The sequence below is a fragment of the Ornithorhynchus anatinus genome, chromosome 4 (genome assembly GCF_004115215.2).
Source record: "Ornithorhynchus anatinus isolate Pmale09 chromosome 4, mOrnAna1.pri.v4, whole genome shotgun sequence".
NCBI lineage: Eukaryota > Metazoa > Chordata > Mammalia > Monotremata > Ornithorhynchidae > Ornithorhynchus > Ornithorhynchus anatinus.
In genome coordinates, this window is record NC_041731.1 from 26204335 (window position 1) to 26276423 (window position 72089).

A 72089-nucleotide genomic window follows, 5' to 3' on the forward strand; every position below is an offset into this window, starting at 1 on the left:
TTGGATCATTGCCCTCTCCTCCCCTAAATCTCCTTCCCCAAACTGCAGAACCCAGACACCTGCTCTTCAGCTCCTCTGTGTCTGCCACCCCTCATCCAGCCCACTTCACCACCATACATCTCAGGGACAGCCAGTGTGTGGAGAGGATAAGCAGCTCAGGACCTGGACATGATCAATCAACAATAGTAGACTGAATGCGAGCAATGGGCAAAGTGCTATGCTGAGCAATGGGGAGAATTCATGGACAATGATTTATGGACCACAGAGAGTAACACTCCACAGAAGGTGATGGACTCACTCACAGGGAGAAAGAAAAAAGGACAGAAAGAGGAAAACAAGCCAGTATAAACAACATCCACTTTCAACATTCATATATTCATTCATATCCATCCTCAAACCTTACACATACATGTAGAATCAAATCAATTGTTCATTCAATTTCTCTACTGATTATTCTATTAGAAAATATGTTTATGTCTATTTTCCATTTTAGAGAGTAAGCTGCTAAGCATTTAGTACAGTGCTTTGCACACAGTAAGTGCTCAATAAATACCAATGATTGGCTAATAAACACTCTGTGGGCAGTGACAATGGTTGGTCTGCCACTGAACTCACCAAAGCATTTAGAAGAGTGCTCTGCATACAGTTAGTGCTCAATAAATACCTTTTATTGATTGATTGCATTTCCCCAAGTATTTAGTGCAATTCACTGCATTGGGGGGTGGGGGAAAATTCAAGAAATATTATTGTTTATTATTGTTATTAACTTAGGAATAACAATAATAATAAAACTCATCCCTGCCTGGGGATGACAGTCCCAGTGTCTTTGACACTTCAGTGTCTTGGCAGGACCAAAGCATCTACAACCTGCCATATGTTCAAGATATCATCCAGGACCTACTTGCTTTATGTGATTTGGAGGTTATTAGGTTTTTTACAGTATTTGCTATGTACTTTATATGTGTCAAGCACTGTTCTAAGTGCTGGCTTAGACACAAATCTCAGGTTAGACACAGTCCCTGTCCCACATGGGGTTTACAGACTAAATAAGAGGGAGAACAGGTATTGACTCCTCCTTTCACAGTTGAGGAAACTGAGGCACAGAGAAGTGAAGTGAATTGCCCAAGGTCACTCAGAAGACAAGGAGTTTTGGGTTCAGTCCCAATTCTGCAAGCAGGGAAGGGCCAGCTAGAGTTCTGCCATTAATGGTGTGGATTCTGACTGATGAGCCAAGTAGGTAATTCTGCAAATGGTCAGGCCCAGTAGGAATCTTATTATTAATATGATAATTATAACAACTGCTGTGTTTGTTAATTTCTTAAAAGGTGCCAAGCCCTCTATTAAGAAGTAGGGAAGTTATAAGATCATCAGGACAGTCTAAGTAGGAGGGATTGAATCCCCATTTTACAGTTGAGGAAACTGAGGCACAAAAAAGTGTATAGACTCACCCAAGATCACAAAGTAAGCAAATGGCAGACTTGGATTAAAACCCAGGTTCTCTGACTCCCAAGCCCATGCTTTTTTTCACTAGGCCAAACTAGCAGACTAACATGGACCCCAAAGACCACACCTACCAGCTCATGGTGCTATGGCTCAACATCAACACTATGTTCAGGTCACTTTGTCATAAAATCCAAGTAGTCTGTGTAAAATCCATTTTCCTGCACTAGTACCTGTCTTTTTCACTGTGCATTTTGTGCCCCAGAAGAAACAAAACTGAACAGGGATTAGAAGCATTAGAATTAGAATTAAAACAGGGATTGAGCATTTACAGTGTGCTGGGCACTTGGGAGTTTATGATTTATTTAAATAGGGCCAGTAACTATCTATATGTATATACATAAACACACACTTGGATTGCTTCCCTTTTTAAATAAATACATATTTAAATACATATCAATTAAGGTCACATTTCTAAGAAATACCTGTTTTCCCTCCTACTTATATTGTGAGCCCAATTAGGTACAGGTTCTCTGTCTAACCTGATTATCTTGTATCTACCCCCATTGTTGAGCAGGGATTGTTTATTTGTTGCTGAACTGTTCTTTCCAAGTACTTAGTACAGTAATCTGCACACAGTAAGCACTCAACAAATACAATTGAATGAATATCCCAGAGATAATTACAGTACTTGGCAGAAGCAGCATTGTCTAGTGGAAAGAGCACTGGCCTGGAAGTCAGACAAAGTGGGTTCTAACCCCAGCTCCACCGAATGTCTGCTGTGTGACCTTGGGTCAGTCACTTAACTTCTCAGTGCCTAAATTCCCTTATCCATAAAATGGGGATTAAAACTGTGAGCCCTATGTGCGACACATAGCCACCCAAACGGCTACCTTACTATTACGGGCTCTCGTTATATCCCGGCTAGACTACTGTGTCAGCCTTCTCTCTGACCTCCCTTCCTCCTCTCGCCCCGCTCCGGTCTATTCTTCACTCCGCTGCCCGGCTCATCTTCCTGCAGAAACGATCTGGGCATGTCACTCCCCTTCTTAAACAACTCCAGTGGTTGCCTATCAACCTCCGCTCCAAACAAAAACTCCTCACTCTAGGCTTCAAGGCTCTCCATCACCTTGCCCCTTCCTACCTCTCCTCCCTTCTCTCTTTCTACCGCCCACCCCGCACGCTCCGCTCCTCTGCCGCCCACCTCCTCGCCGTCCCTCGGTCTCACCTATCCCGCCGTCGACCCCTGGGTCACGTCCTCCCGCGGTCCTGGAACGCCCTCCCTCCTCACCTCCGCCAAACTGATTCTCTTTCCCTCTTCAAAACCTTACTTAAAAATCACCTCCTCCAAGAGGCGTTCCCAGACTGAGCTCCTCTTCCCCCTCTACTCCCTCTGCCATCCCCCCTTTACCTCTCCGCAGCTAAAGCCTCATTTTCCCCTTTTCCCTCTGCTCCTCCACCTCTCCCTTCCCATCCCCACAGCACTGTACTCGTCCGCTCAACTGTATATATTTTCGTTACCCTATTTATTTTGTTAATGAATTGTACATCGCCTTGATTCTATTTAGTTGCCATTGTTTTTACGAGATGTTCTTCCCCTTGACGCTGTTCAGTGCCATTGTTCTTGTCTGTCCGTCTCCCCCGATTAGACTGTAAGCCCATCAAACGGCAGGGACTGTCTCTATCTGTTGCCGACTTGTTCATCCCAAGCGCTTAGTACAGTGCTCTGCACATAGTAAGCGCTCAATAAATACTATTGAATGAATGAGTGAATGAATGACAGGGAATCTGTCAGACCTGATTACCTTGTACCTACACCAATGTTTAGAACAGGGCTTGGCACATAATAAGCACTTAACAAATACCATTATTGTTATTATTATTATAACAAATATCATTAAAAAATAGCCTTTCCCAATTAAGTTCTCTTTTCCCTGACTCCCTCTGCCATCTCTGTTGTCTGTGCAGTTGGATCTGTACTCTTTAGGCATATGGTGTCCACCACTGCCTCAACTCTACAGCACTTATGTACATATCTGTAAATTATATATGTTAATTTCTTTCTCCCTCACTATCATTCAATAGTATTTACTGAGCATATACTACATGCAGAGCACTGTACTAAGTGCTTGAAAGAGTACAGTACAACAGAATAAACAGAGTAGACTGTAAGCTAGTTGTAGACAGAGAACACATCCATCACCTTTGTTGTGCTGCACTCACTCAAGAACTAAGTACCATGCTCTGCAAATAGTAAGCAATCACTAAATACCCTTGATCAACTGAGTGAGTGTAAGAGGTGCTGCAAAAAAACACTACCACTATAATCAATCCTTCGCATAGGCTCTCAGTCCTGAAGACTAACGCTAATCCTTCATCCTCAGTGGGCATCTTATAGCATCCAAAATAACATCCGTTACTGTGTCCCCTGCCTTGTGTTTCCCCTTTTCAATTCTGCCATCTTTCTCACACATGCTGCCCAGCACACGAGCACTGCTCTGAACATTGCTTCATGACAGTCCTGAAGGCAAAGTACACTGCCCTATTTTTAGCATGGCAGAGGACCTATTCATTCATTCATTCATTCACTCATATTTATTGAGCACTTACTGTGTGCAGAGCACTGTACTAAGCACTTGGAAAGTACAATTCAGCAACAGATAGAGACAATCCCTACCCAACAACAGGTTCACAGTCTAGAAGGGGGAGACGGACAACAAAACAAAACAAGTTGACAGGTATCAATACCCTCAAAATAGATAAATAGAATTATAAATATATACACATCATCATCTATTACAAAATAGAGTAATAACTATGTATAAATATACACAAGTGCCATGATGAGGGGAAGGGGGTAGAGCAGAGGGAGGGAGTAGGGCAATAGAGAGGGGAGGAGGAGCAGAGGGAAAGAGAGGGCTTGATGTGGAAGGCCTCCTGGAGGAGATAAGCCCTCAGTAGAGCTTTGAAGAGAAGAAAGTTAGTTTGGCGATATGAGGAGGGAGGGCATTCCAGGTCAGAGGAAGTATATGGGCCAGGGGTCAGCAGCGGGACAGGCAAGAACAAGGCACAGTGAGGAGGTTAGCAGCAGAGGAGCAGAGTTCAAGCGGTAGGCTGTAGATGGAGAGAAGGGAGGTGAGGTAGGAGGGTGCAAGGTGATGGAGAGCTTTGAAGCCTACAGTGAAGAGTTTTTGCTTCATGCGAAATTTGATATGCAACCACTGGAGACCTAGCAGAGGCCAGGTTTGTGGAGAGGGATTCAAATGTAAAAACAAGATTAAGCTGTACCAAGTCAGTCCAATGGTCGATTCTGCCTGGTACTCTCTAACTGTAGTGCCAAGGCTGCCCACAATATCTATAGGTGGCTTGTGGATTCCTGGGCCAACTGGGGCAGACTCCATAAATATGAAGGGACACATTCTTAGACTGAGCCTGATGTGGGACAGGGACTGAGTCCAACCTGATGATCTTGTATCTAAACTGGGGTTTAGTACAGTCTTTGGCACATCGTAAACAATAAATATAACTATTACTTTGTTGTTATTATTATTGCCAATGGCACCTGGGTCAGAAAGTGACCAACTGTTAGTACAATATTTATAATAATGTTGGTATCTGTTAAGCACTATGTGCAGAGCACTGTTCTAAGTGCTGGGGTAGATACAAGGTAATCAGGTTGTTCCACATGAGGCTCTCAGTTAATCCCCATTTTACAGATGAGGTAACTGAGGCACCGAGAAGTTAAGTGACTTGCCCACAGTCACACAGCTAACAAGTGGCAGAGCAGGGATTCGAACCCATGACCTCTGACTCCAAAGCCCATGCTCTTTCCATTGAGCCACGCTGCTTCCTTATTTATGTCCTAACGGGATGGTCATAGGGACCCTGCCAGGAGGATGAGCTTTTGGAGAATGGACAACATTGCCTGGGCCATGACATCATGTAGCAACAGTAAGTTGATAATATTTATATCCTTTGTTTTAGAAAATGATACCAATGACAGTATAATTATTATGGTTATTGTCATTATGGCACTTGTTAAGTGCTTACAATATGCCAAGCACTGTTCTAATCACTGGGGTAGATACCAGTTAATCCTCTTGGATACAGTCCCTTTCCCTCTTGGAGGCTCACAGAACAAGGAGAGAGAACAGATGTTTAACAAATTTAATCCCCATTATAAAGATGAGGAAACTAAGACACAGAGAAGTTAAAAACTGACCTAAAGACACTTAGCAGGCAAGTGGCAGAGTGTGATTAGAACCAAGATCTCCTGACACCCAATCAATCAATTCTATTTACTGCCAAGTGCTTAGTACAGTGCTCTGCACACAGTAAGCTCTCAATAAACATGACTGAATGAATTTATTGAGCTCTTATTGTGTGCAGGCATTGTACTAAGCATTTGGGACAGTACAACACTAAAATATAACAGTCACATTCCTTGGCTTCCATTTTGTGCTCTTTCACCTATGAAAAGCTCGCTGTGAGGTTGGCAGTCCATCCCACAGTTGATCCATAAAGAGAGTTTTTTCCTGCTCCAACATTTTTGCCTATGTTGTTTTTCGAAAGCCTGCTTCTTGGTCACCAATTTTCCAGAAATACACCTTAAGGAACTACCTTCGCTTGATAAATGCCCTCCATGCTGGACCCTCACCTGCAGTGGTTTTGCTACAGAACACTGCTTTATTATATTGGTTGAAACTGTTTTACCCTGTCTTCAAAACTTTTGTTATGATCTTCCAGTTTACATGGACTCCCTATAGTTGATGGTGAAGATGTTTGAGAATCCTGCTATTATCCATTTCCCTGTTGTGTCTCACCCAGTCAGTTAATAGTATTAGATCATCTATTTAGATCACTTCCTTCTTATACTGCAAGTCTACTTCTTAGACTATGAGCCCATGAGGGACAGGGACTACATCTGACCTAATAATAATAATAATAACAATGTTGGTATTTGTTAAGCGCTCACTGTGTGCGATGCACTGTTCTAAGCACTGGGGTAGTTACAGGATAATCAGGTTGTCCCACGTGAGGCTCACAGTCTTAATCCCTATTTTACAGATGAGGTAACTGAGGCACCGAGAAGTCAAGTGACTTGCCTAAAGTCACACAGCTGACAGGTGGAGAAGCTGGGATTAGAACACATGACCTCTGACTCCTAAGCCCATGCTCTTTCCACTGAGCCACACTGCATCTATTCCAACTCTTTGTACAATATTTGATACATACTAAGTATTTAATATATATCATAATTACCTACTGTGTGCCTTAAGCACTTGAGAGAACAGTAGAAGCAAAAGACATGGAACCTGCCCTCCAGGAGTCAAAAATAAAATGGAATGAATTAACTAATTATGGTATTTCTTAGGCATTTACTATGTGTCAAGCACTGTTCTAAACACTGGGGCAGATACAAGTTAATCAGGTCAAATGAATCCCTGACCCATAGGTGTTCATATTCTAAGTAGGAGGGATTTGTGGTATTTTTAAGTGCTTACTATATGCCAAGCTCTGTTCTAAGTGCTGCATGAGGTAATCAGGTTGTCCCATGTGGGGCTCACAGTCTTTATCACCTAATCACCTTGCATCACCCCCCAGCAAGAAGACTGATGCAGTACTCAAGGCAGGAAAAGGTAAGTGCTTGGATTAACATGGTAGCATTTTGGATGGAGCGGAAAGGGAAGATTTTAGTGATGGATTTTAGGAGTTTAGTTGTGCAGCAGGTGGATCTTGCAATGTTCTTCTACACCCTTGTTGAGGGTTGAGAATGATTACTAAATAACTGGTAAAACTATTCCAGAAGTTGGATACATCTCTCTTGGCATGTATAGTTTCACAGCCATAAAGAAGGCTGGACCAACCCAGTGTTATAGATTGGGTCTAATTCCCACCCATGTTTTTTTTCTCACCACTTAGTACAGTGCCCTGCACACAGTAAGTGCTTAATAATATTACTACTACTACAACTTCAACTTGGAATAAAATGAACTGCCTCTTGGTTATCAAATTGCCTGGAATTTCCTTAAATATCATAGTTCATACTGACCCTTTTTTGATTCTCACTCTCCCTCTCCCTCTGTCCCCTTCTCGTTCTAATTGCCCCAACATATATTCCAATTGATATATGTTCAGGCTCTTATTCCAAGGACATCACCAAAAATAGCACAAACCACATGGCAATCAATATAGCAGTGAGAAAGTCTTTTCTAGAGAGTTTATGAATGCATAGAGTGATACAGATGGATATGGAGTGCTATTATTCAATCGGTGCCCATCGTGACACAGGAGACTGCTGGACCACAACAGCACACTGAATGCTTGTTTGTCACTGTCTGCAGTCCTTGATTCTCGGGGCACACTGCTCTTTAACGTCATCTGAATACTTACTGGAAAGTCCTCTGGGTATTTATGGGGTCAACTAAATAGGTTCATGTTACCATTGGTTTATTTACAGTTCTTACATTCCTCTTGGTTCTGCTGAATCCCTTCTCAAGGAGAAGCCCCAAGACCTCATGCCTTGTGTGCCTGCTGAAGCTCAGGTAGAAGATGGCCGCTAAGGATAGTGCCTCAGATGCAGTATTCTCCCAGGTTGATGCCCTTCATCCCTCTCTCTCCTCCCCTCTCTGCCTCTTCCTCTGCTTCTCTCCCCCAGTACTTGCACTAGTTCATAAACAGTCAACCAGAGAGGAAGAGTGGGGGCAAATATTGTTGCCTGTCAGAAGATTTCCTGCATAGAGGGAGAAAATAGGGGAGAGGAGAGAAGAAGGTGGGTGCCTGCTGTTTCTTGAGCAGCCAGGAGCTTTCTGAAGCAGAAGTAGAAGGGAGGAAAAGAAGAGTGGTGATGTAGATAGAGAGGAAGGGGAAGGAAGGAGACAAATCTTGCAGCAATTTTAGCTTCCAATGCACCTTCTTCCCTCTTTCCCCTCCTCATGGTCTCAGGTTGCTAGTCCACACCAGAGCTCACTTTATCCATTTTTCTCTGGCTTCTGGTTCTCTTCTCCTTGTCCAAACTCCCTGATCCTCACATAGATATCTAAAATGCCTGCTGGGCACCCAACAAGAGAAAGTGGAAGAGAGAATCGAAATGGGAATACACTCAGTCCCTGGCACTGTTGAAGCAGCATGGCCTAATGAATAGAGCATGGGACTGAGAGTCAGAAGGACCTGCGTTCCAGTCCCGGTTCTGCTACTTGGCTGCTGTGTGACCTTGGATCAGTCACTTAACTTCTCTGTGCCTCATTTACCTTATCTATAAAATGGGGATTAACTGTGGGCCTCACGTGGGACATAGACTATGTCCAAGCTGATTAGTTTGTATCTACTCCAGGGTTTAGTACAGTGCCTCGCACATAGTATGAGTTTAACAAATAGTACAAAAAAAATTTTTTTAATTGGTGGAGCAGATGAGGAACTTCATCCTCGTAGTAGGATTTGGAATCACAGTTAAGAGAGCTGCCTGGTTCCCTCCTATATTTTCAGGGTTGGACTGTGCAATTGCTCAATTCTTCAGCATGCAAGGTCACGTCAGCTCTGCAAAATTCTAGAGTCTCTAGGCACATGGAGGAAAGGTATAGAGAGGAAGTACAAGTGGAAAATCAACCTCAAAAGCTTAGACATTCATTATATTAAACCTGTAAAACCAAGAATACTCTCATCAAATCAGGGTTTGGGGAATGTTTCCTTCTTGGGTTGACCAATAAAACTTATCAAATGATAAACAAAATGATTCTATCAAGATGGCTCACAAGAATTGTGGTTTTTCCTGGTCAGATAATTCAGAACAAAATATCTTGAGCTAGTATTTTGGTTTCCAGATGTTAGCAAAATCAGGAAGTGGACCTCTTGAAAAAATTTGCTTAGGATTTTTTTTCTTTAATTTCTATGAAATTTTAGGGCTCTGCTTGAAAATCAAAACGTATTTGCTCCTCACTCATTAAGGCAGCTTCCAGTGAAATACTTCATTTAGACTGGTTCTTGCATCATGAAATGGAACATATTTTGTTGCTGTCTCTGTACACTCCTGCATCAAAGACTTTTTCATTGCACTGGTGTCAAAGGAGAAAACATGTGAACCACAAACCCATCTGTACTAATTACTTCTTTGTAGTGACGGCTCTTACTGGGAAAGCAGAAAAAAGCCCCAGCTCAATCTTACACTCTCTGCACCAATTTTCAGCTACCAAAACAACAGAACAAAATGGTCTGGTCTAAATCTGCCCAGAGGAAGTGTGTGAATTTTTTTCTCCCCTGGTGGACAGTGTGATGCTAGCAAAACAAGTATGGGAGAAGTCTGGGTGATCTCTCTTCATGCAAATGGATATCTCCAAAATTCCAGGGTTTTGCCAGTGTGGATGAAAAGGGACAAGGGAGGTGTTAAAGAGACCCTCACATAATAATGGGTCTACTTCTCCACTGTTTGAGATGACTCATATCACTTCACTGATGTAATACATCTCCCTAAAAAACACCTTTGAACAATGGCCGCTAATAATCAGCAAATAATAATTCTTCACTTGATGTTAACAGGGCACTGTGGGATGATATAATCAATAATCTTGCTTTAGGGATACTTATTGCAAGTGAACTGTCCAGGTACAGTTAGTGATAAAGTGGCACTGAGTGAAACTCTTCTCCCTGATTCACAGAGTTGGGTGCCAAGTACACCTGGTCTCACTCATCTTTCTGATTTCTCCATTTCCTGCCTCTCCCCAATCTAATCCATACTTGGTTATGCTGCCCAGATTATTTTCTCACTTTCTCTCTGTGCCTTTGACTTTCTCTCCTCCAACCCCTTTGCCCATACCCTTCCTCTGTCCTAAAACTCTCTCCTTCTTCAAATCTTCCCAACTACTGTTCTCCTCAACTTGAGACCATAAGAAGTTAGACTTCCTCCAGGAAGTTTTTCCCACACAATTTTTCTTCTCTTCAAGCAATCTCCATGCATTCACAGCTACCAAAAGCCCTTGTTGATACACAGACACGTCTTCTACCATACAAACATCTACTTTAAACAGCATGGGGAAGCTGCGTGACTCAGTGGAAAAAGCATGGGCTTTGGAATTAGAAGTCATGGGTTCTAATCCCAGCTCCACCTCTTGTCAGCTGTATGACTTTGGGCGAGTCACTTACCTTCTCTGTGCCTCAATTACCTCATCTGTAAAATGGGGATTAAGACTGTGAGTCCCATGTGGGACAACCTGATTACCTTGTCCCCTTGCCCCGGGCGCTTAGAACAGTGCTTTGCACATAGTAAGTGCTCAACAAATGCCATCATTATTATTATTACTTTGGTGCATCTCTCTTTCCAGTCTCTTCTTCCTCCTATGCTGTCAAAATTATTTTTGCATCTGTCTCCCCCATTCGATTGTAAACTCCTTGAGGGCAGGGATTGCGTTTGTTGCCCTTATTGCAGTCTCCTAATCACTTAGTAGAATCTTTTGCCCCCAGCTGGGCATCTGTTGGATACCCAAGTAAAAGATTTGCAATCAGACATTCCTTTGCTTCCAACTTCCCAAATATACTGAGACACAATTATTAGCATATAACCCCATGCCAGCCACTGAAACAAAAGCCATTTACTACACTCGTTAGTGCCTTAATGCACACACCTAAACAATCAGGCAGTCAATTGGATTTATTGAGCGGTTACTGGGTGCACAGCACTGTACTAAGTGCTTGGGAGAGTACAGTAAAACAATAAACAGACACACTCTCTCCCCATAATGAGTTAAACCAGTGATGCATATTTTAAGAAAGGAAAATATTTATATAAACAAATAATTTTTAATGCATACAACATCTGATGGCCTCTACTTCTCCCTGTATTACACTATGCCTAGATAATGGGCCATTTTTATAGGTTAAATGGATTCCTTGAGGGCTTGTACGCTATTAAGGACAGGGATTGGGACTACAAATTTAATTGTATTGTCTCTCCAAGGTGCTTGGTACAGTGCTCTGTTCACAGTAAGCATTCTATATAATTGATTGAAAAGAAAGAAAACTACTACAAGATCTAGATGGGCATTTTACAGTGGTACCAAAATCTGGCAAGCTAATGATCATATTATTATTATTATATTTATTAAACAATAACTTTGTGTCAAGCACTGTTCTTAGCACTGGAGGAGATACAGGTTAATCACGTTGGACACAGGTTCTGTTCTACTTGGGGCTCACAGTGTAACTCAGAGGGAGACCGGATATTGAATCCCCATTTTGTAAAAGAGGGAAATGAGGCACAGAAAAGTTAACTGACTTGCCCAGGCCTCAGAAGACCTAAGTGGCAGAGCTGGGATTAGGATCCAAGTTTTCTAACTCCTAAGTCAGTGCTCCATCACTAGCCCATGCTGACTCCCAAGTCAGTGCTCTTTCACTAGCCCATGCTACTTTTCATAAGCCTAAATTAGGGAATTAAGAAGCTAATAGCCTGGTACATTTCTCATTTGCAAGAGCACCAAACGTTGCACTGGTGATGAGCTGGCTGCATTCTGGTTCTTCTCTGTCATAATATTTCATCAGTTCAAAGATGAAGTCCTTCAAAACATCCAAAAGAGGCCACATATCAAAGGCCTGGGACTTGGCTCCAATTTACTGAGGGAGCAAAGTCAAAATTGTAAAAAAATAATAGCAGAGCACTTAAACTTGATTAAACTCCTGAAGAAATCAAAACAGCATGGGGCTGAGAGTCAGAAGGACCTGTCTCTGTTCGGGCTCTGCCACTTGTCTGCTGTGTGACCTTGGGTAAGTCAGTGAACTTCTCTGGGCCTCAATTACCTCATCTGTAAAATGGGGATTAAGACTGTGAGCCCCATGTGAGTCCCCTCTAGATTGTGAGCTCGTTATGGGCAGGGATAGTCACTCTTTATTGCTGTATTGTACTTTCCCAAGCGCTTAGTAATAATAATAATAATGTTGGTATTTGTTAAGTGCTTACTATGTGCCGAGCACTGTTCTAAGCACTGGGGTAGGTAGAGGGTAATCAGGTTGTCCCACGTGAGGCTCACAGTTTTAATGCCCATTTTACAGATGAGGTAACTGAGGCACAAGAAGTCAAATGACTTGCCCAAAGTCACACAACTGACAGGTGGCAGAGCTGGGATTAGAACTCATGACCTCTGACTCCTAAGCCTGTGCTCTTTTCACTGAGCCATACTGCTCTCTGCACACAGTAAGCACTTAATAAATATAATTGAATGAATAAATGACATAGACTGTGTCCAACCTGATTAGCTTGTACTTACTTGTACTTACTTGTACTTACTTCAGTGCTTAGAACAGGGCCTAGTACATAGTTAGCACTGAACAAATACCATAAAAAAAGCCCACATGCAAGGAAGGAACCAAATGTTCAGGGGCCTTATGGATTCTTTCTCAATATATGGAACTTTAAGGACATGCTGCAGGACCTCAAATATGGCATCAAAACCACCCTTGTCCAGAAGAAAGTAGGGAGCAGACATGGGGGCAGTGGGGGGGAGGGGGGGTTGCTCACTGCTTTCCACTGATAGTGAGATTCTAGTTTCAACAATTTAGCAAAAAAAAAAATTCATTAATCAATTGCAACTTGAGTCAGAATGTAGGTACAGACCAAACTGCTAGATAGCCAAAGTAATATTTTGCAACATAAATAAAGAGAAATGCAGGGAGTAGTACTGAGACCTAAATGTTGTTTTCAAAGCCCTTACAAAAGCACTGGGCACCATTCATACACTCCAGACCTGGAAACTACTAAGTAAATGCCACTGCCCTGAGAAAATACACAGAACTTGAGGCTTTACTCAAAGAAGGAGTGCTGTCTAGTGGATTAAACATGACCCTGGGAGTCAGAGGACCTGGGTACTAATTCCAGCTCCATACTTTCTTGCTGCAAGATCCTGGGCAAGTCACATAACTTCTCTGAGCCTCTGTTTTCTCATTTGTAAAATGGGGACTTAATACCTGTTCTCCCTCCTACTTAGACTGTGAGTCCCATGTGGGAAAAGGACTCTGTCTGATGAGATTATCTTGTACCTACTCCAGGATTTAGAACAGTGCTTAACAAATGGTAAGTGCTTAACAAATATCATTATTATTATAATTATTATTACTAATAACAATATGGTTAGTTATGTTAGATGTTTTTTATGACATTTTAAGCACTTATTATGTGCCAGGCTTGTACTGAGTGCTGGAGTTAATCTGGTTGGACACAGTCCAGGTCCTACATAAGGCTCACAGCTTTAATCCTCATTTTACAGATGAGATAACTAAGGGACCCAAGGCCACACAGCAGACAAGTGGCAGAGCCAGGATTAGAAATGAGGTCCTTCTGACTCCCAGACCTTTGCTCTCTCCACTAAATCACACTGCTTCTCAAATGAAGGTTGAAGATTGAAGGTCATTATTCTGTCACTATCAAAACCAAAGGCAGATGTGTAATAACTGTGGTACCTGTTAAGTGCTTACTAGGGGCCAGGCACTGTACTAAACAATAGGGTGAATACAAGTAAATCAGTTTGGACACAGTCTCTATCCCACATGTGGCTCACAGTCTTAATCCCCATTTTACAGGTGAGGTAACTGAGGACCAGAGAAGTGAAGTGAATTGCCCAAGGTCACACAGCAGACAAGTGGCAGAGCTAGGATTAGAACTCAGGACCTTTTGCCTCCCAGGCCCATACTCTATCCACTAGGCCATGCTGCTTGGTAGTTTTAATACCAGTCAAACCACTATATTTCAGGAAGCAGTGAATTATCTGGAAGCTAGAGCCAGAATTCATTTCCAACTCAACAGGATAGGCAGGATCACTGAAAGTCTCTGAGAATGTCCATCAAGATTCTCAGTGCATTTACCCAAGAAGACATGCAAATGATAATGAATTACTTTGCATTGCTGGCAAAGGGCTACAGACCGCCAATAAATCTTAAACAGCTAAGATTATGACCCAGCCTCTATTCAGGAATCCCTATTCCCCAGCACAGCTTTTCACTGACAACTCGGCACTAAAGGCTGTCATTGAATTCTGCTACTTATGCAATACAGTTGCCAATCATGCATGGATAGACAAAGCAGAGAGAGAAACGGAGAGGGAGTAACAGAGAGAGTAAGAGAGACATACATAGGGTGAGAGAGACATACACAGTGAGGACATACGAGTGAGACTGTCCTTTCCCTAACCCAAATTTAAGGCGGAAAAACTGCTCTACTTCATGAACCTGGCCTGAAACGAAGATTGTATGAACAGAAACCAGTATTGTGTTAACTCACAGTATGAAATTTTGTACAAAGGAGCCCCATTTAGATCTTCAAATGTTTCCACAAGTGTTAGGAAAAGCAGCTTGGTCTAGGAGAAGCAGTGTTGCCTAGTAGATAGAGCATGGGTCTGGGAGTCAGAGGAGCTGGGTTTTAATCCCGCTTCTGCCAAATACTTGCTGTGCATCCTGGGGCAAGTCATTTAACTTCTCCATACTTCAGCTCTCCTATTCTCCCTCTTGTTCAGACTGTGAGCCCCATGAGAGAGAAGGACTGTGACCAACCTAATTCATTTGTATCTACCACAGCACTTGGAACATTGTTTGACACATAATAATAATAATTATTATTATGGTATTTATTAAGCACTTACTATGTGCCAGGCACTTTACTAAATGCTGGGGTGGCTACAAGCAAATAGGATTGGACACAATCCCAGATCCCAAATGGGGCCCACAGTCTCAATCTCCATTTTACAGATGAGGTAACTGAGTCACAGAGAAGTGAAGTGACTTGCCTAAGGTCACACAGCAGACCTGGTGGAGCCGGGACTAGAACCCATGACCTTCTGACTCCCAGGCCTGTGCCCTATCCACTATGCCACAATGCTTCTAGTAAGCGCTTAACAAATACCATTTAAAAAAAAACGTGTACAAGGAATCACATGGTTTGCTCATACAGGAAGTTGCGGGATTGGTTCCAAGTGTGAGCAGCAAAATTTATTATGTCTTTATTCTCCTTTCTCCAAAACCTGGCATTTCAACAGAGTAAAAGATACAGTGGGGAGCTGTGGGGAGAGGGGCAGGAAGGCATGAAGATCTGTGTTGTGCCCCAAAACATTTTCTGCCTTTGTTATGAGGTACAGCAGGGTCAGGGAAGTGAAGGGGAGGAAAGTGGAAGAAAATAGGACTGTGATGCCTCCCACATAACAGTCTCCTCTATCACTCGTCTGCTGTGTGACCTTTGGCAAGTCACTTCACTTCTCTGTGTCTCAGTTACCTCATCTGTAAAATGGAGATTGATACTGTGAGCCCCACAGGGAACAGGGACTGTGTCCAACCCAATTTGGTTGTATACATCCCAGACCTAAGTACAATGTGTGGCACATAGTAAATGCTTAACAAATACTATAATAATAATAGCTATTATTATAATTATTATTTAGGAAAGTATAGAACTCATGGTCTATGAATGTGAGTCTTTGAATTCCAAAAATAGTGAAAATGACTTCCATTATGATAGAAAAGCACTGAACTGAAAGAGACACAAGTCACTAACACCTAGAATTTTATAGTATTTGAAATAGCACAAAGGCGACCAAGATGTGCAAGTTACAGAGCATGCGAAGGATAATTAGAAGACAAATACTACACACACACACAAACACACAACCACAGATGGTAGTTATTTGCTGCTGGCTAGCCATAGAGGCTTCTTATTTTCAGTCCATGCAGCAGGTGTGTTATTTTGTACAGAACTCTATCCGGCAATTTTTCATCTAAGTTTCATCAGAGTCCTCCAGTCATTTGCTCAATGGTATTTATTGAGCACTCACTGTCTGGAGAACACTGTACTAAGCTCTTGGGACAGTATGATATAATAGATTTGGTATACTCTATCCCTCCCCATGAAGAGTTTACAATCCAGAGGGTTGCTGATTAGGCCCATTGACTGACTGGTTTTGTCTCTGGCAAAATAATCATTTGGATATGCTTGGAACTCCTGGATCTGATGTTGCTAGCTGTCTCCATGTCCAGGGGAAATCATGTGGAGATCAATACTGCGTGGTAGACCTATTATAGTCACCCTTTAGAATTAAGGTCACATCTCCTCCAGGAAGCCTTCTCCAAGTTCATTCTCGGTCTCCTTCGCAGGCCCCTCCTCCCCCTCCCATCCTCTGTTGGGGTTCCTCAAGGGTCAGTTCTTGGCCCTCTTCTGTTCTCCATCTATACTCACTCCCTTGGTGAACTCATTCGCTCACACGGCTTCAACTATCACCTCTATGCAGATGACACACAAATCTACATCTCTGCCCCTGTCCTCTCCCCCTCCCTTCAGGCTCGTATCTCCTCCTGCCTCCAGGACGTCTCTACCTGGATGTCTGCCCGCCACCTAAAACTCAACATGTCCAAAACTGAGCTCCTTATTTTCCCTCCCAAGCCCTGTCCTCTTATTGACTTCCCTAGCACTGTGGATGGTACGACCATCCTTTCCACCTCTCCAGCCCACAACCTCGGTGTCATCTTTGACTCGGCTCTCTCATCACCCCACACATCCAATCCGTCACCAAGACCTGATGGTCTCACCTTTATAATATTGCCAAGATCCGCCCTTTCCTCTCCACCCAAATGGCTATCTTACTGGTACAGGCTCTCATAATATCCCAGCTGGATTATTGTGTCAGCCTTCTCTCTGATCTCCCTTCCTCCCGTCTCTCCCCGCTCCAGTCTATTCTTCATTCCACTGCCCGGCTCATCTTCCCGCAGAAACGCTCTGGACATGTCACTCCCCTTCTTAAAAACCTCCAGTGGTTGCCTATCAACCTCCGCACGAAACAAAAATTTCTCACTCGATGCTACACGGCTCTCCATCACCTTGCCCCCTCCTACCTCTCCTCTCTTCTCTCCTTCTACTGCCCATCCCGCACGCTCCGCTCCTCGGCCGCCCACCTCCTCGCCGTCCCCCATTCTTGCCTATTCCGCCGTCCACCCCTGGGCCATATCCTCCCGCTGTCCTGGAATGCCCTCCCCCCTCACCTCCGCCAAACTAATTCTCTTCCCCTCTTCAAAGCCCTACTGAGAGCTCACCTCCTCCAAGAGGCCTTCCCAGACTGAGCTTCCCCTTTTCCCTCTGCTCCCTCTGCTGCTTCTCTACCTCCTCCTTCACCTCCCCTCAGCTAAGCCCCCTTTTCCCCTCCTTTCCCTCTGCTCCTCCCCCTCTCCCTTCCCCTCCCCTCAGCCCTGTGCTCGTTCGCTCATTTGTATATATTTTTTATTACCCTAATTATTTTGTTAATGAGATGTACATCACCTTGATTCTATTTATTGCTATTGTTTTAATGAAATGTACATCCACTTGTTTTTATTTATTGCTATTGTTTTTGTCTGTCTCCCCTGATTAGATTGTAAGCCCATCAATAGGCAGGGACTGTCTCTATCTGTTGTCAATTTGTACATTTCACGCTCTTAGTACAGTGCTCTGCACATAGTAAGCGCTCAATAAATACTGTTGAATGAATGAATGAATGAATGAGGCCTTCCTTGATCATTCTCTCTTTTTCTTGACTCCCTCTCCCTTCTGTATTGTCTATGAACTTAGATCTGTGCCCTTTGGGCATTTGGTATTTGCCCCATAGCACTTCTTTACCTATCTATAAGTTATTTATTTATATTAATGTCAGTCTCCTCTAGACTATAAGCTCACTGTGGGCAGGGAACGTGTCTACCAACTCTGTTGTATTGTACTCTCCCAAGTGCTTGGTACAGTGCTTTGCACACAGAAAACACACAATAAATACCACTGATTGATTGATTGATAAATGTAGGTCATGAGTCTCAGCAAAGGTTCCAACATGGCTTCTTAGACTGTAAGCCCTGAATAGTACAAATGTAACTATCTTACAAATACCCTAGTACTTAAACAGTGCTTGGCACACAATAAGTGTTTAATAATTACCATTATTATTATTTTGAAATTCAGTAATTAAAGATCAGCAGTAGGTTACCAGAAAGTCAGGAATGTAAAGGGAAAAGACAAGGGTATTAAGCTAGATTACAAGCTCCTTGTGGACAAGGATAATGTCTTCCAATTCTATACTGCTCTCCTAAGTGCTTAGCACAATATCCTTTCAAATATCTCAGTGCCCTTATTGGAGATAAACTCCTGGGCTGGATACGCCCCTTTGGTGTGACCCAATAATGGCATGGTTTCTGATTTTATGGTCTAGCCTTTGGTGGTCACCAAGCTGGACATTTGACCAGTGAGTATTCCTTACAAGACAGCATCATCAAGGTACAAAACTAGATGTTGAGGCAGCAGAGCACCGGAGCAGAGAGCCAGCATGAAGGTAGCTGGGGAGACTGGGGTTCAATGGCAGGAAATGTGTCTGCCAACTCTGTTTTATTGTTCTCTCCCGAGCACTTAGTACAGGACACTGTACACAGAAAATGCTCAGTAAATACGATTGATTGATTGTGTTGTCTAGAGCAGCTCACAGGGATTATTCTACTTGCAGCATACCCTGTAAATATGAACTGTACATTTAGCAGCATATTTTTTACTGAAGCAGTTGTGAGACGATCAGGGTGAAGGCGAGGAAGCAGAACAACCATAAAGAAGCAGGTTAATAATGATAATAATAGCTTTGGCATTTGTTAAGAATTTACTATGTACCAGGCACTGTAATAGTTGCTGGGTGGGTACAAGCAAATCAGGTTGGACAGAGTGCCTCTCCCACATGGGGCTCACAAGTCTTAATCCCCATGTTATAGATGAGGAAACTGAGGCCCAGAGAAGTGAAGTGATATGTCCAAGGTCACACAGCAGACAAGTGACAAAGTAGGGATTAGAATTTAGATCCTCCCAACTCCCAAGCCTGTCCTCTACCCACTAGGCCACATCTGATGTGGGCAAGGAACGTGTCTACCAACTCTGTTGTATTGTACTCTCCCAAGTGCTAAGTAGAGTGCTCTGCACACAGAAATGTTCAATAAATACCACTGACTGAAAGACAGCAGCCACTACTCCTGACTTTAAAGAAACCCTATGCTCATTAGTAGTCATCAAACTGATCCAAGATTGCCTTTGGCTGCAACTATATGGGTTTGCTGGTTTTAGAAGCATTATGGTGTAGTGGATAGAACAAAGGTTCAAACATGGCTTCTTAGGCTATGAGCCCTAAGTACTCTATCTTACACCTACCCTAACACTTAAACAGTGCTTGGCACACAATAAGTGCTTAATAAATACCATTATTTTTTTTTGGAATTCAGTAATTAAAGATCAGCAATGGGTTACCAAAAGTCAGGAATGTAAAGAGAAAAGTGAAGGGTGTTAAGCTAGATTACAAGCTCCTTGTCAACAAGGATCATGTCAAGGCTCCCCTAGCCCTATAGATTAGAGGTAGTGGAGTGAAGTATGAGAGAATGGTGTGGAAGAAAGGGGAAAAGGCAGAGATCTCCCCACTACCATATTCTGTAAATCTTACTAAGAACAGCCGTTTGCTTTCCAACATATGTACTGCCACCTTGGGAAGGTCTACTATATGAAAAACCAGCAACAGTAAGGCAAAGAGATTTTCCACTGTCCTACTCTCCTCCAGAGGGTGATGGGCATGTCTACAGTTTTAACTAAGCCTTTGATGGCTCAACGCCCACAGCTTCCATTTCAGTAACCCAAAGTTTTCCATTTTCAACAGGGACTTTAAAGGCCCAGTTAACTTGCGTTCCCATGATCTCTAAGCAGGGCTCGGGTAGGCTGAGATCTAGAGAGTCTGCCTCTCTTCCCAGCCCAAGCAGAAGACTCTGCCTTTTCCACTTTCATCTGTGCAGTTCTCTCATATTTCACTCCACCATCTCTAATCTATAGGGCTAGGGGAGCGTTGACATGGCTCTCCCCAATAGTCTGATACTGAGCTCCTCTTCGGTGGGGCTGGGAGCAAGGGAAAGTTACAGAATTATAAAATACATTCCTTCATCCCCTGCCCAGTGTCAGTCTGTCTGGTACTAGTTTAGTTAGATAGTTGCTCTCTCAGCGTCTCTCCCATCCCCAGAACTCCTTTAATTCACTGCCTTTCTTATCAAAGAATACCAATTTTAGAGATCATTTAGAGATGGAAAAAGCCTATGGCTGAGAATCACAGGACCTAGGTTCTAACTCCATCTTTGCTACTTGCCTGTTGTGCAACTCTGGTAAATCACTTAATCTCCCTGTGCCTCAGTTTCCTCACCTGTGAGATGGGTATACACATCTGGACGTGGACCTCTCGCCCATGTCCTACCACTGACCTGGAATGCCCTCCCTCCTTACATCGTGAAACTAACTCTCTTCTCCTCTTCAAAGCCCCACTGAGAGCTCACCTCCTCCAGGAGGCTTTCCCAGACTGGGCCCTCCCTTTCCCTCTGCCCCTCCTCCCCTTCCCATTCCCCTTTCTCCCTCCCTCTGCTCTACCCCCTTACCCTCCCCCTAGCACTTGTATATATTTGTATATATTATTTATTACTCTATTTTATTAATGATATGTATACATCTATGATTCTATTTATCTGTTTTGATGATACTGATGCCTGACTACTTGTTTTATTGTCTGTCTCTCCCTTTTAGGCTACAGCCAGTTGTTGGGCAGGGATTGTCTCTATCTGTTGCCGAATTGTACATTCCAAGGGTTTAGTACAGTGCACTGCACACAGTAAGCACTCAATAAATACGATTGAATGAATGAATGAATGAATGAATGAATGTACATTCTGTTTTTCAGAGAAAAGTAGGGTAGAAACACTGATAGATGCTCTATCCTCTTGTTGACGTTGGATTTCCACATGCTTCTATGTTGATCCCAGAAAGGTCCCTTCTTGGGGGATTGAGGCTGCACAGTGATGCTGCAGACAGGACTATAGTCACAGGGAGGCTTGACCCATCTATAGAATTAAGAGCCCTGGGTCAATCAAGTCAGACAGAACTACCCCTCCCCACAGCACTTGTGTATATTTGTACATATTCATTACTCTACTTTATTAATGATGTGTATATATCTATGATTTTATTTACCTATTTTGATGGTACTGATAATAATGTTGGTATTTGTTAAGCGCTTACTGTACTGATGCCTGTCAACTTGTTTTGTTTTGTAGTCTGTCTCCCCCTTCTAGACTGAGAGCCCATTGTTGGGTAGGGATTGTCTCTATATGTTACCAAATTGTACTTTCCAAGCACTTAGTACAGTGCTCTGCACATAGTAAGAACTCCATACAATTGAATGAATATCTGTTCTCACTCCCTCTTAGACTTTGAGTCCTGTGTTGGCCATGGTCTGTATCTGATTATGATGTATTCACCTCAGTGCTTCACAATGTTTGGCATATAGTAAATGTTTAACAAATATCTCAACTAATATACTCCCTCTGTATATGGAGAAAAATATCTTAAATGCCACTATAAAATGTGGATATAATGCCTGTCCTCCCTCCCTCTTGGACTGACTCTAAATGCTGTGTGGATCAGGGACTATGTCCAATCTGATTATGTTGTGTCTACCCAAGCAGCGTGGCTTAGTGGATAGATCATGGGCCTGGGAGTCAGAAGGATCTGGGTTCTGAGTTTTAATCCCGGCTCCACCACATATCTGCTTGGTGACCTTGGGCAAGACACGTCACTTCTCTGGGCCTCAGGTTCCTGGTCTGTAAAATGGGTATTGAGATTGTGAGCCCTGGGTGAGATAGGGTCCTGATTAACCTATATCTTCCCAAGCATTTAGAATATGGCTTGCCACGTAGTTAACACTTAACAAGTACCGTGATTATTATTATCATTATTCTAGTAAGCTCTTATTGAATAACATCCTTATTATTAATTATGGCAGGGACAATCTTACATACTCCCACTCAGAGTGAGAGGAGGCTTCCTTTCTATGCACCTAGAGGAAGATAAGCCTTCCCCATCCTCCTTCAATCAATCAATCAGTCAATTGTATTCACTGAGTACTTACTGCGTACATGGCACTGTACTGCACTGTACTAACATCTTGGGAGAGTACTTCACAATATAACATACACGTTCCCTGCCCACACCTGGAAACAAGTAAAGATCCAGCAGACAGAAGAGAACAGAGTGGGGAATGTTTAGGGGGCAAATTAAGAATTTCAATCTCCCTCTATCCCTTGCAATTGAATGCCGTGGGGAGGGGATCAGACCGCCTGGCATGCTTCCTCCAGTAGTATTCAAATCCCTTGGTGAAAAGGACCATTTTGGGCATTTAGAACCCCATCCTTCAGGATGTCATTCACCCACTGAGGCTCATTCTGACCTCTACAGACCCATCTCACATGTGCTGGCTTGGCCCCAAGGTTCAAATCCAATTTATTTTCACAACCCTGACAACAGGGTCTGAAAGTCTGAAATAGAGGTAGGCTCATCCCCTATTCCTTGCACCCTCATTCACTCATCCTATTTCCTACTTATCCTGACTCCTCTCCCATTACACCCCAGCTACAATGCTTCACTCCACTCAAGCCAACTTACTCTGTGCCTGTCTTCTCTCCCACTGCCAATCCTGTGTTCTTGCCTTCCGGATTGCCTAGAATTCCCTCTCCACTGATTTCCCCATCTTCAAAACCCTTCTGACTTCACAGCCCCTCCAGTAGGCCTTCCCCGATTCACCTCTCATAATCCACTCTATTTCCCCCTCCTGCCACTACAGTACTTTCACAGCACCTATGCACTGCTATTCATATGTCCTATACCTGTTGTACTGATGGTACTTACCTTTATAACCCATTGCTCCCTACTATCTGTAATTTGTTTTAGAGTCCATCTCTTCCACCAGATTCTAAATTCTTCAAGTGCAAGGGATTGTGTCTGCTATTGTACCCTCCAAAGAGCTTAGTACAGTGCTTAGTACAATAAATACTACTTAGTGATTGACTTTTTAGATGAATTACTTTTTGCCAAAAGGTCACAACATATGCTACTTCTCCAAGGGTTAGTTCAATCAGTCGATCAATCAACCCATCAATAGGTAAAGTCAAAACCTGAGAGCAAAGGGTGTTTTCCACAAGGACCCAATGTATTATTTGTGCAAATTAAATGTTTATCCCAGAATCTGGAAGATCATTCCTCTGCCTGGCTAGGAAATGACAACCAGGGCATTGGAAAAGTTTGTTCACTTATTTGGTCTTGATTGAACAGGTATCCATTCTTTTGAAATGTGGTGTTGGAGAAGGCTTTTGTGAATACCATGAACTGGCCAAAAAACAAATGGATTTTAGAGCAAATTAAACCAAAGTGGTCTTCGGAAGACCAAATAACTTGACTTAGATTAGCATATTTTGGACACATATTAGGAACACTAATTCTTTGGAGAAGACACTAATGCTAGGAAAAGTCCAGGGAAAAATGTGGAAGAGGCAGACCAGCAGCTAGAGACCCTACCAACTCGATGGCACTTAATAATAATTAATAATAATGAACAGCTATACCAGGGAATCTTACACATGCAATATGTAGGACCTTAAACATGTGCAGGGTAAGAATGAGTGAGGACTTTTTATGGAATATGTTGCCTGACACTGTTCTAAGCACTGGGGCAAATACAAGCTAATCAGGTAGGACACAATCCTTGTCCCACATGTTGCTTGCAGTTTCATTCTCCAATGTTGAGATGAGGTAACTGAGGCACAGAAAAATGAAGTACCTTGTCCAAGATCACACAGCGGACAAGTGACAAAGGCAGGATTAGAACCGAGGCCCTTCTAACCCCAGGTCCGTGTTCTATCCATTAAGCCAGGCTACTTAAGGGACAAGGGTGATTTTTCAGGTCACCCTTAGAAAACTAAGATTTTCTTTCTCTTGGTTGACACCAGTGGTAAATTTTAATCCAAAATGTGGTGATGCAGGAAATGAAAATCACAAAATGGATATTAACACAATGAACTATGTGAGCAGAAAACATCTGGGGGCTCACCAAGATGGGGCCTTACATCAGGAATAGCAGATCAGCCTTGGTCACTGGACCAAGACTCCATGCAGAGGCATCAGTGGGAGTGCTAGGACTCACCTAACCCCATTTACATTCTTTCATCCCTCCAGTATGTTCCCAATGGGCACAAAAGCTAAGGGTGCAATCTGGAAAGTGCAGGTGTGGACTTTGCCCACAGTGACAAGCAGGATGGGGACTAGAACCCGGGTCTTTTGATTCCCAGAGCAGTACTCCTCCCACTGGATCAACAGTAGAGCTGGAGGAATGACAAGAGACTCTAGCTCCAAATGGCAATAATGTGGGAGGAACCCAAACTGCTGACCCTGGGGATATTGTTTGGGCCATCCAACAGTGCCAGCCTAAGCCCACCTGGCCAGAACTCATATCGAGAGGCAAGATAAGCCACAGGGCCTGCACACAGAACAGCTCCTAGGACTGTTCCTTTGTCAAAACAAGCCTTTTGGGGAGGTTTATGCTGCTTAAATGACTTGTAAGCCAGGGAAAAGAAGGAAGGGATGGAATTGCAGGCATCCGTTGGTTTGGCAAACATTAACTGGAGAATCCAGAGACTGTGCCAAGGCACTCAGGACCCCTGAGGCTTATCCCTCCCATCTCACCCCTTCCCCACTAAAACACACCTAGCTTTCGGTTGCTGCCACAAACTCAGCTCATTTTCGCCGATTTGCATGGCCCAATATGACTTAAAAGGCATATGGCACTCTCTGGTTGACTCTGGCTACAATGCTCACAGAGAAGAATACACAGAAGTGAGACCCTGGAACAGGAAAGCAATAGCTGAGGCGGTTTATTGTGCTGAGTTGCCAAGGCAGCTGACTGTAAGTGAAAGAGAAGTCACACACAGCACACAGCTTCACTGAAAGAGAGGGTTCTCACTCGCCCTCTGACATCAGACACCTTCAATGTAGCTCACAGGACCTCTGCAGCAAAATCCTTGGCAAGAAAATGAATTTCTCTCTCCTCTCGACTGCTGCCTTTTGCTTCACGCCCCCGGAGAAGTATTACTTCATACGACAGACGGTGAAGCTTTTTTTCCAGATCACATGATCCAGGATGAAGGGGGAAAATCCTGGTTGGAACAGAGATGGGTTGTGAATGTGAATCAGATCTAGGGAGATAAGGTGTGATGCAGAGAGGACTATATAAAGAATGTACTCTCCACCACAGCAAACACTCCTCAAAGTGGATGGTTCTAATGAAGCAGCCACGAATATGTCTGAAGGCACTGTTACCAGCCAGCTCAGAGGCACTAGCCGAACGTATTTCTATTTCACCACAGCCACCCTATCCTTGTGTCTCGTCATTGCTGTGTCAACCATAATGGTCTTAGTAGTTCAGAGGACGGTAAGTCAATTCTGACTTTTTCCCCTCCCCTTCCTTTTCTTTCTTTTTTCTGTTGTTCTCCCTAGAGGGCTACTCCTCCAAATCAAATAAATGGTTTAAGTGTGTGTTGGGGGGGGGGGGTGGCAGAAGGATGGTGGGGAAAAGAGAGCTCATCAACTTTATTGGGTGGAACCCTGAACAAAATGCTTTCAAGTCTTAAAGACAACCTTGGAAGCTGGACGTTGTAAAGTTCAGATTCATGAAGTTAGGGGTGCAATGAGCTAGCAGCGTAACCTAGTGGAAAGAGCATGGACTTGGGAGTCAGAGAGCCTGGGTTCTAATCCAGAGTCTTCAGTTGCCTGCTGTGTCGCCTTGGGAGAGTCATTTAACTTCTCCTTGACTCATTTTTCTCATCTGCAAAGTGAGGACTCAATAACAGTTCTGTCTGCTACTTAGACTGTTAGCCCCATTTGGGACATGAACTGTGTACAACCCGATTATCATGTATTTACCCTAGCACTTAATACAGTGCTTGGCATGTGTTAAGTACTTGAATACAAGTATTATCAATATTAAAATGCTCTGGCACTCAATCCAAGGCAGAGAAGAAGGAAACAAGAGAGAGAAAGGTTAGTGAGCAACCAAAACCCCTTTTGGCAGGGACTGTGTACTCCTGTCTAGAATGTTCAGAATATATGCTGAGTCCCCATCTAGTGCTAAATCTGAGTGTGGCTTTAACTCTCAAGGAAGAGAAAGAAACAAGAACTGCAAGAAGGAAGGAGGGGTAGACTCAAAGAGATGGGGCAGGAGGAAGGAGGCTTTGGGGGAGTGATCTTTCGGAGTAGCATGGGGGCTGGGTAAAAGTAGTAATGGTCTAAGCTTGGATGAAAATGTGCATACTACTACCTGTTACTGCCTCTCAAACAGCAAAAGTTGCAAGTCCATTCATGAGAACCTACCTTCTCAAGGTTTCCTCCTAGTGTGGTTTGTTTCAACTCTGTGCTTTATGGGATACAAAGTCACTTGAATAATCTACTTGAGCCTCTTTCCACTGACTGCAAGGAAAGGTGAAGGAAGCTCTCAGTGGTTACCGATTCCTGAAAGCTAAAAGGGATGACTATAAACTAATGGTCTAGGTCACAGTTGCTTTATGATGATTTCTCTCCCAGAGTGCTTGTGTTCAGAACAGTACTAATAGCAGAACTACAGTTGAGGTGAGAGGGTCTGTTTTGCCAAGAAGAGAGCTGATCCTAAACTCATCAGCTCTTAACCATGCACAATCTGTACATGGGTGTGTGTATTGTATAAGGTCTGGATTCTACAAGTGGTTAAAAGCTTTTAGAAATTCCCTCCCAATGGTCCAAGAGTTGACAGCAGAGGTATTTTCTGCATCAGATTTCCTTCCCAAACTGGCCCATTCAAAAGTCATTGAAAATCATGACTAAAAAAGCAGAATGGATCAGTCTGTTTGCCAAACCCCACTCTTCACAGCAATTATCCAACACAAAAACTCCTGTTTATTTCTGGAGAACCTTTGCTTCCATTTCTCAAAATGAGAGCATTTATTATGGAAGGCCCACTACAAGGGTTCTTTTCAGAGGTTTTTGGTGTCACAGTGACCTCAAAGGAATTGCAATTGTGCCAAAGAAGCTCTTCTCAGGTAAATTACTTCTTTGGCGCTGGCAGAAAAGCTGTGAGCAAGAAAGTTGAAGTTGTGAAATGACAAGATTCTAAGCCCGAAATAACTCAGCAAATGATCCTCATTGGGCTTTGTCTTTTTTGAGTATTTTTCCTTTGATTTTCATTTCTGAGAAACTCAAACATTTCCCAGTTTCCCTCTGATTCTCCACGAGTGGAAAGTTCCCATTCCGGTGCAACAAAGTCAAATTCTCAGCCCAGCTGAAACCCATATTAGATCACTTGGCTCATTTTTAGACTGCAATTTCTGAATGATGGCAGAAGTTCCTTTAAAATCTGCTTCTCTCTTAGCCTTGCTTCTCCTATGTACTCCCCTCTCTTTAACTATCATCTGCGTGTCCCCTCTAGATTGCAAGCTCATTGTGGGTAGGAAACATGTCAACCAACTCTGTTATATGGTTATAGCATACTCTACCAAGTGCTTAGTAGTGTCCTGCACACAGTGAGCACTCCATAAATATAAGCAATTGACTGAATATGCAGTATGAGCAAGAGCAGTTGGTTTCCTTAGTGCAGTATCATATTGAAAGATGCTTTGATTTTATTCCCGGAGTTGAGCTTGAGGCCTCAGGCTGAGAACTTGGGGCACAGGCTATGCAACACTGGAGAAAGAGCTAATTCAAACCATTAATAATAATAATAATGATAATAACTTTGGCACTTGTTCAGAATTTATTATGAGTCAAGCACTGTGCTAAGCACTGAAATTGCTACAGTGTGATCAGAAACAGTCCCAGTCTCAAATGGGGCTCACAATTAAGGAGAGAACAGATATTTGATTCCCTTTCTACATCTGAGGAAGTTGAAGACTAAAGCAGTTAAATGAATTGCCCAAAGTCAAACAGTAACCAAGGGGCAGAGCTGGGACAGGAACCCTGGTCTCCTGACTCTCAATCCTGTCTCGGAAAGGTCATGCTGCTTCTAGACCAACCTCAAATGTAGACAATATTCTAGAGTCCCTCAAGGTTCAGAAGGGATGCTTACACATAGGAGAAAGCATTGATCCTGAGCTTCACCTCTTCTCCTTGGTCCTGCTGCAGAGAGAATAAGAGGAAGAATACAGGAGAAGATTCCCTTCTCTCACGAACAGTGAAGCATCTTTTTGGAGTAAGGATAATTAAACTGGCCTCTGAGCCCCTAATTTTTCTCCCCTAGATTCTCTCTTTCCACTTCAAAACCCATCCTAAAATCTCACCTCTCCCAACAACCTTTCCCAAATTTATTTGCCAGGATTCTGATCCTCATCATCCTCTGAGCCAAATCCAGCACTTGTATACATCCTCTGTAGCTCTCATGTATATATTCCTGCTCAACTTATTTGGTTTTGACCATTCTAGTTGTAAATATTTGTATGTTCATCTCCATCATTAGAGTTTAAGTTCCCTTGGGGCAGGAAATTTGACACTTCATTGCTCTATACTTCATAAGCAGTTCACACAGTACATCGCATGAAACTGGTTCGCAGTAAATGCTACCATTCAGCCATATCCACTCTTGGAGATGACCATTTAGAGCACTGAACTAGTATTTTGCTAGGTAACACATCAGTGATTGGAAATCTTAACTCTTAGCTAAATTCAATCCAAGACAATAATATCTCCTTCTCCTATAAATACTGTGTTTATCTAGAATAGATGTGTATTGGGAAGAAAATAAAGCAAATTCTGCACATTCTCTAGATCTTGATTTCACTGTCCATATTAGTCGCAATGGCAATGAGCAAGGCTTATCAATAACAATAATAATAATAATAGTAGTATTTGTTAAGTATTTATTCTGTGCCAAGTACTGTAAGAAGCGCTGGAGTGGATACAAGGTAACTGGGCTGGACACAGTCCCTGTACTAATAGGAGAAGCAGCATGGCACAGTGGAAAGAGCAAGGGCTTGGGAGTCAGAGATCATGGGTTCTAATCCCGGCTCCACCGCTTGTAAACTGTGTGACTTTGGGCAAATCACTTAACTTCTCTGTGCCTCAGTTACTTCATCTGTAAAATGGGGATTAAGACTGTGAGCCCCACGTGGGACAACCTAATCACCTTGTATTCCCCGCCCCCCCAGAGCTTAGAACAGTGCTTTGCACATAGTAAGTGCTTAACATATACCATCATCATCATTAGGGATCACAGTCTTAATCCCCATTTTACAGATGGGGTAACTGAGACACAGAGAAGTTAAGTGACTTGCCCAGTGTCAAACAGAAGTCAAATGGCAGAGCTGGGATTAGAACATAGATCCTTCTGATTCTCAGGCCCATGTTCTATCCACTAGGCCATGCTGCTTCTCTGACATTTTTTCTCAGAGAACAGTGTCCATGTCCAGAGTTGATCCTTCTGGAGAAGGCCCGAGTTGGAATGGCAATAAAGACCAGTGAGAAGAAAAATCTTCCCCTTAGGTCTTTAAGACAAAATTAAAAATACCAATTAACAGTACCAGCCAATATGCATGTGTGTTTGGGGGTAGTGGGAAAGAGGAGGGAGGAGAGAGGGAGAGAGGGAGAAGGTGAGTTAGAGGACAATAGTAACATTATGCTGTTTTCATTTACCTAACCAAAATGTAGCAGTATGGAGGAATGGTTTCCAGGTCAAAAGGAAATGGGAGAAACTTTTAGGAAGGGCTTCCTACTAGAGCAGAGTAAGAGTAGTGAAGAGACTTATAAGACTTCCCATCCTGGAGATCTTGAAGAACAACAGTCCCAACCATCTAACTCTTTGGGGATAGTACTTTGGGGATAGTTTTGATGGAGACAATGGGCTGCCCTAAGCAACATCTGGAGACCCTATGTGATAAGAACCCTGGAAACATTGTGGTCTAGTGGATGGAGTACAAGTCTGGGAATCAAAAGGACCTGGATTCTAATTCTGACTCCACAACTTGTCTGCTATGTGACCTTGAACCAGTCATTCCACTTCTCTGGGCTTCAGTTACCTCATCTGTCAAATGGGGATTAACACTGTGAGTTCCATGTGAGATATGACTGCATAAAACCTGATTAGCTTCTATCTACGACAGCACTTAGTACGGCCCCTGGCATATAGTAAGCTGCTTAACAAATACTAATTTTAAAAAAAACTCTTTGTAAATTCAGAAAAATCACAGAAGCATTTCAATCCAGGAGGAGTAGGCTCACAATTAACGCTGACCCAGCACAGAACCAGACATGAACTATACATAATTATCAAGGAAATCCCTCTTTAAGCTTTTTTTTTTGCCTTAAAACCCCGTGGAAAACAATAAATACAGTGCTCCACTAGAGTCTGCCTGGGAGAACCTGGGAGGCTTGCTAGTCCTGAACCCCATTTCTAAGCCAAGGTACCAGACTCTTTAGGGTACGGGGCGCCCCCTGGTGGGTGTGTAGTTGGAATGGGTTCTAAGCCAATCTCCAGGCCCTTTTCCCACCCTGAAGCTCCGTTCGCATGAGCCTGGTGGAGAGAACTGGCCTCTTACTTTCTCAGAACAGAAACGCATTGACCACAGACTTTCCTAAGTGAGGAGCACAACCTAGAGCACAAACTTAGGAATCCAATGGCCTAGTTTCTAATCTGCCACTTCCTTGCTTGCTTTCTTGCTGTGTGACCTTGGATAGTCACTTAACTTATCTGTGCCTTAGTTTCCTCATCAGTAAAATGAGGATTCAAAACCTGTTCCCCGCTTCTTAAACTGTGAGCTCCCATGTGGGGACAGAGACTATGTCCAACCTAATTATCGTGTGTCTACCTCAATATTTGATCTATAGTAAGTGCTTACCAAATAGCATTATTATTACCATTATTATTATCATCATCAACATCATTATCAGTAATGACTCAGCTGGGTTGACATTGGCCTGGATGTGGAGTGGAGGGGGAGAAAGATGTCAGCTTGCCTTGGGCTCTGGCTCCCTCCTGTCCCTGGTTGTACTGTTCTTTCCTTCCCTGCTTCCCTTTCACATTGTTTAATTCAGTAGTCCAGAAAAAGAAGGGTTTGGAGAGTCCTTATGAACCTGAGCCACTGGGGTTATGGTCAAAAACCCCAACTGCAGTAAGATATGCTCTTCTTCCTTTGCATGACATTCTCTGTAATAATATCGCCTTTCTTCTGGCAGAAATAGAGTTGAACTCTATAAGCTATTAGCTCAGCAGCATCAAGTGCAGAATGCCACCAGGAGACAGGAGAATGGCATTCTACTCTGCCACCAGAATCAACTTCTATTGTGGATGGTTTACGAGCCAATAAGACTCTGCTAGAGCCTCCAACTTCAGATGGCACACTCCTATCCCCAGCAGAAGGCAGACCACACCACAGGTTCTCGCTTTGCCCCTAGCAAGGGATTAGGCGACTACAGAGCTGCATCAGGCGACTATAAGGCTATCCTAGAGCAGACAAAGAGTGTGACTTGAGGGGTGGAGCCAGCATGGTCAGAACACAGAGGGGAGAATAGGGCTGACTTGGGTCTTTCCCTGAAAGTTCGCACCTCCCCACTTAACTGATTTAATTCCTACAAAATTAACTTTTCCTGTTAAATTCTGAGAAGTTGCATTTGTTTTTTCCTAAAAGGGAGCATGAAGGGGGGATTTTTGTAGTGTCAGGTTTTCCTATATAGTTTGTAGGCAGTTGTGAGACCACATATTCATATTATAGACCAACGTCATTCATAACAGGCAAACCAAACTTGTCTCAGGTCTGGATATGTTTCAATTAAAGCAGCAAGGCATCACTCTACCTATCAAAGCCATTCGGGGTTGGGAGGCTCATTCAAGTAGCTATGAAGTGCCTGTCCCAGTTCTATTAATTAGCAAAGGCCAAATCGCCGCTGTTCACTATTCCACTGCCGAAAGCTTCCTTAGAAGGAAGCTGTCTCTCTCAGACTCACCTAAGTTGTGGTTACCCATTTACCGCTGTCAAAGAGAAACAATGTGGTCTATCAGGGCAACTGGGAGAGCTGGATTTTACCTCGATTTTACCTCAACCACTGACTTCCCAGTCACCAGGCAGAGGTTCTTGCCTCTCTACATTCTCATTTTTTTCAGATTCCAAGAGCTCACAGCTCTTACATCTTCAGCTTGGATTTACTCTAACAACGTTTGCCTCTTGCCTATGACTATGTGTCAGCCGCAATATTGCATGTGCCTCAATTTCTTTGACTAACTGATAATGATTGTGGTGTTTTTTAAGTGCCTACTATGTACTAAGCACTGGACTAGATGCAAGATAATCAGGTTGGACACAGTGTCTGTCCCACATGGGGCTCACTGCTTAATCAGGAGGGAAAACAGTTATTTTATCCCCATTTAACAGATAACTGAGACCCATGGACGCTAAGTAACTTGCCCAAGGTCACATAGTGGAAGAACTGGCAAGACCTCTGACTACCTAGTCAGTGCTCTTTCCACTAGGCAGCACCAGATATCTAAATCATTCCAAACTGGGTCAGGGACATGTGTATGCTCAGTCAGGTATCTACTGTAATTATTTCATGCTAGTTATGAGCCACTAATGTGCTAAGCAGTGGTGTGAATATAAGAACATCACATCAGATACAGTCCTTGTGCCTAACAGAGCAAACAACCCAGGGGTGGAGGGGGATGGTGGAGGTAGTAGTAATAAGCAGATCAAATCTGAACTCCATTTAAAAATGGGAAACTGAGACCCAGAGAAGTTACATTATTTGCTCAAGGTTACATAGCCGCTCAGTGGCAGAGCTGGGTTTCAGACTCCAGTATTCTAATATACAGTCCCGTATCCTTTCCACCAAGACAACCTGCCTTTAACTTCCTTAATGAATTCTGAACTCTATAGATCACTGAACAAGCCCTCTCAACAAACTCTCCATTTCCCAGCCAGATCAATCAGGAGTACTGATGGAAAACCTGGGTGCAGAACAATTTAATAAATGCTTGGAAGAGTACAGCAGTTGGAGAAAACATGATCCCTGCTTTCTGGGAGCTTACATTCTACCTGGGAGTTTCAAACACAACAGAAATCTGTGTGTGTCTGGCTGAGGAAATCTGGTTATCTGTATGCTGGAGTCTCTCCCCTTAACTACAATCAATCATATTTATTCAGCACTTACTGTTCGAAGAACACTGTGCTAATCACTTGGGAGAGTAGAGGTATTAATAGAGTTGGTAGACATTTAGCTGATTGTCCTCTAAAGCCAAGGACACATGGATCCTCAGAGTCCCTGCAGGAACATGCTTAGTTACTCTGAAGTTGCTCCTCAAAGAAGAAAAGTGTTCCACCCCTCCTGTTCCAGGTGTCCAAACTCATTCTGTAACGTGTGTGTAACCTGATGGAGGAATGTTATCCTCACTCCTTCCATTTCTTTTTGCAGGAATCCATTCCAGAGTCACCTGGCAAGTTTCCCCTCACCCTCACAGGAGGTAAGACCTTGAAACTAAGGTTAAGCCTAGAACCCAAATTAGGCCCTGCCTTGTGTGAGGGGATTAGGGGCCAAGAGATCTTAAACTGAGGAGCCCATGCCCCTTTGGAGAACAGAGGTTCCAGTTAGGTAACTTCCACTGCCCCAAAAGATGATCTGGGTCTTGACAGTGGAGGTCAGTAATTATAATAAATATAGTACTTAAGTGCTTACTATATGCCAAGCGCTGTTCTAAGCACTGGGGTAGATACGAGTTAATCAGGTTGGACACAGTCCCTGTCCCACATTTGGCTCACACTCTTAATCCCCATTTTGCAGATGAAGTAACTGAGGCCCAGAATTTAAGTGACTTGTCCAAGGTCACACAGAAGACCTTGGAAGAGTGGGGATTAGAACCCAGGTCCTTCTGACTCCAAGGCCCATGCTCTATCCACTAAGCCATGTTGCTTCTATCCACTAAGCCATGTCAGAGGCCAAAGAAAGTGGGATAAAAGATTGTGGTTGGAAGAGGTGCTAAGGGTTCTCTTGGCCATTAAACGGCACCTCTGTCAACTCTCTCTAGTCCCCCAGTCTTGCCCCTTCCTCCAGTGTTCCTGAAAGTCAGGAAAAGAGTATCTTCCAGGGAGAGATGAGAGGAATCAGATGCTTCTAGAGTCTGTCAAATTTAATTCCCTATCTCTCTCTAGTCCCTACTTTTCTTGCAGGTGCACATGCACACATGTGCATGCACACACACACATACACATACCATAAAAACATGCACACCATGCACCTTTACATATACTCTCATTTCTCTGAGAGAATTTCTGGAGTGAATTACTTGTTCTTAGGGAAGGAGCTTCAACCAAAAACCACTTTGGTCTTTCAGACCAGTAGGTTAAAAGCAGCAACCCAATGCTCTAACCCTGGAACTCTTCACGGAGCAAAGTTTCCTAGCACCATGCTCACAAATATGACCCAGTGAAGAAGTTCACGTATGTCTGCCAGAGCCTGTAACCTTTAACCAGCTATTATCATCTCCTTTCACCAGCTCTCCCCCTACTTTTAGGAATTCAAGCATATGTCAGGCAGTCAGTCAGCTGTATTTATTGAGCTCTTACTGTGTGCAGAGCACTGTACTAATAATAATAATGTTGGTATTTGTTAAGCGCTTACTATGTGCAGAGCACTGTTCTAAGCGCTGGGGTAGACACAGGGGAATCAGGTTGTCCCACGTGGGGCTCACAGTCTTAATCCCCATTTTACAGATGAGGGAACTGAGGCACAGAGAAGTTAAGTGACTTGCCCACAGTCACACAGCTGACAAGTGGCAGAGCTGGGATTCGAACTCATGAGCCCTGACTCCAAAGCCCGTGCTCTTTCCACTGCGCCACGCTGCTTCTCAGCTACTAACTCCTTGGGAGATTACAATATTACAATAAGCAGACACTTTCCCTGCTCACAGTGAGATTACAGTCTAGGGGACAAGCTAGCATCTGCCTAGGAAGTCCTGTTTGTCTCCAGACAGGACAGGGGCAGGCTAGGCCCCCCACACATGCTCTTAAAGGGTCCAGAGGGAAATGAATAAAAGGCAACAGAGAGCATGTGAGGCTCCTCCTTCTCCACCCGTCTAATGAAATCATAGGGGTTTCACCTGATTTCAGGTTTCACCTGAAGGTTACTTTCAGACGAGGGGATAACAGGATTCTCCGCTAATCTGATGGGTACGGAGGATTTACCAGGGTGCAGGACATGTAACTAGCTCTGCTGGCATTCCTCAATCTACACCCACTGCCTGGCACACTGCCCAAAGGAAGGGGCCCCTTGGTTGATTCACTCTGCAGTCCACACAGTACTTGGAACCAGCTGGCCAAGGTCAAATGCCTCTGCCTGTTGGGGTTTTTTTCTGCCTGCAAACATTGCAGCCTCCAGCATGGTGAAACTCCGTTACAGGAAACCACAAAAAGCAGAAGCCAATAGACAGTGAAAGGACTTTTAAATGCCCAACAGGAACCACCCCCAGGACTCATCATACTAAAATCTCAAATCAGCAGGCAAATCTACAGGGTTAGATTCTCCCCAAGGCCACACAGTTTTCTTCTGATAGCAGATGGTCAGGGAAATCTGGGCATTCAGTATTGTAGTCCACTAGGGGGCAACAGAGTTGTTATTTTCCATGGTATTCGTTAAAGAGTTTACTATGTGCCAGGCACTGTATTAAGTGTCAGGGTAGTTACAAGACAATTTAGTTGGACAAAGTCCTTGTCCTACTTAGGACTTACAGTCTTAATCCCCATTTTAGAGATGAGGTAACTGAGGCAGAGAGAAATTAAGTGATCTGCCAAGGTCACTCAGCAGGCAAATGGTGGAGACAAGATTAGAACTCAGATCCTCTGACTTCCCAGTCCATGCTCTTTCCACTCAGCCATGATGCTTCTGGAGTTGGTTTATCTACCTTGGGACCGAATTTTCTGCCCAGAAATAAATATGACCTCCTTGTCTATAGCTGGATTGTGGCAGAAAACCATTGCTAGAATTCCCTTCCCCAACCCCTTCTCCAGGAGTGACTCCCAGGAAATTTTTTGAGTAAGACAGCCACTGGAAATTGGGGGGCAGAAAGTGGACAGGGGGTCTGGTGGGGATCTAGAGGAGGGAAAAGTAGACCAGATGAGGTAGGTCTTGGGAGGAGCAGGAAGGTCTTTTAAAAGCAGCTAACAGATCAGAAAATCTCAATTTGTGGTCTTTTCAGCCCTTCTCAGAAACTCTCAGATGTTAGATCCCTGGAGTAGTTGAGGCTGTGAGTACAGCACCAATGGTTGAGTGTAATAATGATAATAGGCGTATTTGTTATGCACTTACCATGTGCCAGGTACTGTACTAAGCACCGGGTTGATAGAAGGTCATCAGGTCCCACATGGGGTTCACAGCTTAAGTAGGAGGGAGAAAAGGCATTGAATCCCCATTTAGCAGATGGAGGAGCTGATGTGCAGAGAAGTTAAGTGACTTGCCTGAAGTCACACAGCAGGCAAGTGGCAGAGATGGGATTAGAACCCAGGTCCTTCTGACTCCCAAACCTGTGCTCTTTCCACATGGCAACACTGCTTCTCTAGTTTGAAAATAATGTCTTCTCTCCTTAGAGAAGCAGTATGGCTTAATGGTTAGATCTGGGAGTCAGAAGGACCTCATTTTTAATTCTGGCACTGCCACCTGCCTATGTGGCCTTGGGAAAGTCACTTAACTTCTCTGTGTCTCAGTTCTCATCTGTAAAATGGGGATTAAGACTGCAAGCTGAATTTGGGATAGGAACTCTGTCCAACCCGCTTTGCTTGAATCTACCCCAGTGCTTCTTGGCACAAAGTAAGCACTTAACCAATACCATAATTATTCCAACTGTACACGTGGATAGCGACCAATGGAGTTGGCATCTATAAAAACAATCTGTATAAATATATAGCAGTCTTAATAGATTATAATAAGATCCTTCTGGGGTACCCTCCCATGTAATTAGCTCTCAACACAAAATAGGGTCTCCACAAATGTCCCTGATGAATTAATATGGCCAAACCAGCTGAAACAGAACAAAAGGTCAGCCCAGATTTCTTGACTAACTACCAAGTCTCAACTTCATGCTAGATAGGACTCCCAAGGCAGAGAGTCATTCTATCAGGGACTAGTTCACTGTGTCAAATGCTCCCAGTGCATATATCCCACTGGATCTTCAGGTGGTCATAACCCAGAAGCAGGGGAAGGAGAGACGAGCTTCTTTCCTAGGAGGCACAAGGCTGATGGTAAAAATTAAAAAATTCTAACCAGATCATCATGACAGTGCCCCCCTCACCCCAGCCCCTTGGCCATTCTGGGATAATCAAGTTGAACACAGTTCATGCCACACAAGGGGCTCACTGTCTTCATCCCCATTTTACAGATGAGGTATCTTAGGCAGAGAGAAGTTAAATGACTTGCCCAAGGTCACACAATAGGCAAGTGGCAGAACCAAGTTCAGGACATTTCCAGCTTGCTTCCAGCACTGCTCGGAGCCGGAAGGTCAGAGACAAGTCATAACCATACCCATCTCGACATAGCTCCTTCAACCTTGTTTTCTAACACTTCAGAAGCTGTCTGTATAAGCCTCACTCTCATTTCCCAATCCCCCCCCCACCCCCACCTTCACCCCACCATCTCCCATTATCACATTATCACAAGGAGTTTACAGTCTAGAGGGGTGCAAGCAGCATCAGGATGGCATTTGAAAAATGTGAAAATTTCTTTCTGAAGACTCCAACCTAGGGTAGACAAATTTCCCTTTCCCAGCAAAAGCTGGGAAGCATCCAATGGATATAGCATTGGCCTGGGAGTCAGAAGGACCTTTCTTCTAATTCCAGTTCCTCCACTTGTCTGCTGTGTGACACTGAGCAATTCATTTCACTTCTCTGGGCCTCAGTTACTCATCTGTGAAATGGGGATTAAGACTGTGAGCGGCATGTGGACATGGACTGAATCCAACCTGATTAGCTTGTACCTACTTCATTGCTAAGTACAGTGCCTGGCACATAGTGAGTACTTAAATACCATGAAAAAAGACCAACCAAGAAAAGAGAACTGGATTTAGTCACAGATTATTCCATCTTCTCAAATCTGGGGCTCTCTCAACTTGCCCTGACTTGTTTGGCTCCCAAGAGTTTGGGAATTACCTTGCAAGGCAGGTCTGGCTCACTTTCAACTCTTTGGATCCCAGTCAAAATGCACCACTGGGCTGAAAGCTTGTGCAAAGCAAAATGAAGCAATGAAACTAATCACAGTTGGTAGAAGAGTGGCCCATTGGACAGGAAACCTGGTAGACACTCCCTTTCTAGAATGCGTCTCAAAATGCTAGCACATATACTAGTGAAAGGAAAAGGAGGAAAGCAGTATCATTTTTAGTGTGTAAAGTCATTTTGTAGGATCCAGTCTCTTTCACACTTCACTTTCAAAGTGACATTTCAAAGTAGGGATAGGCTCCCCAAAATGTTCCTCACTCTGGGCCCAATCTTCCCCTACACATTTCATAGTGCACAATGAAAAGAGATGTTACTGGAAAGGCTCTCTAATGTATCTTGTACTGGGATTTTCCCTTTCTATAGAGACCAGGCCAGCCTGTGTTCTAGTGTGTTCTCAGAGTCAGAGTCGCTACTGACCAGCAAAATGGACAGGGTACAGAGAATGGCTCTGAAACCCTGAATTGGCATTTCCAAAGGGCTGAGTTCCGAGATAAATGTCACGCTTATTTACAAAACAGCCTTAAATCTCTCTTCAGGATTCAGTAATGCAGCCCTGCAAGTCAGCCAATGGGCTACAGCTGAGGACAGTCTGTACTATAAAATGTCAGTGCTTTCTTCATTCAGTCTTTTCCTTGCATCTCAAATGGAAAGTTATATTCCATTTTTTTTTCCTACAGGCACCATTTTTTAATGGCTTTCGATAAGTGTTTACTATGTGTCAGATACTATACTAAGCAATGGGGTAGATAAATAATCAGGTTAGACATAGTCCATGCTCCATGGGGGACTAACAGTATTAATTCACATTTTACAGAGGAGGCAACTGAGGCACAGAGAAGTGAAGTGACTTGTCCAAGGTCACACAGCAGACAAGAGGAAGAGTCAAGATTAGAACCCAAGTCCATCTGACTCCCAGACCCGTGCTCTATCCAATGGGCCATGCTGTTACTCTCTTATTCTCTGATCACCCATACCAGGCATCCTAGGAGCTGAATATTGAGAAAATATAACCACTCTGGTTTTGTGTGTCTTCCAATCCTGGGGAGGGACTGCTGAGGTCTGAGGGTAGTATGACAAGCAATTCCCTTCTTCCCTATTGAGACTTTGTGTCCACAGGTTTCTGCCATGAGGGAGGTTGACTGGCACTGAGCCAGCTATTCCCAGAGGCAGGAGACTTCACTCGTGCTAACTGGGAGGAGGCATTAAAGGGGATTTGACTAGCTTAAATTCTCCACGTAGAATGTGAAGTTCAGACTCAATCCAGGTGCTGTTCTGACATTTAAAAGCATTTCAAATGTCATTTAAAGTAATTTTAAACATATTTAAAGCCATTTTAAAGCCACTTTCAGCAGTCATCATGGTGCTGCAGGAGGTCTTTTTGCTCCTCTGAGCCAAGCCAGAATTCAGCTTTAGTAATAACTGTGTTTTTTGTGAGGCACTTACTACTTGCCAAGCACTGTACTAAGCACTGCGGTAGATTCAAAATAACAAGGTTAGACACAGTTACTCTCCCACATGGTGCTCATAGGCTTAGTTGGAGGGATGAGGATTTAATCCCTTTTTTACAGGTAAGGAAACAGGCACAGAGAAGCTGTGGCATTTTCTGAAGTCACACAGTAGAGTTACAGGATTAGAACCCTGGTCATCAGCCTTAGTGCACTTAAGAGGAGTAGTCCTCTCTGACACAGCACTCAACACTTGGTGATGGGAAACCTAGATATTTGTTGGATTATTCCTTGATTTTTAAGTGGCAAGGAGTGTACTTGGTTCTTTCCCCATTTAGCCTATCCCACCATTTGTACTGTTGGAGTTGAATTTCTTTCTTTTTTTCTGAATGCTTACTCTGTGATTACCTGACTGTAGGGAAGAGCACCACTCTGGGAATCAAGAGACCTGGGTTCTTATCCTGCCATCATTGATGGAGGGCTTTTTTTTTTTCTTGTGATTTTGTTAAGTGCTTACTACATGCCAAGCACCATACTAAGTTCTGGGGATGATTCACGATCATCAGGTAGGACACAGTTCATGCACCATGTCCCCATTTTATAAACGCAGAAGTTAAGTGACTTACCCAAGGTCACATAGATGACAAATTGTGGAGTCGGAACTAGAACCCAGGTTCTCTGACTCATAGGCCCATGCTCTTTCCACTAGGCTATGCTGTTTCTCTAAGAACAATGCAGGGTGTTCAGCAAATTGGCCACACCTAGCAGAAATGCTGAGAAATTACCAACTTGGGCAGCAAAGACTTCAGCGGCTGACAAGACTGCCAGATCATGACAGTCTGTGGGCACGATATCTGTGTCACAGTATCTATGCTGTGTTCATTTCAGCCACCAATGAGTCCTGCATGAAAAAAACGATTGTATATTCCTCACAGTGTGCTGTGCCCCTGCCCACTGCCTCACTGATCGCCAGCATTATGGATAGAGAATTGGCCTGGGAATCAGAAGGTCATGGGTTCTAATCCCTGTTTCACCACTTGTCTGCTATGTAATCTTGGCAAGCCACTTCACTTCTCTGTATCTCAGTTACCTCATCTGTAAAATGGGGATTGAGACCGTGGGCCCCACGTGGGATAGGGACTGTGTCCGACCTGATTTGCTTGTATCCACCCCAGTGCTTAGCTCAGTACCTGGCACATAGGAAGTTCTTAACAAATGCCACAATTATTATTATTATCCACGCCTCAGAAGGCACATGACTGGCAGGGATGGGAGAGTATGAGAAGCACTGAGCAGACTCCTAGCATTCTAATGCATTCTCTTGTTCAGGTTCTTGATCGCTAAGTCTCAGAACCAAGGGTCATCTGTCCATCCTGACATCATACTCAGTGACAGGTCCAGTACTAAGCCCTGGGAGAAGTGCACGAATGTTGGAATGCTTTCAATCAATCAGTGGTATTTACTAAACACTTACAGAGTGTAGAGCATTGTACTAAGCTCTTGGGAAAATATAACAGATGGTAGATGTGGATCCCTGCCCATAAGGAGCTTGCAGTTTATAGGGGGAGACAAACACTAAAATATTGTAGGGATAGGGGAAATAGTAGAGTATAAGAATATTTACTTAAGTATTGTGGGGTTGGGATGAGTATCAAAGTGCTTAAGGTGTACACATACAAATTGTTGTTGTCGTTATTGGTATTTATTAAGCACTTACCATGTGCCAGGCATTGTACTAAGCACTGGGGTAGGTACAAGATAATCAGGTTGGACATACTATCAGGTTGGACATATTCCATACCCCACATGGGGCTCACAGTATTAATCTCCATTTGGCAGATGAGGGAACTGAGTCCCAGAGAAATGAAGTGACTTGCCCAAAGTCACACGGCAGACAAGTGACAGAACTGGGATTGGCACCCAGATCCTTCTGACTTCCAGTCCTGTGCTCTATCCACTAGGTCACGCTGCTTATCTAAGTTCAGTCAATGCAGAGGGTAGGCCAGACAGGGAAATAAAGGCCTTAGTCAATTTATCTTTCCCAGGTTTTAAAAAAACAACTGTCATTCCTTTTCCAACAACAAGGCAAAGTAAATCTAAATATGCCAGACTACCCCAAGGCACCTGATTCTTCATATAAAACGGTGGCTGGATCTTTCGTCACTCCAATTGAGAGCAAAAGGAACATGTAAATAATGTTTCAATATTTGGGAACTGGCTTCAAACCCACAGAATTATCCCAGGCAGCTCTAGGCCATGGGCAGAGTAGCTGCATTGTCCCATGTAATTTCTGATTGGTCTAGAAGTGTATGTGAATGACAACTGATGCCCAGGAATGGTGGTAGTGTCATACCTTTGCCTTCCCTCACTGGAAACTGGTTGTGTTCTGAGCTGCTCTGGGAATCTATCAACAGGTAGCAGAGCAGGGAAGAGGGGAAGTCCAAAATCCTATTGAACAATCAGATCAGCAGAGAAGCAGCGTGGTTCAGTGGAAAGAGCACGGGCTTTGGAGTCAGAGGTCATGGGTTCGAATCCCTGCTCCGCCACTTGTCAGCTGTGTAACTGTGGGCAAGTCACTTAACTTCTCTGTGCCTCAGTTACCTCATCTGTAAAATGGGAATTAAGACTGTGAGCCCCACATGGGACAACCTGATTCCCTTGTGTCTACCCCAGCACTTAGAACAGTGCTCTGCACATAGTAAGCGCTTAACAAATACCAACATTATTATTATTATTATCAGCAAGCTCACACCAAGATTCCCAGATGGTTTCTAAGAGGGGATCGGTGGTGTGATGCAATTCCAGAAACATGACCCCTGTTCACTTACTGTTCTCTTGAAATTGTTGACAGCGAGGGTTGGGTTGGCCCTGGGAAACATAAGAAGGAAGAACTTACCTATCAAAAACTATACCTTCCTCTGCTGACCTGGCCAGCCACAAGGATATTTTTTCCTCAAGTTCTATAATCAAGGCAGTTACTGCTGCAAATCATAAATACAAAAGCTAAACCGAGTTAAAAATAGATATGGTAATTTGAGCTCAGGAAATGCTAATGTTTAGAGAGTCAATTTTTTTCCATCCTTGGTTTTCTCAGAAATGCAACTGATGTCACCATGTAACATATGTATAGAAAAAAACTGCCAAAAGAAAGGCGAGTTTGGGCTTGCTGATATGCATTGTCTTGTAGGTTCAGCCTTGCCCTAAGAGGCTATCTGCAATCCCACGGTTCCAGTGGAGGGGTTCTGGAAATTAGAGAGTTCTCTAAGTCTAGGTGGCATTTGCTGATCTGTGTAGCTTTCCATCTTTATCACCATCTAGTCAGACTTTGAAGAGGGGGACTGTATGAAAAAGGGCAAGTGTAAGCACAGTGATGAAGGTGCCAAAAGCTCTGAAGAGTGTTATCTTTAAAGAGAGAACTTTTTTTTTTTAATTAAATTGGTTAAGTGTTTACTCTGTGAGAGTCACTGTACTAAGCATTGGGGTAGATACAAGAAAATCGGGTAGGACACATTCCCTGTCCTTCATGGGGCTCACAGTCTTAATTCCCATTTTCCAGATGAATTAACTAAGGCCCACAGAAGTAACAGTGATCTGTCCAAGGTCAGACAGCAGATAAGTGACAGAGCTGAGGATTAGAACCCAAGTCCTCTGGCTCCCAGGCCCAGACTCTTCCCACTAGGCCACACGTTTTCCTTAGCACTGGCTACTGCCAGCTTTTCTACCATTCTCTTTTGCAGCCAAATTCAGTCCTGGATAGAGACGAGATTCAGAGGGAGGAAAGATTATAGGACAGGTCGACTCCTCTCCACTCTTGGAGAAACTATGAGTTCCATGTGGGACAGGGACTGTGTCCTACCTAATTGATTTGTATTAATCCCAGCACTTAGAGCAGTGTTTGACACAGCACGTGCTTAACAAATGCCATAAAAAATGAGACTGTTAAGCTTGTTGTGGGCAGAGAATATGTCTACCAACTCTATTGTACTCTCCCAAGCACTTAATATAGTGCTCTGCACACAGCACTCAATAATTCCCATTCATCAATCAACAAATACTATAATAATAATGGTGATGATGATAATATAAATAAATAATAAATAATAATGCCATGTGTTAAGCACTTACTATGTGCCAAGCACTGTTCTAAGCACTAGGGGGTACAAGGTCATGAGGTTGTCCCACATGGGGCTCACAGTCTTAATCCCCATTTTACAGATGAGGTCACTGAGGTACAGAGAAGTTAAGTGACTTGCCCAAAGTCACACAGCTGACAAGCGGCAGAGCCGGGATTAGAACCCATGACCTCTGACTCCCAACCCCGGGCTCTTTCCACTGAGCCATGCTGCTTCTCAGGAAGGGTAAATTTCAGCCAAGCACTGCGAGCTCCTTGCCAAGAATTCCTTGGCAGGAATCGGAATCTTGTCTACTCTTTTGCACTGTACACCCTCAAGAGTTTAGTAGTGCTGTATATAGAATAAACATTAAGTTAGTAACACTGATTGAAGTACTAAGGAACTTGTATTCAAAAACAATGGGCAATGTTCGTAGCCCTGTAGTACCTCCTTTCCAGCAGCAGAGGGAACTACCCACTTTACTTTGAGTAACCCACCCGAAACAGCCCAGGACCACAGAAAATACAGATGTACTAGTTCAGGGTGTAAATTAAGCAATGCGCCTTTATCAGTGACTGCAGAAACAGCAGGGAATATATGGGGCCCTTAAAAGCGAGAAAGACACAGGAAGAGATGGAATTGGTTAGAGCTAAGATATCTGTACCCTCCCTTATCCCCCTCCCCAGCATCATGACCTGGCAGATGCTTGTCTCAAAGTTGCTAAGGTCTTTGTTGGCCCATGTTGGTGGTGAGATGCCAGCCTTATGGGCTCCTTTAGTGCTTACTAAAGCACACAATTGTCCAAAAATAAGCCTGGAGGGTCTGCTGGGCTTGACAAGTTCAAGTTCAAGTTCAAGTCCTTCAAATCAGAATAAGGTATTTACTGATTATTTCTTTGCTGATCCTGACTACCCAGTTCAAAGAGCTAGTCTTTATTGCCAGATCCACTGTTTAGGAAGATTTCCTCCTGCCTCTGTTAGGGCTTGAAATCCAGCTGTGGTAGAGTGTTAGGAAGAAGTTAGAAGAATCCATCACTGGCATTTACTGAATGCTTACTGTGTGCAGAGCACTGTACTAAGTGCTTGAGGGCAATACAACACAACAGAGAAGCAGCATGGTCTAGTGGAAAGGGCATTATCTCCATTTCATAGATGAGTTAACTGAAGCACAGATAAATTAAGTGACTTGCCCAAGCTGACACAGCAGACATGTAGCAAAGCCAAAATTAGAACCCAGGTCCTTCTGACTTCCAGGCCTGTGTTCTATGCACTGGGCCATGCTGCTTCTCATAGAATATTTACAAACAATGAACTTAGACTAAATAAAAATTAAATGATCAAACACATACAAACACACAAACCCCATGGGTCAAAATAAATAAATAGTTAAGTTCAAGAGGCAGTTGAAAGGTTGGTAAGTTTCACAAAACTGAGCCTTCTTCAGGAAAGGCTGATTGAAAGAGGTGGGATTTTAGGAGGACTTTAAATATGGGGTGAGGGCATGAGGTTTGGCTAATTGAGGTGAGGTGGGGAGTTCCAGGAGCAAGGGACAGAGGAAAAATAATTTTACTTCCCCCTAAAATAAGAAAATAAATTACCTCTGGCCCCAGGTTGGAAAGCAAAACGACCTCAGGAACAGAATCTCTACCTCCAACTTCGAAAGTAGAAGCAACTTTCAACATTGTTTGTTTTGTTTTTGTTTTCAGGAAATTGTTCAGAGGACCACTTAAAGATTCTAAAAAGGGCTCCATTTAATGAGTCATCAGCATACCTAGAAGGTCAGTAATGGGGACCAACTACCCAAGCTTTATGAATTTTCAGTAAATTCTGATTCTTTTCTTCTATCTTTGAGCATATATTCTCACTTTAGCTATCGATAGTAACTGTGTATACACTCGAGTATGTGCCCAAGTCAAGAATAGCATTCAAGTCCTAAATCAAGAAAAACAGAGAATCAGCACAATATTAGTTATGTGCCTACTGTGTGCAGAACACTGTGCTTCACACTTGGAAATATACATTAAAAGCCAAAGCCCTCAAGGAGCTTACATCCTACTGGGGCAAATGGTCAGATAAATACTGCGGGGACAGGATTAAAAATAAAGACAGAACAGGTAAGAAAAGTAAGCAAAAAAAGAATAAATATATGAGTGGAACTATAGTAAAACAAATGCTAGGGGGATGGAGTATTTGTCAGGAATATCAGTTGGGCCTTGGTCCCATGGTAGAGTTCTAGTCTAGCTTGGGATTGTCCAGTGAAAGCCTGAACCAACTTCTAGATCATAATCTCATTGCGGGCAGGGAATGTGTCTGTTTGTTGTTGTACTGTACTTTCCCAAGTGCTTAGTACAGTGCTCTGCACACATAAGTGCTCAATAAATACGATGGACTAACAGAGCCCAGTTCCGAAAATCAGGAGACCCGAGTTCTAGTCTCTTCTCCACAAGAAGGGGCATGCCTGCTGGGACTAGATCATCAGTAGTGAAGGTTTCTAACTGAAGAACTAAGCAATCTCTTAGTATTTATTGAACGCTTTGTTGTTAGAGCTTGAGACACAATCCTTGTCCACAAAGAGCTTGCAATCTTCAGGGGAAGACAGTCATTAAAATAAATTACAGGTAGGGTAAATAGTGTATAAAATGATGTGCACATAAGTGCTGTGGAGTTGAGGTGAGTTTCAAAGTGCTTAGGAGCTTCACAGCTAAACCACCCAGAATATACTGAGAGGTATACAGGCCTAGAAGGGAACCTGAAAAATATTTGAGTGACATGGGTGGCAAAGACTTAAGGGCACTAGTTTTTATTATTGCCTTCCAAGATATTTTTATTGAAAAGTTAGCTTGAATAATTTCCCGTCTGTGGGATTTACACAAACTACAGACCAGAATCTCCAGGGTTGACTGTTCACTCACTGGGTGGGAAGCCCTAGGCCAGGCCCCTGGGGTATATACAAATCAAGGTGTGTCCCGTCCTCAAGGAATTTATAAACTAATGGGAGAAGAGAGTGGACATAATGTTGAGGACAAGTGTGTGATGCAATTTTGCTTCTCTGAAAAGGGCAAGTTGGTTTTCTGCAGAGTTTTTCATCCAAATGTGTTTGACTGAAATGGCACCAAACGTTCTGATGTAAGCTCCTGGAGGGAAGGGAGCATGTCTTCTAACTGTACTGAATTCTCCCTAGCTCTAAGTAAAATGCTCTGCATCCAGTAAGAATTCATTATGTACTACTGATTAAATGACTTGACTCCTGGTTTGTTGGATTGAACCCTTTGTTAAATTTTCAAGGTGGTTCTGTGCATAAGAATTACAGTTACTTCCTCTGTCTCTTTCCAGTATCCAAGCAAATAAACAGCTCTAAACTCACCTGGAATCAGGATAGCGGCCACCTCAATGGAATAGAATATAACAATGGGAATCTGGTGATTCAGTCCCCTGGTTTATATTTCATCTACTGCCATCTACACTTCTTTGTGCCCGAGTGCCCCAAGGATCCCTTTGACCTAAAGGTGGAGCTTCTCATTAATGATGAAGTCAAGAAACAAACACTGGTTACTCTGTGTGAATCAAATCTACGAACTAAGGGTATCTTCCAAGACCTCTTCCAATTCCTTCTGGGAGACCTAAAGGCCAACAACACTGTATCCATCCAGGTTAATAAGTTCCAGTATGTGAATACAAATGATCTTCCTCGTGACAACGTGTTTGGAACCTTCAAATACAGTTCAGACTGAGAGATCCCACAAACTGCCAAGAGATGCCGTCACTCCTAGGGGGCATTGTCTAAACTGATGTACCTTTCTATTGAATCAGGGAGCAAAAATGCATTTTTTTTCAGCCAGAGACCATAATACCAAGTTTGAAATCCAAAACACTGTAGAACTTATATGCCAACCTACCAAATTAATCAGGGGACCAGTTGGGGGTGCTGAGATGACCCAGTGGACATAGTGGAATTGTCTCTCAGAAAGGAAGAAGGAAGGACTCCAGTCATGCAGGAATGACTCTCCCCAGATGTTGGCGCTGGAAGCAGACAAAAATCAAGACTCACCAAAATACATCAAGCAAAGTGTAGTGCGGGGGGCAAGGCCTCACATCAAGATACTTTCAAGTGGATTGTGGGCCAGCTCCTGAATACTTCCCTGGCTTATGACAACCAGCAGCCCCTCACCAGGTCTGAAAATGAGGGTAAAAGTTCTCAGGTTTCGCTCCCTACACCATAATGGGGAAAAAAAAAAACAGTGGCCCAGCAGGTAAAATGCATTTCCCCACCTATAATTGTCTAGCCTTGAAGAAGTAGGATTAATACTGCCCATATCAGATAGTCTTATTGTATTTAAGATATTCTTATGGGTGAACATATTTAAAATGAGAAACAAAGGCAAGGCTACCTGGATGTATAGGAAAGCTCTGTATTTATTCCTACTAGGACTGACACTGAATCAAATATTTACCTAGGCAAACATTTATCTGCTCTCTGCCACAAAGTATCCAAAGCCTCTAGCGCAGGATGCATACCTCAGTGGGTATAGAAATATATGAGGAGGAAGATGGAGAATGATGGTGGTGGAGATGGTGATGATGGAGGAGAGGAGAGGGAGCAGGAGGTGGAGAAAGAAAAGAAGAAATTAGCACAGTCCTATAGAAGAGTGAAATGCAGTCATAGAGATTGGGGATGGCCACTTGTCCAAGTGAGAGCCCCCTGATACCTCCCTGTCTAAGCCACTTGTTGGGCAGGGATTTTCTCTATCTGTTGCCCAACTGTACATTCCAAGCACTTAGTTCAGTGCTCTGCACATGGTAAGTGCTCAATAAACACGATTGAATGAACTACTTCCAGGGTTCATGGCTGCAGGGGTGAGTCAATGCCATTGTCTTGTGGTCAACACCCTCTACCCAGCAACTCTCTCCTGCCCTTCTGAGGCTCCTGCTGGCAACTGCTTGATAGCACATGACCAGAAGGGTTGGTTTTGCCCGCATGGTGGCTGTGATTGAATATCATCCCCAGAGCAATGAAAGGCATTCCTACACCATAACACCATTCTGTTTTCCTTATTGAGTGGAGGCAAAGAAGAGTTGAATCGTGGAATGAATTTATGTAGAGCCCCTTAAATGTCTAACTAGAGCCTAGTGATTAGAAAGCTTCCATTGGCAAAACTCAGAAGAGGTCAAAGGCTCTGACCTAAAGGCTAGAGAAAACCTCTGGACCTGAAACTCTTCCCTACACTCATAACTCATGACAAACTTTTGTTGACTTCAGTAAGGAAAAAGGATCAGTTTGCTTTTTCAACATCAGTACCTAATGGAACCAGGGACCATTTTGGATTGGGTTTCAGTCATTTTTTTCCCTTCCTTGAATTTAATTATCATGGAAACCAAGCTTGACCTTATAGAGCTACCTCTGTAAACATCCACTGTTTGAGGAACAATCAGTACTATTGATTAAGTTCTTCCCAAGCATTTCTGGAAGAACACTGTCTAGATCAAAGTCCACACATAGTAAGACGAGTCACATTTTGAACAAACTTCCCAGATGGATTGGCTAAAACTTGTCTGGCTTGTGGAATTGGCTTTCAACTTCACCTGGTTAATAGTATTCCCCAAGGGACTTGCTAACCAAGCCCAAAATATACATTCTCTCGGGCTGGCCTGCCACAGGAAGTGATCTCCCAGCCTCCTCTGCTCCTCACCAAGTATTCTCACAGTACATTTCTATCTTCACCACTGATGTGCACTACTTACCGACAGCTGATAAAGTGATGAGATAGCTGCTTTTGCCTGTCACTTTTTTCCTTAATAAAGTAAACTACTGTTTGTGTCTACACTGTAGAAAGTGGCAGCTGATTTCTGCATTTGTTGAGGGGGTTGAGTTCTTCTTAATGGCCCAAGATGTGGTTTAGGAAATTAGGAGCAGAACAGATTCTTCGCCAATCAATCAATTGTATTTACTGGGTACTTGGGTGCAGAGCACTGCACTGAGAGGTTGGGAGAATACAACAACATAACAGACACATTCCCAGCCTACAATGAGCTTACAGTCTAGAGGGGGAGATAGACATTAATATAAATAAATTATGGATATGTGCATAAGTGCTGTGGGGCTGGGGGCAGGATGAATAAAGGGAGCTAAGCAGGGCAATGCTGAAAGGAGTGGAAGAAAAAAAAATGAGGGCTTGGAAGGCCCTCAGGGAAGGCCTCTTGGAGGAGATGTACCTTTAATAAGCTTTCTAGTGGGAGAAAGAAATTGTCTGTTGGATACGAGAGGGAGGGCATTCCAGGCCAGAGGCAGGATGTAGGATAGAGGTCAGCAGTGAGGAAGGCGAGATTGAGGTACTGTGAGTAGGTAGTCATTAGAGGAAAGAAATTTGTGGGCTGGGTTGAAGTAGGAGGGGGCAAGGTAATTGAGTGCTTTAAAGCCCATGGTAAAGCCCTATGGGAGGTGCATTCTGAGATACCACTATCTTTAGTCTTGGGAAAGGAGGCATGGAAGGAGGAAAGTTAACATTCCAAATATTTCCTGTTAACGGAATAAATTCTTCTGCCAAGCCATAAGGGATATGCATTCTGTGATGCCACAATCTCTAGTTTTGGGAAAATGAGGCATGGAAAGGGAAAGGTTAAAATCCCAAATATTTTCAGTTTTGTCATTCAAAATACAGCATCTCCTCTTCCTGACAGAGGATGGTGATCCATTTTGTGTGTTACCCAACATTTTGATTCTCTGGTGTCTGTCTTCTGTTCATTTAACTGTTTACTAAACTTCCACCAAGGGGTAAAAAAGTATGACAAGAGGCTACTAATTTCTATTTTTAAGAAACTGAGACCAAACTTTGGTGGAGCAGAAGTTGAACTTGATGGTTAAATACATTTGGGGGATTTTCTATAGAATACATTTACCCATACAACTCCTGTTCTGACAAACACAAATGATAAGGAGTTGCTCACTGAGGAAGTGCTTTTAAATTCAGATATGTTTTAACAATGAGAAAAATAAGAGTCCAGGAATCCTTGACTTTGGGCCTGATACACTGGAACTGGGAAAGCACTGAATAAATGCTTGAGGGTCAGAGACAGGATGAGATGGCCCTTTTAAAAGCCTTCTCCTTCCCTTCTATTTTTCCAGCTAGTGTATTGACTCTCCAGTTGTTGATAATTGACATTTATTGCTTTGCTCTAAGGAATATTAACTTGGCTATCTTTCTCTCTTCTTCTACCCATCAATTTAACTAGCTATCTTTGGTCTGGCTCTTTATACTAGTGGCTTTCTTCCATCAGTTCTAGAATATACTTTTTCAATGCAGAGGCCGCCATCTCTGCTTTTCCAGCTTTTGGGCTCAAAATGAATACTCCACCTGACTGGTGTCCAGAACCATTAAAAATTTACAATCTCGTTCATCTTTGCCATACTTACCCTTGGAGTCCTAATGGCATAGTGGGTTCATGTGGGCTCTGACACGTCTGCTGTGTGACCATGGGCAAGCCACTTCACTTCTCTGTGCCTCAGATCATCTGTAAAAAAAAAAATGGGGATTAAGAGTGTGAAGCCCACTGTGGGATGGGAGGTGTGTCCAACTCGATTTGCTTGTATTCATCCCAGCACTTAATATAGTTCCTGGCACATTGTAAGCATTTAACAAATACTATTATTATTATTATAGACCACAGGTCTGGGAGTCAGAAGGTTCTAATTTCCAAACCCACCACTTGTCTGCTCTGTGACTTTGGGCAAGTCACTTCTCTGTGCCTCAGTTACCTCATCTGTAGAATGGGGGTTGAGACTGTGACCCCCACATGGGACAGGGATTGTGTCCTACTCAATTTGCTTGTAACCTCCCTAGGGCTTAGGACAGTGCCTGGCATTTATTAAGTACTTAAAAACTCAAATAAATGAAGATGGGCAGGTTGCCTTTTACTGAAGAAAAGGAAAACCTAAGGCATTTGAATTTCAGAAAATTGATCCTCTTTGCAATGCAAAGGATCCTCATGTCAACAAAGAGTTTCAGCCTTGACCCTGGTCACTGAATCAGTACACCCCTCTCCCAGCCAAGCAGTGGACATCTGCTTCCACTTTTGACACTGCTCATGTCAATAATCATTTACTTAGTCTAAGGATACTTAGCCCTCAAAAGCAAATTCCTTAATAAGCCTCATATTGAATAGTAATAAAAGGAGATAGCAGAATTTAGTAAATTTCCTACAGGTCTGCATTCAGATTGAAATTAGACCTGATTAGCTGTAACATAAGAATATAAAACCATAAGCATTTGTCATCCCAAAGTTTGACCAATGGTTCATCCAGCCCCAGAAATCTTTTTCCAGTAACAGCACTCAGTCACTTGAGGAAATCTCCAGGATCTCAATCCTCATAAGCAGAGATGGACAGTAAAATACCCCTTCCTTTCCCTCTATTAACACCTTCCTTTGAAGACATAGGCACATCAAACCCTAGCAAATTTCTTTGTTTTAGGAGAAGACTGGAGGAGCAAGCAGTGCAGGTTTTTGAAAAGAGCATGGGCATGGGAGTCAGAGGATCTTGGTTCTAATCCCAGCTCCCCCACTTATCTGCTGTGTGACCTTGGGCAAAAATAATGTAACTGTTAATGTAACTGTGCCTCAGTTACCTCATCTGTAAAATGGGTATTAAGACTGTGAGCCCCATGTGGTACAAGGACTGTGTCCAACCTAATGATCTTTTATCTTCCCCAGTGCTTAGTACACTGCCTGGCACATAGGAAGTGCTTAACAAATATTTAAAAAATAACTCAAACTATTTTTTTGCCCATCGGTTCAGGTATGCCACCTATTATTATAGTGATACTAATATTATTCCAGTGCTGTTGTGTGCAAAATTCTGTGTTAGATCCATATAATCAGATCAGACACAAGTTTCAGTGCAATGTGGGGCTTCAGTCTTTAAGGTCACTGGGGGCCTAGAGATCAAACTTCCTGGTTGCTGAGCTATGCTAGGTACTGTTTGACATAAAATGGGCCCTGCTTTTAATGTCACCAGAAACTCTAATTTGCAAACTGTTGGGGAAGGAACTCCAAGGCTCTCTGGCTTTCAATTTGTCATTTCAAAGGAATGGCATAAATTATAACCAAAAATTGATGGTTTCCATAAATTACATTTGAGATAGCCATGTACATGTGCTTCAAAGACTTTCATTAATTAAACAACTTCAAGGGAATCTCCAGGATCTCAGCTTTATTTTAGAGTTGTGATCATTTTGGAATCTAATTTTTCTTCATAGCTGAGGAATCTTTTTTCTGGCCCATATGAGTAATATTGTGAAGGGTTAGTGTTTTGGCTTTTTTATGGTATTTTGTTCAGAGCTCACTCTGTTCCAGGTACTCTTCTAAGCAATAGCATAGATAAAAGATCATCAGGTGAGACACAGTCCTATCCTACATGAGGCTCAAGGTCTAAGTGTTGTTTTAGAGTAGTGAGTTATTCATGATGAGTTAAGGAAAAATCTTGAGAATTTCCAAAATTTCATATTTGGAGGTGATGGTATTTCAAAATAGTTTCAGCCTGCTTCAACTTCCTTTTAGCTACATCTTCTATGTCCAGGTCAATGTCAGGACACAATCAAGGTAATTTTGGTCCAAAGAACACTTGGACTTCAGCTCCCAGATACCTCAAAGAAGAGAGTGTTTTGGCAGTAAGTAATTTAGCCAACTGAAAATTCACCCTTAAAATGGTTTTTTTTTGCCAAGAATTGTTCACAACAATGGCTTTGTAAGGGTAAAAGAATTAGATAGCCATTTTCATACACACATCTTTTTGAACTTCAAATTTAGATCAATCCTTAATTCTATGTCAGTTTTCCACAGGCAAATGATGGCATTAAATTGAAAAGCTCATGTCTGAATGGAATCTTTCTGCTGACCTTTCCCCATCTGTTCTTTTCAAACCTGATTTCCCTTGTGTTTCATCTCTGTGAAATAGCATTTATTCCAACAGTGCAGATCCAGGATGGAATTCTAAATGAACCAGAGGTCAGGTACACTGACATCCATCTCCTATGTGAATGTGGAAGCAGTTAGCTGGGCTGATCAAAAGTTTGTGCCCAGGTTTTAATGGATATCCTTAGGGGACACTATCAAGAAAGAATTGTCACTTACCTAATAATAATAATAAATGTGGCATTTAACTACTTACTATGTACCAAGAAAAATGCCTAGCGTCAGAGAAGAAATACCACTCAAATCAGTCACAGTCTTTGTCCCTCTTTGGACTCTCAGTCTCAGAGGAAGGAGGACAGGTTTTTTATCCCCATTGGACAGCTAAGGAAACTGAGACACCTAAAGCCCACACATTTGTCAAAAATCATCCAGCAGTGAAGTGGTGGAGTCAGAATTAAAACTCAGGATTTCTGACTCCCAGTCCTGTGCTTTTTTTACTGGGCCATACTGTTACCATACCCTTCCCCCAAACTCACTCCACAAAGGAAAAAAGGAATGACAAGTTGAGAGCTTCTTTCCTAAGCTTCTAAGAGGCAGGGACTCTGACTACCAACTCAACTGTACAGGACTCTCCCAAACACTTAGTACAATGTTCTGAACCAAGTAAGCATGCAGTAAATATTAGTTGACTGACTGTATCAGAGAGAGGAGGATTTAGCCACCCCACAGAACCACAACCCCTCTCAGGTTCACACCTGGAGAGTTTCCAGTAGCCTACCAGTCTTGACTTGGGGAGGAAGAGTCAAGCAGAGACACATCCATTCCCTTCCTAGCTTGGGCAGTGGCTAGCAAGCAGAAGACAATCTGCTACAAGTAGATACTCAACTGGCTGGGCAGCAGCAGCATGGGAGAGATCAAGGGTGAAAACTCAAGTTTATTGTTCTCAAAGAGGCAATGGTAAACCACTTCCGTATTTTTACCAAGAAAACTCTATGGATATACTACCCGAACAACTGCAGATGGAGATGGGGAGTTCTGGCAGTGATGTGTCCATGGCGTTGCTATGGGTCAGAGATGATTCAAGAGCATAAGAGAAGACTCACAATTTTTTACTATTATTCACCCCCTTAGCAAAAAGATAAGGATCAAATCCACAAAAGGTGGAGGCAAGGGAAGAGAACCTTGAGGCAATGAGGACCACCAAGCCTCGACAGTGAGAACAAGAAAATATCTAACACACCCTCCTGTGGGAAATCAGAATTAGGATTGGAATGATGGTCATCCCTAAAAGAGCACAAGGCATCTTTGGGGGGAAAGAAAGACAAATGGTAAAGGTAAAGCTCTTCACAAAAACATGAGGGAAATGAATGTGTAGGGAAATTGTGGAGGAGAAAGTGGTCACTGGGAGGCAAAACAAGTAGCCCTTTGGGAGAAGGTAGGGGAGGGCAGGGAAGGGCTTCAAGTAGGAACAGAGCTTTTCCAAACTCTTTTCTCCTGAGGGAGGCCTTGTGCTCACATAACTGCAGGACGAGGTCTAGGGTAGCCTGATATTGGGAGAATGGGGGAGGGCATGATGGGGGACAGGGGTAGAAAGAGTCCAATCCATGATTTCACCAAGTAGGTGGCTCACAAAAAACTCACCAGCGGGAAGGGGAGACAAGGATGGAGAGAGGCACTAAAGGGACAAAAGCAGACCTCTACAAACCTCAAATTGTATGATTTCCAGTCAATCAATCAATATTACTGATTGAATGCTTTCTCTGTTCAGAGCACTGCCCTAAATGTTTGGGAGAGTCAATAAAGTAAATGGACACAATGCTTGCCCTTAAGGATCTTATAATCTGGTGTGGCCTAGGGGATACAGCAGGCCTGGGAATCAGAAGTTCATGGGCTCTAATCCCAGTTTCACCCACTTGTCGGCTGTGTGACCTTGGGAAAGTCACAACTTTTCTGTGCCCCAATTCCCTCAGCAATAAAATGGAGATTAAGACTATGAGCCCTGTGTGGGTCAGGGACTGTGTCCAACCTGAATATCTTTTATCTACCCCACAGCTTAATACAGTGCCCGGCACACAGTAAGCTCTTAACAAATACCTTTAAAAAAAAAAAACACAGAGGAGGTTGATACAATATCCTAACCACAGTAAAACTTGGACCAGGTGGATAGCTGCTTGGAGGGAAAAATAGACTATTCAAGCATCTGCCTTTTTTAAAAAAATGGAACTTGATATCTGCTTTTTATGTCACTGTACCAAATGCTAGGATAAATACAAAATAATCAGGTTGGCAACTGCCCCACAACTTGCTTCTCTGAAATCGTAACTATTCTTCTGGAGACCCACTCCAACATCTCTAACATTTTCTCTAATATTCTTGATTTCTTGCTTATTCTCTGTCTCTCTCTTCTCTCTCATAATAATAGCTGTAGTAGTGAGAGCATTTTTTAGTGTCTATATGGCACCGTGCTACGCAATTAGGAACAGAATAATGAAATGACAATCTTTGCCAGTAAGGAATTTAGCTTATAATATGAAGGGGGGGGGTGGGGAGGGGGCAGGGGAGAAAGGGGTAGTAGACTTGCCCAGGGTCACACAGCAGAAAAGTGGCAGAGCTGGGATCAGAACCCAGGTCTCTATCCACCAGGCCACACTACTTATGTTCAAACAATTGCTACTAGTCATCTGCTTTCTTGTTCTCCAATTTTCCATGAGCATGAACATGGAAGCCTATCCACCACAGACTAGGATTTGAGGAGATTCTCTATAGAAGCTGAGCAATGCTTTCTGTAATTCTAACTCAGAGTGAAAAAGCAGCATGTCTTAGTGGATAGGGCAAGACCTGGGTTCTAGTCCTCGCTCTGCCACTGGTCTGCTGTGTGACCTTGGGCAAGTCACTTAACTTCTCTGTGCCTCAGTTACCTCATCTGTAAAATGGGGACTAAGACTGTGAACCCCACGCAGGACAGGATCTGTGTCCAACCTGAATAGCTTGTGTCTAACCCAGCACTTAGTACAATGTGTAGCACACAGTAAACACTTCACAAATACCATTAAAAAAAAAAGCATTTGGTCATACTGGCTCCATCCCCAACACGTTATCTGGTCAATCATGGAACTTCTACCAAGGATCAGGGTATTTTCTGTGAAGCCCACGAAATAGTCAAAGCCCTCTTCAAAGCCAAGAGGCCACATAATTTTGAGTTTTGTGCAGGCTTTCCATGGTATTCTGCTTAGACATACTCGATGTTCTCAAGGCAAGAGAGGTTACCTGTCTGCTAGTTGTTCTCTAGTGATTAGTGGACATTGCCAGTTCCTAGTCAGGGTAACATTAAGTCATGAGATAGCTCAAACCTCAAGAGAAAGGTGACAGAATTAACTGACAGCATCTTCAGCTGCCCAGTCAGTGTTGCATCATCTTTCACATCCATTTCTAGGGATGAGAGACACATTTGAATATCTCAACCACAAGTAACCCAGCAACCAGCCCTTGTGACCTGTTTATTAAAATTTTAAACACTGTAATGAATTTGACTTATATGCTCATCTCATTCATTCCACTGCCCCTGCCCCTTCTGGTTTCAATTCAAAGCAGAAGTAGAAAGGTTCTCTGAGCCAAAAATGCTACATCTTGTGACTTTCTGATCCAACTGAGCCCCCGGAAAGAGCCAGGATAACCCTGGCACATTGAGTCAGGACCAAGAAGAGCTCAAACATTCAAAGCTTCATCCAGGTCTGATCTGTTCAATTTCCTCCCTCATTACAAGATTTAGGAAACTGCTGTAACTGTTTCACATTATCAGTCAATCAATCCATGGCATGTATTGAGTGTTTATTGTGGGCAGAGCATTACACTAAGCACTTAGTAGAGTACAATATAACAGATGCATTCTCTTCCCACAAGGAGCTTACACTCTATCAATGCCTTCCTCCAGAGCTGCATTCTTTCTTTCAACATCTCTTCCCAGGAAATTATTTGCTTTTTCATACATAATTTCTCCCCAAGTAGGCTAGTAATTAAGTAGCTTCTATGCTCACTCTATTTTCTTTAGAAACACAAAATTCCAGTTAGCAACCACCATTTAGACTGGCATTGTTTGTTTTTGGAAAGCCAATGTAAGAACATGAAGATCTTCTACGTCTCAGAACTCTGGAAAACTGCCTCAGGCTTTTCAATAATAAGTGAGCCTTGTTCAGCACTACACTGGAAAGTTGAAGTAATGAAGGGACAGAGACTTGGGCCTTCAGATTCAGAGAAACACCCAAGACCAGAGAACTGAAGGTAGGTGGGGGAGTAGGGAGCATAGTGGTCCATGTTCCCCCTGCCACCTGTAGGTAGGTCTCTTTCAAATCCTCCCCAACCCTGTTCTGATGCTTGCTGGGTCAATGGGTGGGCAGAGACAGGAATGGAGAGGATTTGGGGGAAAGAGAGAAAGGCACCCAGAGTTTGGCAAAACTCTTGGCCAGCTAGTCTCCCCTGTCACCTGAGGCTACTAGTGGAAACATATTAAACTTAATGAAACTGAAACCAGGACAAGAAGTCAGCTTAATATTTTATGGCTCTCCTGACATGGCTCCAGCCTCCAGCCCTCAGACAGGGTGCTCACTAACATGTCAGGGTCAAAAACTGGAAATGATATGCTGATTTCCTGTACTTTTGTGCTATTGTTACATTGTGATGTCTTCTCAGTACATGTTAGTGTGACTGAGGTCTTCAAGGCTAGGACTCCACAATGGAAGAATTAAAGCAATTATTTAGTTAATTCACATTTCGGCCTCACCAAAATGTTTTTCCCTTAACTGGAGTCTACACAGGCAAAGTGAAGTGGAAAGAACATTGAAAAACAGTGTGGCTTAGTAGATAGAGCATGGGTCTGGGAGTCAGAAGGACCCGAGTTCTAATTCCAGCTCTGCCATTTATCTCATTTGACCTTGGGTGAGTCGCTTCACTTCTCTGTGCCTCAGTTACCTCATCTGTAAAGTGGGGATTATCACTATGAGTCCCATGTGGGACATGATCTGCATCCAACCTGATTTGCTTGTATCTTCCCCATTGCTTAGCACAGTTCCTGGCATCTAGAAAGCACGTCAATACCATGGAAAAAAGAGGCCGTTAATGAATGGTTCAGACGTATGGTCCAGAAAGCTCAGGATTCCATCAATATAATGCTTGGAGGAACTGGGTTCTGATTAAATATGCTAACAGAAGGTATTATCTGAGGTAGAGCCCGAAGAAGACATCTCTGAAATCAGGAGATGATAGTCACTTCTCCAGCTCTATGTAAGAGCATCAGACCATGTGCAATATTGGATGAATCCAACATCAACCCTTGGTCCATCTTGCCCCAGCCTCTGCCTCCAACATGGGAACCAGGTTGCTTGGAGGAACAGTGTGATGGTTGCCCTCCAAGTCACGCATCCTGATGGACGGGGTGGACCAGTCAGCCTCTATAACTCCCCCATAGCACCCAAGCAAGGACCACTCATCCAATAACCTCTCTACTTTCCCATCCTTCCCTGCAGTATCCTCAAAGGAGATCTCCTCCCTCCTCGCAAGTGTCACCCCCTCCACCTGTGTTTCGGACCCCCTTCCTACTTACCTTATAAAGAGTATCATCCCTTCCCTCCTCCTCTCCTTAACTTCTATCTTTAACCACTCACTCTCCTATGGCTTCTTCCCCTCTGCCTTCAAACATGCCCATGTCTCCTCCATTCTAAAAAAAAACCCCTCTCTCGACCCCACTTCCCCTTCTAGTTATCATCCTATATCCCTCCTACCGTTCCTTTCCAAACTCCTAGATCGAGTCATCTACACTTGCTGCTTTGAATTCCTCAATTCCAACTCTCTCCTGGACCCCCTCCAATCTGGCTTCCATCCCTCCACTCCACAGAAACCACCGTCTCAAAGATCACCTCCTCCACCACCATGACCTCCTTCTTGCCAAATCCAATGGCTCCTACTCTATCCTAATCCTCCTCAACCTCTCAGCTGCCTTTGACATGGTCAACCATCCCTTTCTCCTCCACACTTTATCTCACCTTGGCTTCACGGACTCCATCCTCTCCTAGTTCTCCTCTTATCTCTCTGGCCTTTCATTCTCAGTCTCCTTCCCTCCTCCCCCTCCCATACACTAACTGTAGGGGTCCCTCAAGGGTCAGTTCTTGGCCCTCTTCTGTTCTCCATCTATACTCACTCCCTCGGTGAACTCATTCACTCCCATGGCTTCAACTATCATCTCTACGAAGATGACACCCAAATCTACATCTCCTCCCCTGTCTCTCTTCCTCCCTCCAGGCTTGTATCTCCTGCCTCCAGGACGTCTCCACTTGGATGTCTGTCCGCCATCTAAAACTCAATGTGTCTAAAACTGAGCTCCTTATATTCCCTCCCAAACCCTGTTCTGTCCCTGACTTCCCTGTTGCTGTGGACAGCACAACCATCCTTCCCATCTCCCAGGCCAGCAACCTTGGTGTCATCCTTGACTCAGCTCTCTCATTCACCACACATATCCAATCTGTCACCAACACCTGCCGGTTTCACCTTCACAGTATCACCAAGATCCACCCTTTCCTCTCCAACCAAACTGCTATCATGCTGGTACAAGCTCTCATAATATCCCTACTGGATTATTGTGTCAGCCTCCTCTCGGATCTCCCTTCCTCCTGTCTCTCCCCACTCCAGCCTATTCTTCATTTGGCTGCCTGGATCATCTTCCTACAGAAATGCTCTGGGCATGTCACTCCCCTCCTCAAAAACCTGCAGTGGTTGTCTATCAACCTTCGCATGGAAAAAAAAACTCCTCACTCTTGGCTTCAAACTTCTCCATCACCTTGCCCACTCCTACCTCATCTCCCTTCTCTCCTTCTACTGCCCACCCCGTACACTCCACTCCTCTGCCGCTCACCTCCTCACTGTCCCCCATTCATGCCTATCCTGCCGTCGACCCCTGGCCCACATACCTACTGCTGTCCTGGAATGCCCTCCCTCCTTAAGTCCACCAAACTAACTCTCTTCCCCTCTTCAAAGCCCTATTGGGAGTTCTCCTCCTCCAGGAGGCCTTCCCAGATTGAGCCCCCCTTTCCCTTTGTTCCCCCTCTCCTCTCCCCCCACCCTCTGCTCTCCCTCCTTCCCCTCCCCTCAGCCTGTGCTCATTTATATATATATTACTTATTACCCTATTTATTTTGTTAATGAGGTGTACATCCCCTTGATTCTATTTATTGCTATTGTTTTTGTCTGTCTGTCTCCTCCGACTAGACTGTAAGTCCATTAATGGGCAGGGATTGTCTCTATCTGTTGCCAAATTGTACATTCCAAGTGCTTAGTACAGTGCTCTGCACATAGGAAGCACTCAATAAATATTATTGAATGTAAGAATGAATTCTATCTACTTACCACAAAGACATCTCTACTTACTAATATCAGATATTTTGCCTCAATTATCTGGATAATTTTCTCTCTCTATTTCATTTTACCATTGGAGACTCTTACCCTCTGCTTAGCCTCTGCTGCACTTTTCCTGGGCAGGAAATATATTTTAATTTGCTGCCGAAAGCATTGCTGCTTGGGAAAGATTTGGCTAATACAGAGTTTACGTAAATGATATGCTATGCTTTATAATGATAAGCCTGGCATTTGTTAAGTCTTCAGATATGCTCAGTACTGTACTAAACACTGGGATAGATACAAGATAATTAGGTTGGACCCTGACTCTGTCTCACAAGGGGCTCACTGTTTGGGTAAGAGGGGAACCAGGAACTTAATCCTCATTTTACAGATGGGGAAGCTAAGGCTCAGAGATGATGATAAGACTATGTGCCAGGGACTGTTCTATGCACTGGGATAGATACAAGCTAATAGGGGCACAGTCTTAATTAATCCTATTTCACAGATGAGGGAACTGAAGCTCACAGAAGTGAAGTGACTTGCCCAAGGTCACATAGCAGGCAAATGGCAGGGTTAAGATTAGAACCCAAGTCCTCTGACTCTCAGGCATGTACTATTTCCACTAGGCCACGCTGCTTCTCTGCATAACAGAAAAAATATATTTAGAGAGATAACATTGAGTGTTTTGCTGAAAACACTGGGTTGACCTATTCAAATCAAATCACTTTTTCCTTTGGCATAAAAATAAATTATGTTTGAGTCTGCACAGCGAAACTAAATTAGAGCCCATCTCATCCAAGTGGCAGACAGTGGCATACAAACATATAGGGAAACAATAAATCTGTGCTTGTGAACTGAGAAGGAAGTGTCTTCTTGGGGAAGAAAAAGCAGTGGCTCCTAAGCAAACATTTATTCAAATGGTTTCCTTCAAACCCTCTGGAGATGCTTTATTGAGTAGGGAGGGGAGGTGGAGGTACAAAACACCTGCCTTCTTATATACATGCCACCAAACTGAACACCTTATCCACATTCTGCCCTGCTCTTTTTCTTTTTTTATAGTATTTAAGTCCTCACTATGTGCCAGTCACTGTACTAAGCGCAAAGGTACGTACAATTTAATCAGGTTAGACAGGAGTCAAAAGAACCTGGTTTCTAATCCTGGCTCTGCCATATGTCTGCTGTGTGACCCTGGGCAAGTCACTTAACTTTGCAGGGCCTCAGTTCCCTCATCTGTAAAATGGGGATTAAGAGTTTGAGCCCCATGTGGGACAGGAACTGGGCCCAACCTAATCAACTTGCATCTACCCCAGCACTTAGAACAGTGCTTGGAACATACTAAGTACTTAAAAAGTACCATAATCATCATGTCCACTTCCATACTTATATGTCTGACTCACCATCTAGACTGTAAAGTCCTTGTGAGCAGGGAACATGATTACCAATTCTGTTGTATTGTACTCTCCCAAGCGCTTAGTACAGTGCTCTGCACACAGTGAGCTTTCAGTAAATACAACTGTTAATGTTGGTATTTGTTAAGCGCTTACTATGTGCCGAGTACTGTTCTAAGCGCTGGGGTAGACACAGGGGAATCAGGTTGTCCCACGTGGGGCTCACAGTCTTAATCCCCATTTTACAGATGAGGGAACTGAGGCACAGAGAAGTTAAGTGACTTGCCCACAGTCACACAGCTGACAAGTGGCAGAGCTGGGATTCAAACTCATGAGCCCTGACTCCAAAGCCCGTGCTCTTTCCACTGCGCCACACAGCTTCTCAGCTGTTCACAGCTTCACAAGCTTCACAAGCTTCACAAGCTTCACAGCTTGTTGGAGGTTTGACATACTTTCATTGACAACCTAGGGAATAAATTTGGACTGTTTCCATACCATAATAAGCCCTTGCCAAAGACCCACAGATTTTCACTCCATGGCAATGAACTCTGCAGCAAGGAGGAAAAAAGGGGGTCAAATATGATTTGGAAGTTGGACAATAGCCCTCACTGCCTTCAAACCCTCAAAGCAAAAGAAATTCAGGACCCTTGCTATCTTATCCTAACACCCCACCTCAGGATGGAGGGGAAAAATATTAGGCACTATCTACTGGGAGACAGAATCTCCGAAAGCTCAGAGGGAAGGAATCTGGCTGAGGAATCAGGAGATTTGTAAGGAAAACCGGAAGCTCTTGAGACTGCTTTAAAAATAGAAGAGTAACTGCATAAATGTGGGAAAAGATCTTTTTTTTCCTGCCACAACTGCTCAATGGATAAAATATATTCAGCACAGTGATATTACCTTCCAATATGAAAGACAACTATCATGTATTGGTGTGAGTGATCACCAATTTCTTAAAGGAGATTTGCCCCCATATTAACCCCATTTTTGACCTGAGCCTCAGTCTCCTTCTCACTGTTGCATGGATCTTCCTTTAGTCCTTTTTCAGACCAAATGTTGAGAATGGAAACCAACCAGCCCAGATTCTCCAATTAAAAGCATCACTGTAACTGCCTGAAGAGGACCAGCTGGTCTCAGCCAAGACACTGAAGTTTGTTTATGTAAGCAAAAAAGTCACACACTATTGCCTATATTCGCCTGATATATTGATTCCAATTACCCATGTATTTGGGACATGTCAATTCTGTCCAGTGGTGTTTCATCTTTTGCCTCTCAACTCCCCTTCAAACAAGATAACCCTAGAGGGCCATCCGGGAATCATCTCTGAGGGCCCAGTGGCCTGGAGTCCTTGCAGATCACCTCGAGTGAGAAGACAGTCTGAAGACCATCCTTCCCGTCTCTCAAGCCCGCAAGCTTGGTGTCATCCTTGACTCAGCTCTCTCATTCACTCCACACATCCAATCCGTCACCAAGACCTGCCGGTCTCACCTTTATAATATTGCCAAGATCCACCCTTTCCTCTCCACCCAAACGGCTATATTACTGGTACAGGCTCTCATAATATCCCAGCTGGATTATTGTGTCAGCCTTCTCTCTGATCTCCCTTCCTCCTGTCTCTCCCCGCTCCAGTCTATTCTTCATTCCGCTGCCCGGCTCATCTTTCTGCAGAAACGCTCTGGGCATGTCACTCCCCTTCTTAAAAACCTCCAGTGGTTGCCTATCAACCTCCACATGAAACAAAAACTTCTCACTCCAGGTTTCAAGGCTTGACCCCTCCTACCTCTCCTCCCTTCTCTCTTTCTACTGCCCTCCCCATAGGCTCTGCTCCTCTGCCGCCCACCTCCTCACCGTCCCCCGTTCTCGCCTATCCCGCCGATGACCCCGGCTCACGTCCTCCCACTGTCCTGGAATGCCCTCCCTACTCACCTCCGCCAAACTAACTCTCTTCCCCTCTTCTAAACCCTACTGAGAGCTCAACTCCTCCAAGAGGCCTTCCCAAACTGAGCTTCCCCTTTTCCCTCTGCTCCCTCTCTGCCCCCTCACCTCCCCTCAGCTAAGCCCCCTTTTCCCCCCCCTTTCCCTCTGCTCCTCCCCCTCTCCCTTCCCCTCCCCTCAGCACTGTGCTCATCCACTCATTTGTATATATTTTTATTACTCTATTTTGTTAATGAGATGTACATCCCCTTGATTCTATTTATTACTATTGTTTTTGTCTGTCTCCTCTGATTAGACTGTAAGCCCGTCAATGGGCAGGGATTGTCTCTATCTGTTGCCAAATTGTACATTCCAAGCACTTAGTACAGTGCTCTGCAAATAGTAAGCACTCAATAAATACTACTGAATGAAGACTGTCATCCCTAGAATAATAATAATAATAATGTTGGTATTTGTTAAGCACTTACTACATGCAGAGCACTGTTCTAAGTGCTGGGGTAGATACAGGGGAATGAGGTTGTCCCACGTGAGGCTCACAGTCTTCATCCCCATTTTACAGATGAGGGAACTGAGGCACAGAGAAGTGAAGTGACTTGCCACAGTCACACAGCTGACAAGGGACAGAGTCGGCATTCGAACCCATGACCTCTGACTCCCAAGCCCGGGCTCTTTGCACTGAGCCACACTGCTTCTCTAAAGTAGGTAGGTAGCAATGCAGGTATCGGTTGATTCCCCAGCTCCCAGCCACTTCCCCAAACTAACCATTTTGGAAACGGAAGGGTGAGGTAACTGTCCACTTTAAAATTAGTTCCAGAAGAGCCCTGCAGATCTCGGGTGTTCGTGGGAGGGGCCCAGTCAAAAGATGCATCCCCCTGCCACAGGAGAAAGATCCTGGACCCAGTGGCAGCAGTGGCACTGCTAAGGACTGTTAATCAATACTTACATTGATTATGCCCAATTAGACTGTGAGCCTGTCACTGGGCAGGGATTGTCTCTGTTGCCGAATTACACATTTCAAGCCCTTAGTACAGTGCTCTGCACATAGTAAGCACTCAATAAATACTATTGAATGGCTGAATGAATGCAGAGCACTGTATTAAGAGTTGGGTCGAATCCATGGGTCCTGTTTCATACACTAGACCTGGCCCATTGCGGGGTCAATCTAAGGGACTGAAGATTGATTCATGAAAGAAACCATCAGTTCTGAAACAAGTACAATGAAAACAAGTTCATTATTGCCTAAAGAGGATTTAGGCAATCCTAAATTACTGCCTTGGATTTGATCAATAGTAATTGATGAGCTTCTACTTCCTGCACAGCACATATTGGATGCCTACATGGGCACTACACTGAGCCCTGGAGATTGTACAAAAAAAAGCCAACCTCAGCCCCACAGTAATAAATAAATAATGATAATTATAGTTGTTCAGCACTTAATATGTACCAAGCAATGCTCTAAGCGCTGGGTTGGATACAAGTTAATTAAGTCAGACACAATCCCAGTCCCACATGGGGCTTACACTCTTATTCCATTTTACAAATGAGGGAACTGAGGTACAGAGTAGTTAACTGACCTGCCCAAGGTCACTCAACAGACAAGGAGGAGCCAAGATTAGAGACCTTCTACCAGGCCCGTGCTCTATCCATTAAGCCACTCGGCTTTAGTATTCTTATACTCTACTATTTCCCCATGACTAATCTATTTTAATGTCCATCTCCCCCTGCAGACTGTAAGCTCCTTGTGGGCTCTGATTGTCGCTATCAACTTTGTTGTATTAATAATAATTGTGGTATTTGCTAGGTGCTTACTATGTGCCAAGCACTGTACTAAGTGCTGGGGTGGATATAAGCAAATTGGGTACCTCCCACGCACTTAGTACAGTGCTCTGCACACTGTAAGCACATAGTAAATACCGTCAATATGATCCCTGCCCTCAAGGAGTTTACAGTCTGAAGGGCCTAAATCACCACAAACATCCTATTGTTCTAATGTTAAAATGGCAGCTTTGGTCTGTGGAGGGGTGGGCCTACCATAGTTTATTGTGGAAAGATGAGGTGACCACTGCCCCTGGTGACAGGGCTGTTGACTATTGACTATTTCCACCAATGAGAAATACTGAGATTATGAATTAGTGATCTGACTTTCCTGCTCCACTCTGCTGTCCTTGGAAAGCAGTTTTGGCTATTTGTTGGTGACCTCTGGCTATGAACAATCAACTTGGTATGTTTGAGGATCCAGAGTGCTTGCTCCATAGGTTTCCCTCCAGCTTTATGATTTTATACCAAGTTCCTCCTCAGCTTAAGAAAATATGACCAACCTCATTCTCCAGTCATTATACTGTGACAGCAAAGTTAATCAGAGGGAGATTCTTAAACTTAAGTCTCTGAGGCTCCAGATCATGACATTTCCAAGCCCAAGCTTGGTTTTACTTCAGAATGTTATTCCCGAATTGAGAATGTCTTGAATTTCATTTTTGTTGTCTTATGAGAGTCCTCAAATCCCCAAATAAATTTTTAAAAATTGCATTTAAGTGCTTATTATGTGCCAGGCACTGTACTAAACACTGGGGTAGATACAAGTAAATTAGGTTGGATACAGTCCCTGTCCCACATGGAGTTTATAGTCTCAATTCCCATTTTAAATATGAGGTAACTGAGGCACAGAAAAGTGAAATGATTTGACCAAGGTCACACAGCAGATGAGTGGCAGAGGCAGGATTAGAACCCAGGTCCTTCTGACTCCCAGGCCTGTGCACTCTCCACTAGGCCATGCTGCTTCTAACTCTGGGATGAATTCCATAAACCTACTTATCTAAAGCAACAGAGTGAGCATGAGAGCAGGGAAACACTCTTTAAATAGACTTTCACAAACTGTATATGACATCATTACATTACACTGTATGTGCATGAAACAGGAAGGCAGAGTCAAATTTCCCCAGCTTCAGGGCAATCTAAGAACTGAAGTCAGCATTAGATAGGCCAGTGGAAATGCAGCTAACAGGCTGCATTCTTGGAAACCAATGTGTCTTGTGATAGTGTCACAATAGGGACTGTGGGTTAGGTTTTCATCATCTGGGTGGGAGTTAGGAGCCCAAGAACCAAAGCCTCTCATTCCTAGTGTCCTAGTGATTCATAAGATCCTCTTTCATCTGGTTTAGTTCACTCCCAGATGTTTCTAGCCTCACATTATTGCTACAGGGCTCCCATCCACCCTCAGCTACACTCCAAGGGGCAACTCTAGCCCTGCAGAAGTTGGGTTCTGCAGTCTGCTAACCAGGACCCCAACTGATTCCTTCCCTTGGTCCTCTTTCTAGGCTGTAAGCCCCTTGTGGGCAGGGAATGTGTCTACCAGCTCTGGGGTATTGTACTCTCCCAAGTGCTTAGTCCAGTGCTCTGCAGACAGTAAGTCTTCAGAAATATCACTGATTAATTTTCCATTTACAAGTGACACCGGTGGTATTCAGTTACTGGCTCAAAGCAGCTCTGAGTTTTCTGACAGCTAGTGACACCTGTTAAGTGAACAGAGATGAGTGTTTTGCCCAGGTACTTCCTGGGAGAAAGACCCTCTCTGCCAACAAACCAACTGAACCCAAAAGACCCTTCTGTAGAAAAACCCAAGACCCACCGTTGAGCTCACACTTTCACCCATGGTTCGCACGCACACCACTTAGAAGGCAAAGCAGCATAGGTCACTTCCTTCTCCTCCCACACAGTCTACTGCACAGGCTTCCCAGTATGCCTGCATGTTATATATGCTTGGCATGACCATTCCAGTGAGTCTCTGGCTTCATAAAAATCACCATCTTTGCCACTGTGTATGTCTGGTCATCATGGAGGGTTTCCTCAACAATCTCCATTTGGCACCAGCAAGTCTCTCTCAATATTGTCTCAAGGTTTCCGTAGTACTTTATAGACAATCCTGCCATTTCCTTGGAGAGCCAGTCTCCCTGAAAGTGAGAAACCTCCCTCAAAGGCAGCCCAGTGTTAACCCTTTCTTTAATAATAATAACTATGGTACTTGTTAAGCGCTTACTCTGTGCCAGGCACTTTAGTAAACATGTGCTTACTATGTGACAGGCACTATACTGAGCACTGGGGTGGTTACAAGCAAATCGGGTTGGATACAGTTCCTGTCCCATGTGAGGTTCATAGTCTCAATCCTCATTTTGCAGATGAGGTAACTGAGGCACAGAGAAGTTAAGTGACTTGTCCAAGGTCACACAGCAGACAAGTGGCAAAATGGGATTAGAACTCATGACCTCCTAACTCCCAGGCCTGTGCTCTATCCACTATGCCAAGTTGCCTCTAGAGCCCAGGTGCAATGCTGGAACTCTGCCCTTTCAACATCAGGCTTTATAGAGGTTAAACTGGTCCCACGCCTCACCTGAAATTGGAAAGTTTGCAGCACCAAACTATCACTGGAAATGAGAAACTGCCATGTCTCCAGGAGCCACATTAGAGGGAATCTGAGTCTTCTAAGGATGCTCTATTTCAAGTTTACCTTGTACTCTGCATAAATTTGTAATGGCTGTTCCATAGTAGGGGGAGGGGAAAAGAGTTGGTTGCCCTAAAATATATCTATGGACAGACGAGAGGAGTCAGTAGGCAATGTTGGCATTGTCCCCGGTGGAGTGTCCCTAACTGGGGTAGACATCAAAGGAAAGTCCCCTGGTCCCTAGTTCTATAGTTTACGACACCCTGTCCCTCCTCACTTGACCAGCAGAGTAGCTCGGACTGAGAGAATAGGCCAGTAAGGAAATTAACTTCTGGGAGCAGTGGGGGACAGAGGATAATTTCGAAAACAGAATGGATGTATCAGAAAGTGGTTCCACTCAAACATCCCATGTCTGAGACCTGAAGCAACACCATGCAGTGACTAATTTCCCTTTAGATACAATGCTGGTCTCAGTGTGTATGTTGATTTCCCAGGCAATTATGGCAATACAAGGGATGAGTGCTTTTCTTAGAGGGAGACATAAGCTAAGGTGTGTGTTTCAGAAGCCTCCTATACTCTGGACCTAAGGCTTGAGAGCAGGAATTGTACCGTGTACTGTACTTCCCTAAGCACTCACTACAGGGGCTTGTACACAGTAGGTGCTCAGTAAATACTAATTGAGGGACATTTCTTAGTACATAAAACAGTGCTCTGCTCACAGTAAACACTCAATAAAACCACTGATTAATCTCATATCTTGAGTGGTTCCTTTCCTAAGCCTCTCCATCCTCACAAATAGTCTCAGTCTATTGGGATTATTATTACCGGGTTTTTTCCTGGCTATATAATCATCAAGGCAGAAATGTGGACAGGGAATGTATCTGTTTATTGTTAAACTGTAATAATAATTATGGTATTTGTTAAGCACTTACTATGCGCCAGGCACTGTACTAAGAGCTGGGGTGGATACAAGCAAATCGGGTTGAACACAGTCCCTTTCCCATGTGGGGCTCACCAATGAGTAAACTGAGACACAGAAAAGTGAAGTGACTTGCCCAGGGTCACGCAGCAGACAAGTGGCACATTTAGGATTAGAACCGATGTCCTTCTGAATCCCAGGCCCATGCTCTATCCACTATGCCATGTTCTCTCCCAAGCGCTTAGTACAGTGCTTTGCATACAGTAGGTGCTCAACAAATACGACAAAGAATGAATGAGCCCAATCCCCACTTCATTTAGTGTACATCCATTTTACACAGTTTATTCTCAGTTATCCAGGTGCTGATTGTCTAGTTTACCCTCCAATACACTCTCCTCCACCTCTTGATCCTCATCCTGCTAATTAACATCTGTAGTGGGTTCAGAAAGAGCCCCAAAATGTTCCCTAAGTCTTGAATGTTGTTAATCACAAGCTCTGGTGAGGATTTGGTGGGAAAAGAGATAGGAGCTAATGGCTAAAATGAGGATTTGGGGATCATCTGCACTTGGAACACTGTACTTAGAGTGTGGGAGAGTACAATATAAAGTTCTGCAGGTCAAGTCTGATTTACTTCACCAGCAGATCAAACATGGAAGCAAAAACCTTTTTGGCAAATTAACATCCTCAGTTATACATAAGATTATCAGACCATGACCAACACCATTCTATGCATCTACTATGCTCCATCCAGCTCAGGACTCCACCTTCAACAGAGGTACCAAGGCACTTGTTGACCTTCTCAATACCCACCCTCTTGGCTAGAGATGGACTAACCAAGGCCCCTAACTCCTCTCCATCCAGTGACCCAGTATTTTCAGCTGCACAGCTTCCTTTGGGAATCTGCTCACCTCTCAATTGACAAAGACTATCCTGTGACCCTGTGATAATGGAATTAGTTTGAGTAAAACACTAATCTCAGCAACCTTATCTGATTTACAGAGCAGGAGATTCTCCTCGCACAGTCTAACCTTCCAGATATGAGTCTGGCATCATGAGGCTGTAAACTCATTTTGGGCAGGGAACATTTCTGCTAATTCTGTTGAAGTATTCTCTGCACAGAAGAGTGCTCTGCACATAGTGCTCAATAAATACCACTGTTTGATAGGCAAGGCTAAGTCTGCTGCAAAAGCTCAAGACTAGAGAAATGATCTTTCTTACTTTCACTCTCCCAGAACCTACTCCATTCTGAAATGCTATTTCATATTAAGTCAGGTTTAACAGATTATTGACCCTGCTGGAACAGAGATATTTATGGGTAAAAACAAAAAACCACAAAACCCTCAAGAGCACTGCAAAGCTTTTATGTTTTCCTCATCTTTAAAATAAACAATGTTATGAGAAAAATCAAACTCCCAAGGCACTACTACCATTTAATAGTCTTAACTCATAAATTAAGAATTTTATTTTAAAAGTGGTGAAATGCATTTTTCCAAAATGAGCAGTGATTGTAGTCAATATTACCCAGGCAACCCAGGGAACAATTAGGATAGAGGAATCAGTCATAATTTGGATCTAACAGCTGGCAGAGTGTTATGAGAACAAGTGCCTATGACCACACAGATTGGGAAACATTGCAGGGAAGCAGAGCTCAAAATAACTCTGGCTCCAGATTTGACTCAGAGGTGCCAGTTTGAGCAGTGAACAAACTAGAGATCAAAGGGCCATCTTTAGCACATGCAAATTTAAACCAATCTTCAGCTCTGTTAATTATCTATTCAGCCATTTCATTAGAGGGCCATGTAATCAATGAAAATTGAGCACTTACTGTGTGCAGAACACAATGAGGTTTTGGGGGGTTTTTATGGCTTTTGTTAAGCACTTACTATGTGTCAAACATTGTTTTAAGTGCTGGGGTAGATACAAGTTAATCAGTGGGCTCACAGTCTAAGTAGGAGGGAGAATCAATCAATTTATAGCTGAGTCATCTGGGGCACAGAAGAGTTAACTGACTTGCCCCAAACCACACAGCAGACAAGTGGCAGAGCAGGAATTAGAACTCAGGTCC

The 72089-nt window shown here is 43.5% G+C and overlaps 1 protein-coding gene across 1 annotated transcript; it reads left to right on the forward strand.

The window, feature by feature from the left end:
• The first annotated feature begins 25295 nt into the window (after positions 1 to 25295).
• TNFSF8 (TNF superfamily member 8) lies at positions 25296 to 49887 on the forward strand. The gene is made up of 4 exons (XM_001508003.5): positions 25296 to 25733; positions 33722 to 33770; positions 45768 to 45839; positions 47395 to 49887. Exons 1-4 carry the CDS (start codon positions 25539 to 25541, stop codon positions 47790 to 47792), a joined length of 714 nt encoding a protein of 237 aa, XP_001508053.2. The 5' UTR covers positions 25296 to 25538; the 3' UTR covers positions 47793 to 49887.
• Positions 49888 to 72089: the final 22202 nt, after the last annotated feature.

What these genes read in the sequence shown, in the direction of transcription:
- TNFSF8 (XM_001508003.5), top strand. Translation starts at nt 25,539, where the DNA reads ATGTACTCTCCACCACAGCAAACACTCCTCAAAGTGGATGGTTCTAAT. An exon ending in TCTTAGTAGTTCAGAGGACG is followed by an intron (nt 25,734 to 33,721) that starts GTAAGTCAATTC and finishes TTCTTTTTGCAG; the next exon opens with GAATCCATTCCAGAGTCACC. An exon ending in TCCCCTCACCCTCACAGGAG is followed by an intron (nt 33,771 to 45,767) that starts GTAAGACCTTGA and finishes TTTTGTTTTCAG; the next exon opens with GAAATTGTTCAGAGGACCAC.